At 46.5% G+C, this 72,089-nt stretch overlaps 1 protein-coding gene across 2 annotated transcripts; it reads right to left on the bottom strand.

Annotated features, from left to right (window-relative positions):
- Positions 1 to 22,307: 22,307 nt before the first annotated feature.
- On the bottom strand, positions 22,308 to 63,896 carry angpt2b (angiopoietin 2b). Of its 2 annotated transcripts, XM_029736205.1 has the most exons (9): positions 62,950 to 63,896; positions 61,799 to 61,954; positions 59,368 to 59,489; positions 57,591 to 57,823; positions 43,496 to 43,620; positions 34,934 to 35,035; positions 30,860 to 31,026; positions 23,494 to 23,624; positions 22,308 to 22,642 (listed from the first exon to the last, which is right to left on the bottom strand). In XM_029736205.1, exons 1-9 carry the CDS (start codon positions 63,271 to 63,273, stop codon positions 22,482 to 22,484), a joined length of 1,521 nt encoding a protein of 506 aa, XP_029592065.1. In that variant the 5' UTR covers positions 63,274 to 63,896; the 3' UTR covers positions 22,308 to 22,481. The 2 variants fall into 2 exon arrangements, with proteins under 2 accessions (XP_029592065.1, XP_029592066.1); XM_029736206.1 differs by lacking the exon at positions 34,934 to 35,035.
- Between the last annotated feature and the right edge of the window lie 8,193 nt (positions 63,897 to 72,089).

Raw genomic sequence — 72,089 nt, 5'->3', positions numbered from 1 at the left:
TGACTCTGATACTGTGTCCAGCTTGACTCTGATACTGTGTCCAGCTTGACTCTGATACTGTGTCCAGCTTGACTCTGATACTCTGTCCAGCCTGACTCTGATACTCTGTCCAGCTTGACTCTGACGCTCTGTCCAGCTTGACTCTGATACTGTGTCCAGCTTGACTCTGATACTGTGTCCAGCTTGACTCTGATACTGTGTCCAGCTTGACTCTGATACTGTGTCCAGCTTGACTCTGATACTGTGTCCAGCTTGACTCTGATACTGTGTCCAGCTTGACTCTGATACTCTGTCCAGCCTGACTCTGATACTCTGTCCAGCTTGACTCTGACGCTCTGTCCAGCTTGACTCTGACGCTCTGTCCAGCTTGACTCTGACGCTCTGTCCAGCTTGACTCTGACTCTCTGTCCAGCTTGACTCTGACGCTCTGTCCAGCTTGACTCTGACGCTCTGTCCAGCTTGACTCTGACGCTCTGTCCAGCTTGACTCTGACGCTCTGTCCAGCTTGACTCTGACGCGCTGTCCAGCTTGACTCTGACGCTCTGTCCAGCTTGACTCTGATGTTCTGTCCAGCTTGACTCTGACGCTCTGTCCAGCTTGACTCTGATGCTCTGTCCAGCTTGACTCTGATGCTCTGTCCAGCTTGATGCTGACGCTCTGTCCAGCTTGACTCTGATGCTCTGTCCAGCTTGACTCTGACGCTCTGTCCAGCTTGACTCTGATGCTCTGTCCAGCTTGATGCTGACGCTCTGTCCAGCTTGACTCTGATGCTCTGTCCAGCTTGATGCTGACGCTCTGTCCAGCTTGACTCTGATGCTCTGTCCAGCTTGACTCTGATGCTCTGTCCAGCTTGACTCTGATGCTCTGTCCAGCTTGACTCTGATGCTCTGTCCAGCTTGACTCTGACGCTCTGTCCAGCTTGACTCTGACGCTCTGTCCAGCTTGACTCTGATACTGTGTCCAGCTTGACTCTGACGCTCTGTCCAGCTTGACTCTGACGCTCTGTCCAGCTTGACTCTGACGCTCTGTCCAGCTTGACTCTGACGCTCTGTCCAGCTTGACTCTGATACTGTGTCCAGCTTGACTCTGACGCTCTGTCCAGCTTGACTCTGATACTGTGTCCAGCTTGACTCTGATACTGTGTCCAGCTTGACTCTGACGCTCTGTCCAGCTTGACTCTGACGCTCTGTCCAGCTTGACTCTGATACTGTGTCCAGCTTGACTCTGATACTCTGTCCAGCTTGACTCTGATACTCTGTCCAGCTTGACTCTGACGCTCTGTCCAGCTTGACTCTGACGCTCTGTCCAGCTTGACTCTGACGCTCTGTCCAGCTTGACTCTGACGCTCTGTCCAGCTTGACTCTGATACTGTGTCCAGCTTGACTCTGACGCTCTGTCCAGCTTGACTCTGATACTGTGTCCAGCTTGACTCTGATACTGTGTCCAGCTTGACTCTGATACTGTGTCCAGCTTGACTCTGATACTGTGTCCAGCTTGACTCTGATACTGTGTCCAGCTTGACTCTGATACTCTGTCCAGCTTGACTCTGACGCTCTGTCCAGCTTGACTCTGATACTGTGTCCAGCTTGACTCTGATACTGTGTCCAGCTTGACTCTGATACTGTGTCCAGCTTGACTCTGATACTGTGTCCAGCTTGACTCTGATACTGTGTCCAGCTTGACTCTGATACTGTGTCCAGCTTGACTCTGATACTCTGTCCAGCCTGACTCTGATACTCTGTCCAGCTTGACTCTGACGCTCTGTCCAGCTTGACTCTGACGCTCTGTCCAGCTTGACTCTGACGCTCTGTCCAGCTTGACTCTGACTCTCTGTCCAGCTTGACTCTGACGCTCTGTCCAGCTTGACTCTGACGCTCTGTCCAGCTTGACTCTGACGCGCTGTCCAGCTTGACTCTGACGCTCTGTCCAGCTTGACTCTGACGCTCTGTCCAGCTTGACTCTGATGCTCTGTCCAGCTTGACTCTGACGCTCTGTCCAGCTTGACTCTGATACTCTGTCCAGCTTGACTCTGATGCTCTGTCCAGCTTGACTCTGATGCTCTGTCCAGCTTGACTCTGATGCTCTGTCCAGCTTGACTCTGATACTCTGTCCAGCTTGACTCTGATACTCTGTCCAGCTTGACTCTGATACTCTGTCCAGCTTGACTCTGATACTCTGTCCAGCTTGACTGATACTCTGTCCAGGGTGTAATTCCTGTAGGGGGCACACTGAATGCCACCTGTTATAGAAGAACTGGTAAGCTTGTTTGGCTTTCTGGTCCTTTTGTTTAATCCTGTTGTGGCTGATGCGTTTTGGTTGGATTTCCCGTCTAGCATGGGGACCGTTGTCCGGATTTGACGTCCAGTCATGAGTAGTGCTGGGTTTACTCCTGTTGCGCTGATGGGCGTGGCTCGGTAGCACATCAGAAACATACGTGGGTCTGGTTGTTTAAGAATTTGCTTAGCTGTCTGTACAGCTCTCTACACAGCTCCATTTGCCTGCAGGGTAATGGGAACTAGAGGTGTCAGGAGCCAAACCATACTTCTTTCTGAACTCCTTGAACTCAGTGCAGACAAACTGAGTAGCGTTGTCGCTAACAAGCTCAGTAGGTATCCCACATCTTACAAACATACAATTGAGGCGAGTGATGATCTGCTGGCTAGTGGTAGTGGGGCAGGTGAGCTATTTCTATGTCCCTAGAATAATAGTCCACCACTAGGAGGTTTTTCTTGGTTTGTTGTCTGTACAGAACTTGCATGACATCACTTTTCTTGCATTGTGGGGTGCTGATGCCTGGCCAACACACCGACATCTTGGCTCTTTCTCTCCACTTTATCAGTACCATGTGACCTTCGTGTAGCTGTTGTAGAACGTCTTCTCTCTGTGAAGCTGGGATGACAAGCTTGTCTTGATATGGCACAAGACCAGTCGAGCTCCGATAGATGCGCTCTCACTGTGTGGTATCCTTGTAGCGAGTAGAGTAACTGCTCCGTTCTCTGAGTCCAGCCTTTTTCAAATGTAGCCCATGACCGTCAGGAGGTCATCCAGCCTGTGTGCAGACACTGGTCTGTTCTACAGTGGAAGCTGTGGGGTAGACTTCTTCTTCTTCTTCTGTGTCTGACGTGTTTTCTTTCAGTGGGTTTCTTGACAGTGTGTCAGCCACCACTAACTGTTTCAAACTACTGTAAGGGCTGTCGTCGTAATAAAACCCCTCTCTATGGCCAGGGCGTTACAACTACTTTCAGATTGACACGAATGAGGAGCAGTCGCTGACACCTGACTGGTGCTTTGTCCAGGTCGTACGTGTTGATCAATGGAATGAGTGGCTGATGGTCTGTCAAGAAAACAAAAGCTGCCCATGCCGGTAGCAGGCAAATAGTTCACATGCCCATACACCTGCCAGGCACTCTTTTTCGATTTGCTCATACCTTCTCCCAGTCTCTGTTAGTGTGCGTAAACAAAATGCAACAGGACTGAGCTCGCCACCTTCTTGTTCCTGTAGGAATGTAGCTCCAAGGCCATAGCTGCTCGCGCCCGTACTGACCACAGTTGGTTTGCCGGCGTCATAGTATGCCAATACCTGTGTTGACACTAACATAGCTTTGACCTTGTGGAAGGCCTGCTCCTGTGGGTCTCCCAACATCCACACTGTCTCTTTTTTTCAACAGCTCAGTGATGGGGTGTAGCACTGATGACAGGCCCGGCAAGAATTTACCCAAGTAGTTCACCAGTCCCAGCTTATGGCGATGCTCAGTGATGTTTGTTGGACTGGGCATCTCGTAGACGGCTTTTCACTTTGCTGCCATCCGGCTTTATGCCATCCGCTCCGATCACATGAGCGACGTTGCCCTCGTGTCCTCTCAAGAACTTGCTCATCTCCCTCTGAAAGAAATCTCTGGCGCACTGGATATTCCAAAAGGAAAGTGCTTGAAGCAGAATCTCCCCACAGGAGTGATAAAAGTTGTCCGTTTTCTATAGCGGAGTTCAAGCGGTATCTGCTTGACGCATCGAGTGTGGAGAAGACTCTATCCCCGGATACCTTTGGTGCTCCTCCAAGGTTGGTGAAGATAAACCTCTCGCGTTTCACGTCTTCGTTGAGTCGTTTTAAACCTAGACATGTTCTTATTTACACTTCATTGACCATTTTGTTACTGCATATTTTTTTGCCTGACAATTTTTACTTTCATCATGGCTGCGGTTACAACATGAGCAACTTCCCTGTTTTGACTGTTTCTTTGCTGAAACTGTGTGTTCTGTCTGCCTGCAGTCTGCTTAGAATGTTTGTTGTAACGCTGTGGTTTGCGTCTCACCTCATCAACGTAGTTCTCATCTGCCACGCACAAGTTTGCGCGCTGCTGTTTTATCTGCTCTGACTGGGCCACCATTTTTATCGCCTTCTCCAGTGTCAAGCTCCAGCTGTAGCTTTCGTGAAACATCAATGTACATAATGCCAATCACAATCCTGTCCCTTATTTGTTCGTCCTTTGATGCTCCAAACTAGCAGCGTTCAGCTAGCTCATACACTTCACAAAAGATTCCACTGTCTCTCCCCCTTCTTGAATCAGTTTATGGAAACCTGTTCATTCAAAAAAATCTTTGGCGTGTGAGGTCTTTAATTCTGAAACCATGTCATGATGGAGATCAGACAGTGAACTATCAGGTTTAGTTATGTTTAATAAGTGTTAAATCAGACAATTAACATGCAGTCTACTATGTGCTAGTCCTCAATTCTAGGTCAGTCATATCCGGTTATAACGATGACACGCTTAACCAATCAATTAACGGAGATATCTAACACATAACGTAGACGGCGATGCGATCATCCTCTTTTTAACAAATATTTCCAAAACATTACTTTTCTGGCCCTCCCTCCCTCCCTTCTCTTCATTTTCAACTCTCTTATTGAATTAAACTCAGACATTGTCCTTTTGGCCTCTGTGGATCATGATGCCAGTCTACCCTGCCACGATAAGGATGACCAGATCAGGTGATCATGATGCCAGTCTACCCTGCCACGATGAGGATGACCAGATCAGGTGATCATGATGCCAGTCTACCTACCACAATAAGGATGACCAGATCAGGTGATCATGATGCCAGTCTACCCTGCCACGATAAGGATGACGAGATCAGGTGATCATGATGCCAGTCTACCCTACCACGATAAGGATGACCAGATCAGGTGATCATGATGCCAGTCTACCCTGCCACGATGAGGATGACCAGATCAGGTGATCATGATGCCAGTCTACCTACCACAATAAGGATGACCAGATCAGGTGATCATGATGCCAGTCTACCCTGCCACGATAAGGATGACGAGATCAGGTGATCATGATGCCAGTCTACCCTGCCACGATGAGGATGACCAGATCAGGTGATCTGGGGCGGCAGGTAGCCTGGCGGGTAGGAGCATTGGGCCAGTAACAGAAAGGTTGCTGGATCGAATCCCTGAGCTGACAAGGTAAACATCTGTCGTTCTGCCCCTGAGCAAGGCAGTTAACCCGCTGTTCCCCGGGCGCTGAAGACGTGGATGTCGATTAAGGCAGCCCCCCGCACCTCTCTGATTCAGAGGGGTTGGGTTAAATGTGGAAGACACATCTCTCTAATTCAGAGGGGTTGGGTTAAATGTGGAAGACACACCTCTCTGATTCAGAGGGGTTGGGTTAAATGTGGAAGACACACCTCTCTGATTCAGAGGGGTTGGGTTAAATGTGGAAGACACATTTCAGTTGAATGCATTCAGTTGTACAACTGAATAGATATCCCCCTTTCCCCATGCTGCTAGTCTACCTAACATTACCATGGTGAGGATGACCAGATTCAATCAACACACATCCAGCGTTTAATTTTTAAAATATTTATTTCACCTTTATTTAACCAGGTAGGCCAGTTGAGAACAAGTGCTCATTTACAACTGCGACCTGGCCAAGATAATGCAAAGCAGTGTGACAAAAACAACACACATGGAATAAACACACGTACAGTCAATAATACAATAGAAAAAGCTATGTACATTGTGTGCAAATGTAGAAGATTAGGGAGGTAAGGCAATAAATAGGCCATAGAGGCAAAATAATTACAATTTAGCATTAACACTGGAGTGATAGATGTGCAGATGATGATGTGCAAGTAGAGATACTGGGGTGCAAAAGAGCAAGAGGGTAAGTAATAATATGGGGATGAGATAGTTGGGTGTGCTATTTACAGATGGGCTGTGTACAGCGATCAGTAAGCTGCTCTGACAGGTGACGCTTAAAATTAGTGAGGGAGATATAAGTCTCCAACTTCAGTGATTTTTGCAATTCGTTCCAGTCATTGGTAGCAGAGAACTGGAAGGAAAGGCGGCCAAAGAGGAATTGGCTTTGGGGATGACCAATGAAATATACCTGCTGGAGCGCGTGCTACGGGTGGGTGTTGCTATGGTGACCAGTGAGCTGAGATAAGGCGGAGCTTTACCTAGCAAAGACTTGTAGATGACCTTTGTATTTGTCCACATATTCTAAGTCAGAACCAACCAGAGCAGTGATGCTAGTTGGGCGGGCGGGTGCGGGCAGCGATCGGTTGAAGAGCATGCATTTAGTTTTACTAGCATTTAAGAGCAGTTGGAGGCCATGGAAAGAGTGTTATATGGCATTGAAGCTCGTTTTGAGGTTAGTTAACACAGTGTCCAAAGAAGGGCCAGATGTATACAGAATGGTGTAGTCTGCGTAGAGGTGGATCAAAGAATCACCCGCATCAAGAGCAACATCATTGATGTATACAGAGAAAAGAGTCAGCCCGAGAATTGAACCCTGTGGCACCCCCATAGAGACTGCCAGAGGTGCGGACAACAGGCCCTCCGATTTGACACACTGAATTCTATCAGAGAAGTAGTGAACCAGGCGAGGCAGTCATTTGAGAAACCAAGGCTGTTGAGTCTGCCGATAAGAATGTGGTGATTGACAGAGTCGAAAGCCTTGGCCAAGTCGATGAAGATGGCTGCACAGTACTGTCGTTTATCGAAGGCGGTTATGATATCATTTAGGACCTTGAGCGTGGCTGAGGTGCACCCGTGACCAGCTCAGAAACCAAATTGCATAGCGGAGAAGGTATGGTGGGATTCTAAATGGTTGGTGATCTGTTTGCTCACTTGGCTTTCGAAGACTTTAAACAGGCAGGGCAGGATGGATATAGGTCTGTAACAGTTTGGGTCAAGAGTGTCTCCCCCTTTGAAGAGGGGGATGACCGCGGCCGCTTTCCAATCTTTAGGAATCTCAGACGATACGAAAGAGAGGTTGAACAGGCTAGTAATAGGGGTTGCAACAATGGCGGCGGATAATTTTAGAAAGAGAGGGTCCAGATTATCTAGCCCAGCTGATTTGTAGGGATCCAGATTTTGCAGCTCTTTCAGAACATCAGCTGTCTGGATTTGGGTGAAGGAGAAGCGGGGGAGGGGGGGCTTGGGCCAGTTGCTGTGGGGGGGTGCAGAGCTGTTGGTCGGTGTTGGGGTAGCCAGGTGGAAAGCATGCCCAGCCGAAGAGAAATGCTTATTGAAATTCTCGATTATCGTGGATTTATCGGTGGTGACAGAGTTTCCTATCCTCAGTGCAGTGGGCAGCTGGGAGGAGGTATTCTTATTCTCCATGGACTTTACAATGTCCCAGAACTTTTTGGAGTTTAGTGCTGCATGATGCAAATTTCTGTTTGAAAAAGCTAGCCTTTTCCTTTCCTAACTGACTGTGTATATTGGTTCCTGACTTCCCTGAAAAGTTGCATATCGCGGGGACTATTCGATGCTAGTGCAGAAAGCCACAGGGTGTTTTGTGCTGGTCAAGGGCAGTCAGGTCTAGAGTGAACCAAGGGCTATATCTGTTCTTAGTTCTACATTTTTTGAAAGAGGCATGCTTATTTAAGATGATGAGGAAACCACTTTTAAAGAACAACCAAACATCCTCTACTGATGGGATGGGGTCAATATCCTTCCAGGATACCCGGTTCAGGTCGATTAGAAAGGCCTGTCACAGAAGTGTTTTAGGGAGCGTTTGACAGTGATGAGGGGTGGTCGTCGACCGCGGACCCATAGCGGATGCAGGCAATGAGGCAGTGATCGCTGAGATCCTGGTTGAAAACAGCAGAGGTGTATTTAGAGGGCAAGTTGGTCAGGATGATATCTGATCCCGTGTGGCTCAGTTGGTAGAGCATGGTGTTTGCAATGCCAGGGTTGTGGGTTCGATTCCCACGGGGGACCAGTATGGAAAAAAATTTATGAAATGTATGCATTCACTACTGTAAGTTGCTCTGGATAAGAGCGTCTGCTAAATGACTAAAACGTAAATATCTATGAGGGTGCCCATGTTTACGGATTTGGGGTTGTACCTGGTAGGTTCCTTGATACTTTGTGTGAGATTGAGGGCATCTAGCTTAGATTAAATAGATTTTTCTGATAGTGGGCTCTCCAACCCTGTTCCAAAACAATTGTTATTTACAGACTCCCTCAGACCACTCGTAGAACAGCAAGTTAGATGCGTTTTTTTCCCTACCCTTTATACACAGAAGACCTCCACTAAACATAGAATCAAGACGTGTATTTGTCTGTTTGTGACCTCACAACGAAGTTGACTACAAATACAAATTTGCCAACATCTTTACAATTGTTTCAAACAAGCAAATTATACAAATATGTTTCAAATGGAAATTAGAGATGACTGAAATAAAAAGATAAAAAGCTATATGCTATAATATAATTCAATAATATTACATTTACAATTACGTCATTTAGCAGACACTCTTATCCAGAGCGACTTAAATATCTATTTCATGTTCTTTCAATTAAGTTCTATTTTACTAATTGTAAGCTACGGTCTGTAATTTTGGCCTGATTGTATTTAATGTGTAACAAAGTGTGGACAAATGATGTGCCAAATCTTGAGTTAGTGCATTGTAATAGGGTAAGAACAAGCTGCCTCAATACTATCAGTCATAGGGGATCATATCTTTCTAAGGAGCTGATCTGTCGCCAGTATTGTGGAAGAATTCTAAATGTCTTGGTAAGATTTGAATTGAGAAAAGCTGATGCAAGAGCAGCACAGCCGTTCTCTCTACGTGGCGTTTTGGGAAAAAGCACGTTACATCTCAGGCCGTTGTAGGAAAGATGCATTGTTAAAACCCACATAAACCAAAGTTTCATTGCTATGGGGAAACTGGGCGCTGGTTGATAATATGAATCAGGTTATTTACAACTGGATGATAACTGGAGGGTTCTTCAGAGGATCTGAAAAATACATCTAGTCCAAGGCGACCCGTCTCTCTTGTAGACTCTGTCTCTCTCTCTATTATAGCAGCCATCTCTGGTGATTGTAAATTGCCCCACTGCACTAGGGGACATGAGACGAATGAAAATAAAGACAAAATCATTTAATGTCTGATTCATCCACCATTACGTCATCGTCATTTAAAATACAGTGAATCATCTTTGTTTCTTATTATGCTCTTCCTTATCTCACCTCATTTGCTCACATTGTACATAGACTTATTTTTCTACTGTATTATTGACTGTATCTTTGTTTATTCCATGTGTAACTCTGTGTTGTTGTATGTTGTCGAACTGCTTTGCTTTATCTTGGCCAGGTCGCAGTTGTAAATGAGAACTTGTTCTCAACTGGCCTACCTGGTTAAATAAAGGTGAAATAAAATAAATACAAGTAAGTAATTAAGAAGGTCCAGTAGGTTAATACGGATTGTACTGATCACTCAATTACAATCATGTTGTTTATGGACTTGAATGAAAAATAAATTCATGTTTTGATATTGTTATACTTTCTGAAAACGGTCATCACATGCCTCTTGCATATCAACACGTTGTTTGAATTACACAAATGCCAGGCAGAAAAGTGAGGATAGATCAGGCTAAGGAATTCACTGTTCGATGAACAAGAGTCCACAGCCATTGGTGGATCATCGTGCTGGATACCTGCCTATGTATGAATCTGTGATGAAACTGTCCAAATAATATTGTAAGACGACCAGGAGAAGCTAATACCAACAATCAAGGTAATATTACTGTACTGTACATATAACACTCTCCTACTGCTGTTTGCTTAAACGGTCGTGCATTCAATGCCGCATTGTGCTATTGAACTTTAGACAAGCATTGATTTGATTATATTGGCTAGCTAGCCTAGCTAGCTACAGTAGAGAGGTCATGTTGTCAATTCTATTTAATCTGCCTCAATTGTGAATATAGCTGAGATAATCAAACAAAATAACATATGTTGGGGTCAACCTTAGGTATAAGGACTTAGCTAGCTACCTAACTTGTGCAATAGTTGCGGCAGAGTTCACGACAGGAGAACGACGTAGCTTCGATTTGTCACCCTAATAGATATCCAATCAATACAGGCTGCATTTTCACTTTGAGTGAGACTATATAATCTGTCATCCTAATTCTGACTATCTTTTTCTCCTTCAACAGTTAGCTAGTTAGCTTTCCTTCATGATTTGCTTTAAAAGATTAGCAGTTTCTAATTTCATCAACACCTTTCTCGGATATTCAGACAGAAGGCATTTCTGATATGTGATCTTTCTCTGTAATTCAAGTGTCACACTTGACAATTTAAGTGGAATTTCTTTAAAAAAGTCTGGTTAGAGAATCCCTATGGGAGAATGCTACGTTGTATGACAACAGGGTGAACCAGGGACTGATCTGGAGGGTGGTAGGACAACAGGGTGGACCAGGGACTGATCTGGAGGGTGGTAGGACAACAGGGTGGACCAGGGACTGATCTGGAAGGTGGTAGGACAACAGGGTGAACCAGGGACTGATCTGGAGGGTGGTAGGACAACAGGGTGGACCAGGGACTGATCCAGAGGGTGGTAGGACAACAGGGTGAACCAGGGACTGATCTGGAGGGTGGTAGGACAACAGGGTGGACCAGGGACTGATCTGGACGGTGGTATGACAACAAGGTGAACCAGGGACTGATACAGAGGGTGGTAGGACAACAGGGTGAGCCAGGGACTGATCTGGAGGGTGGTAGGACAACAGGGTGAACCAGGGACTGATCTGGAGGGTGGTAGGACAACAGGGTGGACCAGGGACTAATCCAGAGGGTGGTAGGACAACAGGGTGAACCAGGGACTGATCTGGAGGGTGGTAGGACAACAGGGTGGACCAGGGACTGATCTGGAGGGTGGTAGGACAACAGGGTGAACCAGGGACGATACAAAGGGTGGTAGGACAACAGGGTGAACCAGGGACTGATCTGGAGGGTGGTAGGACAACAGGGTGAACCAGGGACTGATCTGGAGGGTGGTATGACAACAGGGTGAACCAGGGACTGATCTGGAGGGTGGTAGGACAACAGGGTGGACCAGGGACTGATCTGGACGGTGGTATGACAACAGGGTGAACCAGGGACTGATACAGAGGGTGGTAGGACAACAGGGTGAGCCAGGGACTGATCTGGAGGGTGGTAGGACAACAGGGTGAACCAGGGACTGATCTGGAGGGTGGTAGGACAACAGGGTGGACCAGGGACTGATCCAGAGGGTGGTAGGACAACAGGGTGAACCAGGGATGATACAGAGGGTGGTAGGACAACAGAGTGGACCAGGGACGATACAGAGGGTGGTAGGACAACAGGGTGAACCAATCTGGCGGGTGGTAGGACAACAGAGTGGACCAGGGACGATACAGAGGGTGGTAGGACAACAGGGTGAACCAGGGACGATACAGAGGGTGGTATGACAACAGAGTGAACCAATCTGGAGGGTGGTAGGACAACAGGGTGAACCAGGGACTGATCTGGAGGGTGGTAGGACAGCAGGGTGAACCAGGGACTGATCTGGAGGGTGGTAGGACAACAAGGTGAACCAGGGACTGATACAGAGGGTGGTAGGACAACAGGGTGAACCAGGGACAATACAGACGGTGGTATGACTATTACCATTACAAACAGGTGAGAATGAAACGTCTGGCTAGCTGTTACCATTACAAACAGGTGAGACTGAAACGTCTGGCTAGCTGTTACCATTACAAACAGGTGAGACTGAAACATCTGGCTAGCTGTTACCATTACAAACAGGTGAGAATGAAACGTCTGGCTAGCTGTTACCATTACAAACAGGTGAGACTGAAACGTCTGGCTAGCTGTTACCATTACAAACAGGTGAGAATGAAACGTCTGGCTAGCTGTTACCATTACAAACAGGTGAGACTGAAACGTCTGGCTAGCTGTTACAGGTCAGAGCCAGTAATTAGTTCCCATAGATGTTTACATTCACAATTCCTGATAACATTTTAGTCATTTAGCAGACGCTCTTATCCAGAGCGACTTACAGTAGTGAATGCATACATTTCATAAATTTCATTTCATGCATTTAAAAAAAAAAAAATTTGTACTGGTCCCCCGTGGGAATCGAACCCACAACCCTGGCGTTGCACACACCATGCTCTACCAACTGAGCCACAGGGAAGCTGTAAAATTGCATTGTCAGAATAAACAGCTTCCAACAGGTCAACTAAGAACCACTGAAACATTATTTCCAGTGCACTATAAAAATTACCAACCTGTTTTTCTTTGTCATAGATGCTCACATACGGAGCTCAAAGCCTCCGCTCCCAGGCACACGCCAAGTCACTCGTTGATTTAAGTTGCTTTTGCCTCATGACGGGCACTAAATGTGTTCTTCCTGAGTCTCTCTCTCTCTCTCTCTGTTAACCATCAGCACGACAGTCCCCGTTGTTCACACTAATGATCGCCATGGTTACGTAATCACGACCTGTGGTGGAGAGACATAAGAAGAAGAACCAGAGAACATTGGAGTGAGAGAGAGAGAGACAGGGGGAGAGAGAGACAGGGGGAGAGAAAGAGAGGGAGACAGAGAGAGAGAGAGAGAGAGAGAGAGAGGGAGACAGAGAGAGAGAGAGGGAGACAGAGAGAGAGAGAGAGAGAAAGAGAGAAAGAGACAGGGAGAGACAGGGAGAGACAGAGAGAGACAAAGAGACAGGGGGAGAGGGAGAGAGGGAGACAGAGAGAGAGAGAGAGAGAGAGAGAGAGAGAGAGAAAGAGAAAGAGACAAGGGGAGACAGGGGGAGACAGAGAGAGAGACAAAGAGAGAGAGACAGGGGAAACAGAGAGAGAGAAAGACAAAGAGAGAGCTAGAGAGAGAGAGAGAGACAGGGGGAAACAGAGAGAGAGAAAGACAAAGAGAGAGAGAGATGGGGAGACAAGAAAGACAAAGAGTGAGAGAGAGAGACAGGGGGAAACAAAGAGCTAGAGAGGTAGGGAGAGAGAGAGAAGTAGGGTGAGAGATGGAGGTAGAGAGAGAGAGGTAGGGAGAGAGAGATGGAGTAAAGGGAGAGAAGGGGAAGAGAGAGGTAGGGAGAGAGATGTAGGGTGAGATATGGTGGTAGGGAGATGGTGGTAGGGAGAGAGAGGTAGGGTGAGAGATGGCGGAAGGGAGAGAGAGGTAGGGAGAGAGGTGGAGGAAGGGAGAGAGAGGTAGGGAGAGAGATGGAGGAAGGGAGAGAGGTGGAGGTAGGGAGAGAGAGGTAGGGAGAGAGGTGGAGGAAGGGAGAGAGGTGGAGGTAGGGAGAGAGAGGTAGGGAGAGAGGTGGAGGAAGGGAGAGAGGTGGAGGTAGGGAGAGAGGTGGAGGTAGGGAGAGAGAGGTAGGGAGAGATGAGATAGGGAGAGAGAGAGGGGTAGGGTGAGAGATGGAGGAAGGGAGAGAGAGGTAGGGAGAGAGGTGGAGGAAGGGAGAGAGAGGTAGGGAGAGAGATGAGGTAGGGGGAGAGAGAGGGGTAGGGTGAGAGATGGAGGTAGAGAGAGAGAGGTAGAGTGAGAGATGAAGGTAGGGAGAGAGGTAGAGTGAGAGATGGAGGTAGGGAGAGAGAGGTAGAGGGAGAGATGGAGGTAGGGAGAGAGGTATGGAGAGAGAGGTAGAGGGAGAGATGGAGAGAATGAGAGAGGGAGAGAAAAAAGAGAGAGCAGCCAACCCTTCAGGTCTAAATACATGGAAAGCATGACAAAATGAAGGGGGAAGAAATACATGCACTTCCTGTGGTTAGAGTGCCCCCATGTGGCCAAATAGGGAATCAACTATTTCTCTCATTAAAGGTCATAAACCAATCAGCACCTCACTCAAGACAGATGATACAGGGAATACGAGGCAAAGTGTCCATAACAATAAGCACCATAATCACACTGCTTTTGATAAAGCCCCATTGGGTTATAGTTATGGAGGGAATAAGGGTCCATTTAGCACAGACTAATTGAATAAGACATCAGGATTTGATTAATTGATTGTATAGATGAACGTTTGATTGTATGACTGTTTTGTAACCACTCTCCTGACCCAGTGGAGATCCATGGAAGGGTCTATACACGTCACCTCGCCCCCCCTGCAACAGCCACCCCGTCCCTGGCCACAACTGCACCTCTTACCCCGTATAGATCAATACCACTGGAGAAGAGGTACATTATCTCTCTACGTATAGATCAGAGATACTATATCTCTCACCATATAGATCAGAGATACTATATCTCTCACCATATAGATCAGAGATACTATATCTCTTACCATATAGATCAGAGATACTATACCTCTCACCATATAGATCAGAGATACTATACCTCTCACCATACAGACCAGAGATACTATACCTCCTACCATATAGACCAGAGATAGTTTATCTCTTACCATATAGATCAGAGATACTATATCTATTACCCCCTATACACAGAGATACCATATCTATTAACATATAGATATGCCCAGCCCCACCCACCATCTCTCCCTCCCTCCATCCCTACAGTATCTCCCTCCCTCCATCTCTACAGTATCTCCCCCCCTCCATCTCTACAGTATCTCCCTCCCTCCCTCCATCTCTACAGTATCTCCCTCCCTCCCTCCATCTCTACAGTATCTCCCTCCCTCCATCTCTACAGTATCTCCCTCCCTCCATCTCTACAGTATCTCCCTCCCTCCATCACTACAGTATCTCCCTCCCTCCATCTCTACAGTATCTCCCTCCCTCCATCTCTACAGTATCTCCCTCCCTCCCTCCATCTCTACAGTATCTCCCTCCCTCCCTCCATCTCTACAGTATCTCCCTCCCTCCATCTCTACAGTATCTCCCTCCCTCCCTCCATCTCTACAGTATCTCCCTCCCTCCCTCCATCTCTACAGTATCTCCCTCCCTCCCTCCATCTCTACAGTATCTCCCTCCCTCCCTCCATCTCTACAGTATCTCCCTCCCTCCCTCCATCTCTACAGTATCTCCCTCCCTCCATCTCTACAGTATCTCCCTCCTTCCCTCCATCTCTACAGTATCTCCCTCCTTCCCTCCATCTCTACAGTATCTCCCTCCTTCCCTCCATCTCTACAGTATCTCCCTCTCTCCCTCCATCTCTACAGTATCTCCCTCTCTCCCTCCATCTCTACAGTATCTCCCTCCCTCCATCTCTACAGTATCTCCCTCCCTCCCTCCATCTCTACAGTATCTCCCTCCCTCCCTCCATCTCTACAGTATCTCCCTCCTCCCTCCCTCCATCTCTACAGTATCTCCCTCCCTCCCTCCATCTCTACAGTATCTCCCTCCCTCCCTCCATCTCTACAGTATCTCCCTCCCTCCATCTCTACAGTATCTCCCTCCCTCCATCCCTACAGTATCTCCCTCCCTCCCTCCATCTCTACAGTATCTCCCTCCCTCCCTCCATCTCTACAGTATCTCCCTCCCTCCATCTCTACAGTATCTCCCTCCCTCCCTCCATCTCTACAGTATCTCCCTCCCTCCCTCCATCTCTACAGTATCTCCCCCTCCCTCCATCTCTACAGTATCTCCCTCCCTCCCTCCATCTCTACAGTATCTCCCCTCCCTCCCTCCATCTCTACAGTATCTCCCTCCCTCCCTCCATCTCTACAGTATCTCCCTCCCTCCCTCCATCTCTACAGTATCTCCCTCCCTCCCTCCATCTCTACAGTATCTCCCTCCCTCCCTCCATCTCTACAGTATCTCCCTCCCTCCCCCACTCGTCTACAGTATCCCCTCCCTCATCTCTACAGTATCTCCCTCCCTCCATCTCTACAGTATCTCCCTCCCTCCATCTCTACAGTATCTCCCTCCCTCCATCTCTACAGTATCTCCCTCCCTCCATCTCTACAGTATCTCCCTCCCTCCATCTCTACAGTATCTCCCTCCCTCCATCTCTACAGTATCTCCCTCCCTCCATCTCTACAGTATCTCCCTCCCTCCATCTCTACAGTATCTCCCTCCCTCCATCTCTACAGTATCTCCATCCCTCCCTCCATCTCTACAGTATCTCCCTCCCTCCATCTCTACAGTATCTCCCTCCCTCCATCTCTACAGTATCTTCCTCCCTCCATCTCTACAGTATCTTCCTCCCTCCATCCATCAGCAGTGAAGATTAATCCTGTTTTAGGTTCAAGTTTCTAGTGAAGCAGAACCTGCCTGTTCTAGCCCTCGTTATGTTCATGTTCTGAGCGGCTCATTATACACGTCCCATCAGTCCAACAGGTACCCTTGCTAATAACCACCATGCTGAAGCAGACTTAGTCATCCAACAGGCTTTTTCATAAAGCCTACATCATGGATACCCGGGCACACAACAAACAGACACTCATAAACACACACTGTTCTGCCATCCATCACTCATCAAGTCCATGGAGGCTACAATAAACCTGCTTAGCTCTGGGCACTGCGCATATTAGTGTGTGTGTGTGTGTGTGTGTGTGTGTGTGTGTGTGTGTGTGTGTGTGTGTGTGTGTGTGTGTGTGTGTGTGTGTGTGTGTGTGTGTGTGTGTGTGTGTGTGTGTGTGTGTGTGTGTGGTGTATACAGTAACTGTGACGCTATCTCTCACTAAATGTTTTATTGTCCTGGACGTCCCTCCTACACACTTACTAATAGTGTGCTAAATTACAGCTGGCAGTAGGAACCATATATACTGTCTTCCCTCTGTAGTGCACTACATTTGATCGTAGCCCTATGGATCCCTGAATAGGGAATAGGGAATAGGGTGCCATTTAGGACAGATCGCCAGTCTGGCTCCAGAAGCCTGGAGTCTCTAAACACAATAACAACTGTAAAGTAATTTGTTTATGATGGTGATTGAATATGACATACCATATAAAGTATTTGTGGGCGAGTTATCATTGTAATGGAATCGTTCAGCGATGAGACCATATAATAAGATAGACTACGCTGCTCAAATCAGCTTTGTGTCCCTGAAACGAACGGCTGACTGTAAGATGTCTTGGATTAAAGCATCTGCTAAGGTGACATGTTATTGACACATAATGACTCACTATATAATATGAAGATACCATGTTATTGACGTATTACACTACAGCCACATAGATATCCATACCCCGGGGGGGGGGGGGTGTAGAGAAGAGAATAGGGTAGTAGAGGAGAGGAGAGGAGAGGAGAGGAGAGGAGAGGAGAGAGTCAGAGAGGAGAGGAGAGAGTCAGAGAGGAGAGAGCAGGAGAGGAGAGGAGAGGAGAGGAGAGGAGAGGAGAGGAGAGGAGAGGAGAGGAGAGGAGAGGAGAGGAGAGGAGAGGAGAGGAGAGGAGAGGAGGAGGAGGAGGAGAGGAGAGGAGAGGAGAGAGTAGGAGAGGAGAGGAGAGGAGAGGGAGAGGAGCGAGTAGGAGAGGAGAGAGTAGGAGAGAGTCGGAGAGGAGAGGAGAGGAGAGGAGAGGAGAGGAGAGAGTCGGAGAGGAGAGGAGAGAGTCAGAGAGGAGAGGAGAGGAGAGAGTCGGAGAGGAGAGGAGAGAGTCAGAGAGGAGAGGAGAGGAGAGAGTCGGAGAGGAGAGGAGAGGAGAGAGGAAAGGAGAGAGTAAAGGAGAGGAGGAGAAGAGAGAGAAGGAGAGAGTAGGAGAGGAGAGGAGAGAGAGAGTAGGAGAGGAGAAGAGAGGAGAGGAGAGTAGAGGAGAGAGGAGGAGACGAGAGAGGTCCTGTGAAGCTCAGTTGGTAGAGCATGGCTCTTGCAACGCCAGGGTTGTGGGCTCGATTCCCATGGGGGACCAGTACAAAGATGCATTCACTCATTACTTACTGTTAGTCGCTCTGGATAAGAGTGTCTGCTAAATGAATACAATGTAGAGTAGAGGAGAGAGGAGAGTAGAGGAGAGAGGACCTCTTATTAAGTACCCTTAGAGAAGGCGTCTGTTCTGACCTCTGTAGTACCCTGAGAGAAGGGGTCTGTTCTGACCTCTGTAGTACCCTGAGAGAAGGGGTCTGTTCTGACCTCTGTAGTACCCTGAGAGAAGGGGTCTGTTCTGACCTCTGTAGTACCCTGAGAGCAGGGGTCTGTTCTGACCTCTGTAGTACCCTCAGAGAAGGGGTCTGTTCTGACCTCTGTAGTACCCTGAGAGAAGGGGTCTGTTCTGACCTCTGTAGTACCCTGAGAGAAGGGGTCTGTTCTGACCTCTGTAGTACCCTGAGAGAAGGGGTCTGTTCTGACCTCTGTAGTACCCTCAGAGAAGGCGTCTGTTCTGACCTCTGTAGTACCCTGGCTCCCGAGTGTCTCCCATGTGTCGCAGCGGTCAAAGGCACTGCATCTATGTGCTAGAGGTGTCACTACAGACCCTGGTTCGATTCCAGGCTGTATCACAACCGGCTGTGATTTGGAGGCCCATAGGGTGGCGCACAATTGGTCCAGCGTTGTCCGGCTTAGGGTTTGGCATTGTAAATAAAAATGTGTTCTTGAATAGAACCTCTGTAGTACCCTGAGAGCAGGGGTCTGTTCTGACCTCTGTAGTACCCTGAGAGAAGGGGTCTGTTCTGACCTCTGTAGTACCCTGAGAGCAGGGGTCTGTTCTGACCTCTGTAGTACCCTGAGAGAAGGGGTCTGTTCTGACCTCTGTAGTATCCTAAGCAGATCTCCTGGTGCTCTATGTAACACACTGGAAACAGTGATGAAGTACACGCAAACGTATTTGGAGTAGATGCTGCCAAAGACCGCTTTCTTCTTGTTAAAATAATGATTTTTATTATATACAGTTGGGAAAGTAAATATGCTTGTAAAAACATGCACTTTTATGAGGATAATTATCTCCTTAAAAAAAGGTTTTACAATCATCTCTGAGTGGCAGAGCAGGAAACAGACAGAAAGAGTTTCTGTTAAAGTTCTCTAGACAGGAAGCTTCAATAGACCATTATGCATCCATAACGTACACTGCCTTCAGAAAGTATTCACACCCCTTCTACTTTCCATATTTTGTTGTTGTTACAGCCTGAATTTAAAATGTATTAAATTACGTCAAAGTGGAATTATGTTTTTTGACATTTTTACAAATTAAATATACATGAAAAGTCAATATTGTAAGTATTCAAACCCTTTGTTATGGCAAGCCTAAATAAGTTCAGGAGCAAGAATGTGCTTAACAAGTTGCATGAACTCGTTGTGCAATAATAGTGTTTAACATGATTGTTGAATGACTCCCTCGTCTCTGTACCCCACACATACAATTATCTATAAGGTCCCTCAGTCGAGCTGTGAATTTCAAACACACATTCAACCACAAAGACCAGGGAGGTTTTCCAATGTCTCACAAAGAAAAAAAGCAGACATTTGAAAATCCCTTTGAGCATGGTGAAGTTATTAATTACACTTTGGATGGTGTAGCAATACACCCAGTCACTACAAAGATACAGGCCTCTTTCCTAACTCAGTTGCCGGAGAGGAAGGAAACCGCTCAGGGATTTCACCATGAGGTCACTGGTGACTTTAAAACAGTTACAGAGTTTAATGGCTGTGATAGGAGAAAACTGAGGATGGATCAACAACATTGTAGTTACTCCACAATACTAATCTAATTTACAGGTTAGTATTGAAAATAATAAAAAATATTCCAAAATATGTATCTTGTTTGCAACAAGGCACTAAAGTAATATTGCAAAAAATGTGGAAAAGAAATTAACTTTTTGCCCTGAATACAAAGTGTTATGTTTGGGGAAAATCCAATACAACACATTACTGAGTACCACTCCCCATATTTTCAAGCATAGTGGTGGCTGCATCATGTTATGGGTATGTTTGTAATATTTAAGGACTGGGGAGTTTTTCAGGATAAAAATAAATGGAATGGAGCTAAGCACAGGAACAATCCTAGAGGAAAACCTGTTTCAGTCTGCTTTCCAACAGACACTGGGAGACAAGTTTACCTTTCAGCAGGACAATAACCTAAAACACAAGGCCAAATCTACACTGGAGTTGCTTACCAAGATGAATGTGAATGTTCCTGATTGGCCAAGTTACAGTTTGGACTTAAATCTACTTGAAAATCTATGGCAAGACGTGAAAATGGTTATCTAGCAATGATCAACAGCCAATTTGCCAGAGCTTGAAGAAGTTTGAAAAGAATAATGGGTGTGGAAAGCTCTTAAAGATTTACCCAGAAACACTCACAGCTCTTAAAGATTTACCCAGAAACACTCACATCTCTTAAAGATTTACCCAGAAACACTCACATCTCTTAAAGATTTACCCAGAAACACTCACAGCTCTTAAAGATTTACCCAGAAACACTCACAGCTCTTAAAGACTTACCCAGAAACACTCACAGCTCTTAAAGATTTACCCAGAAAGACTCACAGCTCTTAAAGATTTACCCAGAAACACTCACAGCTCTTAAAGATTTACCCAGAAACACTCACAGCTCTTAAAGACTTACCCAGAAACACTCACAGCTCTTAAAGACTTACCCAGAAAGACTCACAGCTGTAATCAATGCCAAAGGTGCTTCTACAAAGTATTGACTTAGGGGTTTGAATACTTATGTAAATTTGATATTTCTGTATTTAATTTTCCCAAAATTTGCTACAATTTCTAAAAACATATTTTCACTCTGTCATTATGGGGCATTGTGTGTACATAGATGGGTGGGAGAGTATGGTGGGAGAGCACGGAGGGAGAGCACGGTGGGGGAGCACGGTGGGGGAGCACGGTGGGAGAGCATGGAGGGAGAGCACGGAGGGAGAGCACGGTGGGAGAGCACGGAGGGGGAGCACGGTGGGGGAGCACGGTGGGAGAGCACGGAGGGAGAGCACGGAGGGAGAGCACGGTGGGAGAGCACGGAGGGAGAGCACGGAGGGAGAGCACGGAGGGGGATCACGGTGGGGGAGCACGGAGGGAGAGCACGGAGGGAGAGCACGGAGGGAGAGCACGGTGGGGGAGCACGGTGGGAGAGCACGGAGGGAGAGCACGGAGGGAGAGCACGGTGGGAGAGCACGGAGGGAGAGCACGGAGGGAGAGCACGGAGGGAGAGCACGGTGGGAGAGCACGGAGGGAGAGCACGGTGGGAGAGCACGGAGGGAGAGCACGGTGGGAGAGCACGGAGGGAAAGCACGGAGGGAGAGCACGGAGGGAGAGCACGGTGGGAGAGCACGGTGGGAGAGCACGGTGGGAGAGCACGGAGGGAGAGCACGGAGGGAGAGCACGGAGGGAGAGCACGGTGGGAGAGCACGGTGGGGAGCACGGAGGGAGAGCACGGTGGGAGAGCACGGAGGGAGAGCACGGAGGGAGAGCACGGAGGGAGAGCACGGAGGGAGAGTATGGTGGGAGTGCACGGAGGGAGAGCACGGAGGGAGAGCACGGAGGGAGAGCACGGAGGGAGAGAATGGAGGGAGTGTCATTATGGTGTGTACATAGATGGGTGTGAAAAAATATGTTTAATCCATTTAGTATTCAGGCTGTAACAAAGTGTGGAATAAGTCAAGGGAATACTTTCTGAAGTCACAGTGCGTACAATTACATTAGAAAACACATGTTTATGTTGTAAGCCTATGTGCCATTTTAGTGGGAAAAATATCTATAACAGATTTATAAGAACATCTTTTTATTTTTTACATTTTTTTTAATACCCCTTTTTCTCTCCAATTTCGTGGTATCCAATTGGTAGTTACAGTCTTGTCTCATCGCTGCAACTCCCGTACGGACTCGGGAGAGGCGTAGGTCGAGAGCCGTGTGTCCTCTGAAACACAACCCAACCAAGCCGCACTGCTTCTTGACACAATGCCCACTTAACCCGGAAGCCAGCCGCACCAATGTGTCGGAGGAAACACTGCACACCTGGCGACCGTGTCAGCGTGCACTGCGCCTGGCCCGCCACAGGAGTCGCTAGAGCGCGATGGGACAAGGACATCCCAAACCCTCCCTAAACCGGACGACGCTGGGCCAATTGTGCGCCGCCCCATGGGTCTCCCGGTCGCGGCCGGCTGCCACAGAGCCTGGACTCGAACGCAGAATTTCTAGTGACACTGCCTTAGACCACTGCGCCACTCGGGAGACCAACAGAATACATTTTTTGAGAAAAAAAATCATTTTGAAAATGTCCATCAATCAAACATTTCTAAAATCTCCACTCAAATGTCTGTCAAACTTCATTATTCGCTCATCAGTCAGTAATTTAGTCAGTCAGGGTGATGTCATCAGTCACTTCCCGCTGAAATCATCAGCTATCGCAGCTGTTATCCCTCAGAAGCCTGCGGGTCGAACCATCATGGTCGTCATGGTAGCCATGAGGCTGGCGCCCTTCCAGTAGTACCACTTGATGCCGTTGTAACGGACCACGTTGGATACGCCAGCGTAGTAGATACCGTTCAGGTTGGAGGGACCACACGCCTCAAACCACCAACCTAGTGGAGAGGGGAGAGGTCAGGGATTAGAGGTCAGGAAGAGAGAGAGAGGGTTGGAGGGACCACACGCCTCAAACCACCAACCTAGTGGAGAGATGAGAGGTCAGGGATTAGAGGTCAGGGGTCAGGAAGAGAGAGGGCAGAGGGACCACACGCCTCAAACCACCGACCTGGTGGAGAGGGGAGAGGTCAGGGATTAGAGGTCAGGAAGAGAGAGGGCAGAGGGACCACATGCCTCAAACCACCGACCTAGCGACCTAGTGTGGTCAATGGTCAAAGGTCATAAAAAGTGATTTCATGTAGGTTCATGTACAACTTTACATGAGGATGAAACAGGAAGCGAGAGGAAAGATGAAGCAGGAAGTGAGAGGAAAGATGAAACAGGAAGTGAGAGGAAAGATGAAGCAGGAAGTGAGAGGAAAGATGAAACAGGAAGTGAGAGGAAAGCTGAAACAGGAAATGAGAGGAAAGATGAAACAGGAAGCGAGAGGAAAGATAGATAGAAAGTAGAGAAAGAGAGAAAGATGAAACAGGAAGTGAGAGGAAAGATAGATCGATAGATAGATAGATAGATAGATAGATAGATAGATAGATAGATAGATAGATAGATAGAAAGTAGAGAAAGAGAGAAAGATGAAACAGGAAGTGAGAGGAAAGATAGATAGAAAGTAGGGAAAAAGAGAAAGATGAAACAGGAAGTGAGAGGAAAGATGAAGCAGGAAGTGAGAGGAAAGATGAAACAGGAAGTGAGAGGAAAGATGAAACAGGAAGTGAGAGGAAAGATGAAACAGGAAGTGAGAGGAAAGATGAAACAGGAAGTGAGAGGAAAGACGAAACAGGGATCTGAATACCTCCAGAAGACATCTGGGCACACTTGCAGGAGCAACGGTCGTTGTCTCGGTCCTTGGTGCTGAACTGGGTGCCAGGCTGGGTCAGGCTACTGGTGCGGCCAGCAGTACCACTGAACCCCTGGGCATGGAGACTGGGAGAGGGAACGGACCAGAACTGTCAACACATAGGGCCCGTTTTCCAGACCCAGATTAAGTTGGCTCAAATCAAATCAAAGTGTATTGGTCGCGTACACATATTTGCAGATGTTTTTGTAGGTGCAGCTAAACGCTTGTGTTTCTAGCTCCAACAGCGTTGTAATACCAAGAAGGATGAGCCAGGACTAGAATACAGTATATACATATGAAGTGGACAGCAGTAGTTATATAGAATACAGTATATACATATGAAGTAGACAGCAGTAGTTATATAGGATGAACCAGGACTAGAATACAGTATATACATATGAAGTGGACAGCAGTAGTTATATAGGATGAACCATGACGTAGAATACAGTATATACATATGAAGTGGACAGCAGTAGTTATATAGAATACAGTAAATACATATGAAGTGGACAGCAGTAGTTATATAGGATGAACCATGACGTAGAATACAGTATATACATATGAAGTGGACAGCAGTAGTTATATAGAATACAGTATATACATATGAAGTAGACAGCAGTAGTTATATAGAATACAGTATATACATATGAAGTAGACAGCAGTAGTTATATAGGATGAACCATGACTAGAATACAGTATATACATATGAAGTGGACAGCAGTAGTTATATAGAATACAGTATATACATATGAAGTGGACAGCAGTAGTTATATAGGATGAACCAGGACTAGAATACAGTATATACATATGAAGTGGACAGCAGTAGTTATATAGGATGAACCAGGACTAGAATACAGTATATACATATGAAGTGGACAGCAGTAGTTATATAGGATGAACCATGACGTAGAATACAGTATATACATATGAAGTGGGTAAAACAGTATGTAAACAGTTTTAAAGTGACCAGTGCTTCATGACTCTATGTGCATAGGGGCAGCAGTCTCTAAGGTGCAGGGTAGAGTACTGGGTGGTGGCCGGCTAGAACAGGGGTTAAGGTTTAACAGTCTGATGACCTGGAGATGGGAAAAGGAAGAGGCCGGCTAGTGGAGACTGGAATGTGTTCCCGGGATTCATCCCGACGGCATTGAGGAGTTTACCACCTCAGTCATCAGCCTCAATAATAAGTGCATCGACGACGTCGTCCCCACAGTGATCGTACGTGCATATACAAACCAGAAGCCATGGATTACATGCAACATCCGCACTGATCTAAAGGCTAGAGCTGCTGCTTTCAAGGAGCAGGACACTAATCTGAACAATTATAATAAATCCTGCTACACCCTCTGACAAACCATCAAACAGGCAAAGCATCAATACAGGACTAAAATCAAATTTGAATCCTACTGCACTTGCTCTGACACTCGACGGATGTGGCAGGGCTTGCAAACTATCAGGTATTACAAAGGGAAACCCAGCCGCGAGCTGCACAGTGACGCGAGCCTACCAGATGAGCTAAATGCCTTCTATGCTCGCTTCGAGGCAAGCAACACTGAACCATGCATGACAGCACCAGCCATTCCGGACGACTGTGTGAGTAAGCCCTTTAAACAGGTCAACATTTCCAAGAACGCAGGGCCAGTTGGATTAGCAGGACGCGTACTCAGAACATGCGCTGACCAGCTGGCAATTGTCTTCACTGACATTTCCAACCTTTCCCTGACCCAGTCTGTATTACCTACATGTTTCAAGCAGACCACCATAATCCCTGTGTCCAAGAATGCCAAGGTAACCTTCCTAAATGACTATTGCCCTGTAGCACTCACATATGTAGCATGAAATGCTTTGATAGGCTGGTCATGGCTCAGATCAGCATCATCAACCCAGACACCATGTATCCACTCCAATTCGCATACCGCTCAAACAGATCCACAGATGACGCAATCTCTATTACACTCCACACTGCCCTTTCCCACCTGGACAACAGGAACACCTATGTGAGAATGTTATTCATTGACTGCAGCTCAATGTTCAACACCATAGTGCCCACAACGCTCATCACTAAGCTGAGGACCCTGGGACTAAACACCTCCCTCTGAGGACTCCTCATTCTCCCCTCCCTCCTCCCCTCCTCTTCTCTCTCCTCTTCCTCCTCCCTCTCCTCTAACTCCTCCCTCTCATCTTCCTCCTCCTCTCCTCCTCCTCTCCTCCTCCTCTCCCTCTTCTTCCTCATCCCCCTCTCCTCCTCCTTTTCTGTTCCTCTCCTCCTGTCATCCTGTCTTGTTAGTACTAGACTCTAGGGTGATTGTCTGTGGTGGGGCTCAATGAAGGACCTCTGTTACGTCCCAAATAGTACCCAATTCCCTTTATAGTGTTCCATACAGAGGTGAGGACCACACTACACGGGGCTGGAGGGTGGGTGGATGTTGCTGGAGAAAGGGGGATGTTGGCAGATTTAAGGCTGGGGAGCTCTGGCTAGGTGGAGGCTAGGAGAGGAGGCTGGGGAGTGTGCTGTGGAAGAATGGGAGGGTGAACTGGCTTGGCTAGCTAAAGGAGTGATTGAGAGAAGAGGTTCAACTGTTCTGGCTATGGGGAGTGACTGAGAGAAGGGGTTAAGTGTTACATTGGCTATAGGGAGCTATAGCTATAGCTCTGGCTGTAGGGAACTCCTAGAGAGAAAGGACTGCCTTGGCTATATAGAAGTCATACATAGAGAAGGAGCTACCTTGGCTGGGAAGGAATAGGCTAAGGTATCTGAGACTGCCTTAGTTACAGGGACAGATGGGAGAGGGGGCTGGCTATGGGTCTGACTGCCTTAGCTACAGGGACAGATGGGAGAGGGGGCTGGCTATGGGTCTTACTGTCTTAGTTACAGGGACAGATGGGAGAGGGGGCTGGCTATGGATCTGACTGCCTTAGCTACAGGGACAGATGGGAGAGGGGGCTGGCTATGGGTCTGACTGCCTTAGCTACAGGGACAGATGGGAGAGGGGGCTGGCTATGGGTCTGACTGCCTTAGCAACAGGGACAGATGGGAGAGAGGGGGATGGCTATGGGTCTGACTGCCTTAGTTACAGGGACAGATGGGAGAGGGGGCTGGCTATGGATATGAGACTGCCTAAGCTACAGGGACAGATGGGAGATGGGGCTGGCTATGGATATGAGACTGCCTTAGTTACAGGGACAGATGGAAGAGGGGGCTGGCTATGGATATGAGACTGCCTTAGCTACAGGGACAGATGGGAGAGGGGGGCTGGAGAAGATGCTGCTTTGGCCTGGGAACACTGGGGGAAGGGTTGGGTGCCTTCCTTGGTTGGATGGTTGGAAGAGGCTGGGTTGGGTTGGGTGACCGGACTGGTCCAGAGCAGGGGTTACATATGGATAAGGGGTTGCCTTGTATGGAGAAGGATAGAGAAGATGTTTTATTGGCCAGAGAAAGCTAGAGAAGAGGTTTTATTGGCCAGAGAAAGCTAGAGAAGAGGTTTTATTGGCCAGAGAAAGCTAGAGAAGAGGTTTTATTGGCCAGAGAAAGCTTGAGAAGAGGTTGAATTAGCCAGATAAAGCTTGAGAAGAGGTTTTATTGGCCAGAGAAAGCTTGAGAAGAGGTTGAATTAGCCAGAGAAAGCTTGAGAAGAGGTTGAATTAGCCAGAGAAAGCTTGAGAATAGATTTTATTGGCCAGAGAAAGCTTGAGAAGAGGTTGAATTAGCCAGAGAAAGCTTGAGAAGGGGATGCCTTGGCCGAGTAGGGGCTGCATTGGCTGGGTAAAAGCCTAGCACCACAGGCCTCTGGCTGGGGAGGTCCCTAAATGAACTCAACCCTGGAGGGGAAAACCAGCGGAGAGCCAGTATTCTCAGCATGATAATGAACCTAACACATACTCAACGAGGTGACATGGAGCGCTGCTCAGCAATAGTTGGCAACAGGTCTGAAAGCTCACCAACTCTAGCACCATTCAGGGGGCTTGCCACACAGAGAGTAGGATGAATATAGCGCCAAGACACTGATGATTTTAGGTTATTTAAGGATGATCCTGGATCTAAATGCTTTAGTAGTGGAGAGAGAGAGACCACCATAGGGCTTTAGTAGTGGAGAGAGAGAGATACCACCATAGGGCTTTAGTAGTGGAGAGAGAGAGAGACCACCATAGGGTTTTAGTAGTGGAGAGAGAGAGAGATACCACCATAGGGCTTTAGTAGTGGAGAGAGAGAGATACCACCATAGGGCTTTAGTAGTGGAGAGAGAGAGAGACCACCGTAGGGCTTTAGTAGTGGAGAGAGAGAGATACCACCATAGGGCTTTAGTAGTGGAGAGAGAGAGATACCACCATAGAGCTTTAGTAGTGGAGAGAGAGAGACCACCGTAGGGCTTTAGTAGTGGAGAGAGAGAGAGACCACTGTAGGGCTTTAGTAGTGGATAGAGAGAGAGACCACTGTAGAGCTTTAGTAGGGGAGAGAGAGACCACTGTAGGGCTTTAGTAGGGGAGAGAGAGACCACTGTAGGGCTTTAGTAGTGGAGAGAGAGAGACCACTGTAGAGCTTTAGTAGTGGAGAGAGAGAGACCACTGTAGGGCTTTAGTAGGGGAGAGAGAGGCCACCGTAGGGCTTTAGAAGTGGAGAGAGAGAGACCACTGTAGGGCTTTAGTAGTGGAGAGAGAGACCACTGTATGGGCTTTCGAAGTGGAGAGAGGACCACCACAGGGCTTTATCAGTGGAGAGAGAGAGACCGACGTAGGGCTTTATAACTGGAGAGAGAGACCACCCTATGACTTTATTACTGGAGAGAGAGACCACTGTAGGGCTTTAGTAGTGGAGAGAGAGAGAGACCACTGTAGGGCTTTAGTAGTGGAGAGAGAGACCACTGTAGGGCTTTATCATTGGAGAGAGAGAGACCACCCTATGACTTCATTACTGGAGAGAGAGACCGCTGTAGGGCTTTAGTAGTGGAGAGAGAGAGAGACCACAGTAGGGCTTTAGTAGTGGAGAGAGAGAGAGACCACAGTAGGGCTTTAGTAGTGGAAAGAGAGAGAGACCACAGTAGGGCTTTAGTAGTGGAGAGAGAGACCGCTGTAGGGCTTTAGTAGTGGAGAGAGAGAGAGAGACCACCATAGGGCTTTGGTAGTGGGGAGAGAGAGGACCACCATAGGGCTTTAATAGTGGAGAGAGAGACCACCATAGGGCTTTAGTAGTGGAGAGAGAGAGACCACCATAGGGCTTTAGTAGTGGAGAGAGAGACCACCATAGGGCTTTAGTAGTGGAGAGAGAGAGACCACCACAGGGCTTTGGTAGTGGGGAGAGAGAGGACCACCATAGGGCTTTAGTAGTGGAGAGAGAGACCACCATAGGGCTTTAGTAGTGGAGAGAGAGAGACCACCATAGGGCTTTAGTAGTGGAGAGAGAGAGAGAGGGAGAGAGAGACCACCATAGGGCTTTAGTACTGGAGAGAGAGAGAGACCACCATAGGGCTTTAGTAGTGGAGAGAGAGACCACCATAGGGCTTTAGTAGTGGAGAGAGAGAGACCACTGTAGAGCTTTAGTAGTGGAGAGAGGGAGACCACTGTAGGGCTTTAGTAGGGGAGAGAGAGGCCACCGTAGGGCTTTAGAAGTGGAGAGAGTGAGACCACTGTAGGGCTTTAGTAGTGGAGAGAGAGACCACCGTATGGGCTTTCGAAGTGGAGAGAGGACCACCACAGGGCTTTATCAGTGGAGAGAGAGAGACCGCCGTAGGGCTTTATAACTGGAGAGAGAGACCACCCTATGACTTTATTACTGGAGAGAGAGACCACTCTAGGGCTTTAGTAGTGGAGAGAGAGAGAGACCACTGTAGGGCTTTAGAAGTGGAGAGAGAGACCACTGTAGGGCTTTATCAGTGGAGAGAGAGAGACCACCCTATGACTTTATTACTGGAGAGAGAGACCGCTGTAGGGCTTTAGTAGTGGAGAGAGAGAGAGACCACAGTAGGGCTTTAGTAGTGGAGAGAGAGAGAGACCACAGTAGGGCTTTAGTAGTGGAAAGAGAGAGAGACCACAGTAGGGCTTTAGTAGTGGAGAGAGAGACCGCTGTAGGGCTTTAGTAGTGGAGAGAGAGAGAGAGACCACCATAGGGCTTTAGTAGTGGAGAGAGAGAGAGACCACCATAGGGCTTTAGTAGGAGAGAGAGAGAGAGATACCACCATATGGCTTTAGTAGTGGAGAGAGAGACCACCATAGGGCTTTAGTAGTGGAGAGAGAGAGACCACCATAGGGCTTTAGTAGTAGAGAGAGAGAGAGACCACCATAGGGCTTTAGTGCTGGAGAGAGAGAGATACCACCATAGGGCTTTAGTAGTGGAGAGAGAGAGAGACCACCATAGGGCTTTAGTACTGGAGAGAGAGAGATACCACCACAGGGCTTTAGTAGTGGAGAGAGAGAGACCACCATAGGGCTTTAGTAGTGGAGAGAGAGAGAGACCACCATAGGGCTTTAGTAGTGGAGAGAGGTACCACCATAGGGCTTTAGTAGTGGAGAGAGAGACCACCATAGGGCTTTAGTAGTGGAGAGAGACCACCATAGGGCTTTAGTAGTGGAGAGATCTGATTGAGACATAGCTCTAAGAGGTTTTAACATGACAGAAGAGTTTTAACACAATATTAAGACTGATTGCTGTTTTTTTTTTGGAGGATAAAATTTCACTTAGTGTAAGTGGCTGTTTAACACGATTAACTGTGATGACATGTGAGATATGGACAGTACATCACTGGGGCCGAGCTTCCTGCCATCCAGGACCACTACACCAGGCGGTGTCAGAGGAAGACCCAAACATTGGTCAAAGACTCCAGCCACCCTAGTCATAGACTGTTCTCTCTGCTACCACACGGCAAGCGGTACCGATGCGCCAAGTCTGGAACCAACAGAACCCTGAACAGCTTCCAACCCCAAAGACATAAGACTGATAAATAGTTAGTTAACCAATAGCTACCCGGTCTACCTGCATTGACTCATCACATACGGCGCTGCTAATGTTTACTATCTATCCTGTTGCCTAGCTACTTTATATACTACAGACAGTATCTACCTCAATTACCTCATACCCCAGCATATCGACTCGGTACTGGTACACCTACAGATCGCTAGTTATCATTACTTATTATGTTACTCAAAAATGTATTTATTCCTTATGTTTTTATTTTTTACCTTTTATTTATCTTTCTTTCTCTCTGCATTTTTGGGAGGTAAACATTTCACTGTTAGTCCACACAGTTTTTGAAGCATGTGAAAAATAACGTTTGATTTGATTTGACTCTCGGCCTTCCGTGCTGTGGGATGGTGCATTGCATGCTGGTACCTGTAGTTTTTGTCCTCTGCGTCTATGTAGAAGTGATCGTAGTGAGAGTAGGCCTCGTTCCCATCGTCATCCTTCAGCTGCACCTGGAGACTGTACTCCTGGGAGCTGGTCAGCAGATGGATGAGGTCATTTCCTGCCCAGTGCTCTCCCGAGGGATCTCCAAAACCCTGCAACGGGTACGGTTAGAGAAAGAGGACAAACTGAACGAAGGGTCATATGACTAACGTCGCTTCAGAGGGTACAGATGACATCAACAGAGATGTGTTAAGACGTAAATGTCATTCTACCGTTGAGACGGATGAAGAGACATGAGGGATATTGTGAGTGAAGAGATAAATGATTTTGACTGAGCAACGTGAACGTTAATATCTTGATAACTCCTGACAATCCCTCTCTGACCAACTACAGACCGTTAGTCCCTGTATATCTGGTATATCTCTGACCTACTACAGACCGTTAGTCCCTGTATATCTGGTATATCTCTGACCTACTACAGACCGTTAGTCCCTGTATATCTCTGACCTACTACAGACCGTTAGTCCCTGTATATCTCTGACCTACTACAGACCGTTAGTCCCTGTATATCTGGTATATCTCTGACCTACTACAGACCGTTAGTCCCTGTATATCTGGTATATCTCTGACCTACTACAGACCGTTAGTCCCTGTATATCTGGTATATCACTGACCTACTACAGACTGTTAGTCCCTGTATATCTGGTATATCTCTGACCTACTACAGACCGTTAGTCCCTGTATATCTCTGGCCTACTACAGACCGTTAGTCCCTGTATATCTGGAATATCTCTGACCTACTACAGACCGTTAGTCCCTGTATATCTGGTATATCTCTGACCTACTACAGACCGTTAGTCCCTGTATATCTGGTATTTCTCTGACCTACTACAGACCGTTAGTCCCTGTATATCTCTGACCTACTACAGACCGTTAGTCCCTGTATAACATGTATATCTCTGACCTACTACAGACCATTAGTCCCTGTATATCTGGTATATCTCTGACCTACTACAGACCGTTAGTCCCTGTATATCTGGTATATCTCTGACCTACTACAGACCGTTAGTCCCTGTATATCTCTGACCTACTACAGACCGTTAGTCCCTGTATATCTGGTATATCTCTGACCTACTACAGACCGTTAGTCCCTGTATATCTCTGGCTTACTACAGACCGTTAGTCCCTGTATATCTGGTATATCTCTGACCTACTACAGACCGTTAGTCCCTGTATACCTGGTATATCTCTGACCTACTACAGACCGTTAGTCCCTGTATATCTCTGGCCTACTACAGACCGTTAGTCCCTGTATATCTGGTATATCTCTGACCTACTACAGACCGTTAGTCCCTGTATATCTGGTATATCTCTGACCAACTACAGACCGTTAGTCCCTGCATATCTGGTATATCTCTGACCTACTACAGACCGTTAGTCCCTGTATATCTGGTATATCTCTGACCTACTACAGACCGTTAGTCCCTGTATATCTGGTATATCTCTGACCTACTACAGACCGTTAGTCCCTATATATTTCTGACCTACTACAGACCGTTAGTCCCTGTATATCTCTGACCTACTACAGACCATTAGTCCCTGTATATCTGGTATATCTCTGACCTACTACAGACCGTTAGTCCCTGTATATCTGGTATATCTCTGACCTACTACAGACCGTTAGTCCCTGTATATCTGGTATATCTCTGACCTACTACAGACCGTTGGTCCCTGTATAGCCGGTATGTCTCAGACAAGCTCGTTGTAATGACTTTTAAAGAGCACCTCTGCTACAACAGATGGCTAAACATCTCTATAGCGCAACATTCTCTCTGTTGTCTCTCTATGGTCTCTCTGTGGTGTCTCTGTGGTCTCTCTGTGGTCTCTCTGTGGTCTCTCTGCGGTCTCTCTGCGGTCTCTCTGCGGTCTCTCTGCGGTCTCTGCGTTTTCTCTGCGGTCTCTCTGCGGTCTCTCTGCGGTCTCTGTCTCTCTGCGGTCTTGTGGTCTCTCTGCGGTCTCGTGGTCTCTCTGCGGTCTCGTGGTCTCTCTGCGGTCTCGTGGTCTCTCTGCGGTCTCGTGGTCTCTCTGCGGTCTCGTGGTCTCTCTGTGGCCTCTGTCTCTCTGTGGCCTCTGTCTCTCTGTGGCCTCTGTCTCTCTGTGGTCTCTGGCTGCCAGCTCTTGTTGGTTACGTGAATGTGAAGATATGAATGAGGTCTGGGAGCGTTTACTGTCTGTCCAGAAGGTCCTAATTTTACTCTAACGTTGGACTAATGTTGGTTAAACACACACACACACACACACACGTTATCTTCCGTCTACAGAGGCTCCATACTCCCACGCTCTAACTGGGGCCAAATATTTATCATCCACTTGTGAAAATATTGTTTTTTTGAGAAAAATATATTGAAAAAGCATGTTTGCGGCGCGATCGTTGTCCATTGACTATTCCATTTCCAAACCAAACAATGAATCTGCTGCAGAAGGAAGGTGAATCAGCACTACTCGTTTAATCAAACAGCCAAAGCAGAGTCTCTCGTATCCTCAGGCTGTGATTTAAATCAAGGATCTCAAAGAGAATCATGCATTTCCCTTCTGTGTGTAGTTTCTGTATATCATGACTATTGATGGCAGTGAGAACATCAAAGATAAGTTTGTGCTGAGTGTTGGACATCACTGCGATTAAGTCCAAAATGTCACCCTATTCCCTACACAGTGCACTACTTTTGACCTGAGTCCTATGGGCCACCTATGAACCCTGGTTTAAAGTAGTGCACTATATAGTGAGAAGGGTGGCATTTGGGACACCAGTAGGATTTCCCTACTACAGCAGGATATGAAGCTGGGACAAACAGCCGTCCTTTAGTAGTGGTTGTGACCCTGTTAACTAGTCTCTCTCTAACCCCCAGTACTCTACATGGGATCTCTACTGATCCTGTTAACTAGTCTCTCTCTAACCCCCAGTACTCTACATGGGATCTCTACTGATCCTGTTAACTAGTCTCTCTAACCCCCAGTACTCTACATGGGATCTCTACTGATCCTGTTAACTAGTCTCTCTCTAACCCCCAGTACTCTACATGGGATCTCTACTGATCCTGTTAACTAGTCTCTCTCTAACCCCCAGTACTCTACATGGGATCTCTACTGATCCTGTTAACTAGTGTCTCTCTAACCCCCAGTATGTGTGTGTGTGTGTGTGTGTGTGTGTGTGTGTGTGTGTGTGTGTGTGTGTGTGTGTGTGTGTGTGTACGTGTGAGCCTCTGATGTGTGATGAGTGTGTGTAGGGGTCGGACACCGTCAGAGAGAGACAGTGAGAGTGCAGGTGCAACAACAGGGAGTGTCGTAGGGGAACACGCGGGGGTGGCCTACCAAAACAACCAAGGTCATCCCAGATCCCAGATCTGTCTGTATCCCACGCCTCCCCAGTCCTAAACCCTCTCCAACCCTCTCGTCTACCCCGCCTTAGACTGATTGAAACCTGCTGTCTAGTCAGAGTGATGAATCCAGGACCACTCCCCTGATCCAACATGCTGTTATAACAGCTCACCTGTGATTCAGAGACTTCCCAAACTAAATAAATGATGTTCTACCACACACTCTGAGAGCTGTCCTATGATAACACACTGAAATAAAAGTATGACTTTATTCAAACAAATTATGTTAGATATTTGAATGACATACAGAAAAAGACTGCTTTGTTGAGATGAACGTAATGTGCTAGAGTCTGCCATAACAGATAATCCAGTCTCTGACTACTATTTCAATGAAATACTACAGAAGAGAACTCCGCTTACAATGACCTACCAAAGACTTGGTTGACATCTTGTGTTTAAATTCTAGTGAATGTACCATCTTGTGTTTAGGTTCTAGAGAACATACCATCTTGTGTTTAGGTTCTAGAGAACATACCATCTTGTGTTTAGGTTCTAGAGAACATACCATCTTGTGTTTAGGTTCTAGAGAACATACCATCTTGTGTTTAGGTTCTAGAGAACATACCATCTTGTGTTTAGGTTCTAGAGAACATACCATCTTGTGTTTAGGTTCTAGAGAACATACCATCTTGTAATCCCTCCATCCACGGTGGAAATCCACAGCTCCGTCTCTACGATGCTGCAGCACGGTCCAGCCTCCACCTCTCGTCTTCATATCACAGAACACCTGTAGAGGTAAACCCACTTCTGGTTACAGAACAGCTGAACAGGTAAACCCACTTCTGGTTACAGAACAGCTGAACAGGTAAACCCACTTCTGGCTACAGAACACCTGAACAGGTAAATCCACTTCTGGTTACAGAACACCTGAACAGGTAAACCCACTTCCGGTTACAGAACAGCTGAACAGGTAAACCCACTTCTGGTTACAGAACAGCTGAACAGGTAAACCCACTTCTGGCTACAGAACAGCTGAACAGGTAAATCCACTTCTGGTTACAGAACACCTGAACAGGTAAACCCACTTCTGGTTACAGAACAGCTGAACAGGTAAACCCACTTCTGGTTACAGAACAGCTGAACAGGTAAACCAACTTCTGGTTACAGAACACCTGAACAGGTAAACCCACTTCTGGCTACAGAACACCTGAACAGGTAAACCCACTTCTGGTTACAGAACAGCTGAACAGGTAAATCCACTTCTGGTTACAGAACACCTGAACAGGTAAACCCACTTCTGGTTACAGAACACCTGAACAGGTAAACCCACTTCTGGTTACAGAACAGCTGAACAGGTAAACCCACTTCTGGCTACAGAACACCTGAACAGGTAAATCAACTTCTGGTTACAGAACAGCTGAACAGGTAAACCCACTTCCGGTTACAGAACACCTGAACAGGTAAACCCACTTCTGGTTACAGAACACCTGAACAGGTAAACCCACTTCTGGTTACAGAACAAATGAACAGGTAAACCCACTTCTAGCTACAGAACACCTGAACAGGTAAACCCACTTCTGGTTACAGAACACCTGAACAGGTAAACCCACTTCCGGTTACAGAACAGCTGAACAGGTAAACCCACTTCCGGTTACAGAACAGCTGAACAGGTAAACCCACTTCTGGTTACAGAACACCTGAACAGGTAAACCCACTTCTGGTTACAGAACACCTGAACAGGTGAACCCACTTCTGGTTACAGAACACCTGAACAGGTAAACCCACTTCTGGTTACAGAACAGCTGAACAGGTAAACCCACTTCTGGTTAAAGAACACCTGAACAGGTAAACCCACTTCTGGTTAAAGAACACCTGAACAGGTAAACCCACTTCTGGTTACAGAACACCTGAACAGGTAAACCCAATTCCGGTTACAGAATACCTGAACAGGTAAACCCACTTCTGGTTACAGAACAGCTGAACAGGTAAACCCACTTCTGGTTACAGAACACCTGAACAGGTAAACCCACTTCCGGTTACAGAACACCTGAACAGGTAAACCCACTTCTGGTTACAGAACACCTGTAGAGGTAAACCCACTTCTGGTTACAGAACAGCTGAACAGGTAAACCCACTTCTGGTTACAGAACAGCTGAACAGGTAAACCCACTTCTGGTTACAGAACAGCTGAACAGGGCCCATGACATCTATATGAGTGTCTGCTGTATGTAAATCCACAGCAATACAAAGGTTAATGAATTGAGATGGTAATCCCAGTAACAGGTCTTTGAGATTCTTGCACTCCAAGAATAAATATGCTGTAAATGTACAGTACCTTTATCAATGTCAGTATTCCCTGAGTCAAATTGAACCGTTTCCTACCAGCTATATCAATGGTCTCTCTCTCTCAACCTCTCTTTCTCTCTCTCTCTCTACCTCTCTCTCTCGACCTTTCTCTCTCGACCTTTCTCGACCTCTCTCTCGACCTCTCGACCTCTCTCTCGACCTTTCTCTCTCTCTCGAACTCTCGACCTCTCTCTCTCGACCTCTCTCGACCTCTCTCGACCTCTCGACCTCTCTCTCTCGACCTCTTTCTCTCGTCCTCTCTCTCTCTCTCAGAGAAGACCTCTGGACAGACTCACAGCCTCAGGTGTTGGGCTGCTGGCCTCTGTCTTCCATTTTTATCTTCATCCAACAGGGATGATAAACTGAATATTGGCAGTGTCCAAGGAGAACAAAGGGAGAGAGAGAGAGAGGGGGGAGAAATAGAGAGAGAGGGGGGAGAAATAGAGAGAGAGAAATATAAACAGAGAATGGTAGAGCGATGGGGAGAGAGAGAGTAAGGAAGGAAAACCTAGCAACCCCAGGGGTAGGAAATATAGCATGGTTTCCGTTTCTCAGAAGTTGTCTCAGAAGCCTGAGGGAAGGAGAGAACAACTTATTCAGGGTGTTTCAAAGTTGTGTTGCGACCCAGGTGGGATGGTGAAAACAACATGGGAACATGTTCTGTTCTCCCTAGTTGGAGTGGAGGAGGGAGTATCCCAGCTTCAGTCACCAGCATTACGTCCCAAATGGCACCCCATTCCCTATATAGTGTAGTGCACTACTTTAGACCAGGACCCACCACCCCCTCTTCCTCCACCTCCACCACCACCACCTCCTCCACCTCCACCACCACCACCACCTCCTCCTCCTCCTCCACCACCACCTCCTCCTCCACCTCCACCACCACCTCCTCCACCTCCTCTCTAGGGAGTGAGAGAGTGGAGTGGGAGTGGAGTGAGAGAGTGGAGTGAGAGTGTGAGTGAGAGAGTAAGACAGAGTGGAGTGAGAGAGTGGAGTGAGATGGTGGAGTGGAGTGTGAGAGAGAGTGGAGTGAGAGAGAGAGTGGAGGGAGAGAGAGTGGAGTGAGATGGTGGAGTGAGATGGTGGAGTGAGATGGTGGAGTGGAGTGAGAGAGAGAGAGAGAGAGTGGAGTGAGAGAGAGAGAGGAGTGAGATGGTGGAGTGAGAGTTGAGTGGAGTGTGAGAGAGAGTGGAGTGAGAGAGAGAGTGGAGTGAGAGAGAGGGGAGTGAGAGAGAGAGGGGAGTTAGAGAGGGAGGGGAGTGAGAGAGTAGAGTGAGAGACTGGAGTGAGAGAGAGAGAGAGAGAGAGTGGAGTGAGTGAGAGAGTGGAGTGAGAGAGTGGGGTGAGAGAGAGAGGGGAGTTAGAGAGGGAGGGGAGTGAGAGAGTAGAGTGAGAGACTGGAGTGAGAGAGAGAGAGAGAGAGAGTGGAGTGAGTGAGAGAGTGGAGTGAGAGAGTGGGGTGAGAGAGTGGAGTGAGAGAGTGAGTGAGAGAGTGGGTGAGAGAGTGAAGTGAGAGAGTGGAGAAAGAGAGTGGAGTGAGAGAGTGGAGTGAGAGAGTGGAGTGAGACAGTGAGAGAGAGAGTGAGAGAGTGAAGTGAGAGAGTGGAGTGAGCGAGTGAAGTGAGAGAGTGGAGTGAGTGAGTGAAGTGAGAGAGTGGAGTGAGAGAGTGGAGAGAGAGGGTGGAGAAAGAGTGGAGTGAGAGAGTGGAGTGAGAGAGAGTGGAGTGAGAGAGAGTGGAGTGAGAGAGAGTGGAGTGAGAGAAAGTGGAGTGAGAGAGTGGAGTGAGAGAGTGGAGTGAGAGAGTGGAGTGAGAGAGAGAGTGGAGTGAGAGAGTTGAGTGAGAGAGAGAGAGTGGAGTGAGAGAGTGGAGTGAGAGAGAGAGAGTGGAGAGAGAGAGTGGAGAGAGAGAGTGGAGTGAGAGAGAGTGGAGTGAGAGAGAGTGGAGTGAGAGAAAGTGGAGTGAGAGAGTGGAGTGAGAGAGAGAGTGAGTGGAGTGAGAGAGTGGGGTGAGAGAGTGGGGTGAGAGAGAGAGTGGTGTGAGAGAGAGGAGTGAGGGAGTGAGTGGAGTGAGAGAGAGAGTGGAGTTAGAGAGTGGAGTGGAGTGAGAGAGTTGAGTGAGAGAGTTGAGTGAGAGAGTTGAGTGAGAGAGTGGAGTGAGAGAGTGGAGTGAGAGAGAGTGGAGTGAGAGAGAGCGGAGTGAGAGAGGGTGAAGTGAGAGAGTGGAGTGAGAGAGAGTGAGTGGAGAGAGAGAGTGGAGAGAGAGTGGAGTGAGAGAGAGTGGAGTGAGAGAGAGTGGAGTGAGAGAAAGTGGAGTGAGAGAGTGGAGTGAGAGAGAGAGTGAGTGGAGTGAGAGAGTGGGGTGAGTGAGAGAGTGGAGGGAGAGAGAGGACTGAGGGAGTGAGTGGAGTGAGAGAGTGGAGTGAGAGAGAGAGTGGAGTGAGAGAGGGTGGAGTGAGTGAGAGAGTTGAGTGAGAGAGAGAGTTGAGTGAGAGAGAGAGTTGAGTGAGAGAGAGAGTTGAGTGAGAGAGTGGAGTTAGAGAGTGGAGTGAGAGAGTTGAGTGAGTGAGTTGAGTGAGTGAGAGTTGATTGAAAGAGAGTGGAGTGAGATAGTGGAGTGAGAGAGTGGAGTGAGAGAGTGGAGTGAGAGAGTGGAGTGAGAGAGTGGAGTGAAAGAGTGGAGTGAGAGAATGGAGTGAGAGAGAGTGGAGTGAGAGAGAGTGGAGTGAGAGAGTGGAGTGAGAGAGTGGAGTGAGAGAGTGGAGTGAGAGAGTGGAGTGGAGAGAGTGGAGAGAGTGGAGAGAGAGAGAGTGGAGTGAGAGAAAGTGGAGTGAGAGAGTGGAGTGGGGTGAGCGAGTGGTGTGAGAGAGGAGTGAGAGAGTGCAGTGAGAGAGTAGAGTGAGAGAGTGGAGTGAGAGAGTTGAGTGAGAGTGTTGAGTGAGAGAGTGGAGTGGAGAGAGTGGAGAGAGTGGAGAGAGAGAGTGGAGTGAGAGAAAGTGGAGTGAGAGAGTGGAGTGGGGTGAGCGAGGAGTGAGAGAGAGAGAGAGAGTGGGGTGAGAGAGTGGAGTGAGAGAGAGTGGAGTGAGAGAGTGAGTGAGAGAGTGAAGTGAGAGAGTGGAGAAAGAGAGTGGAGAGAGAGAGTGGAGTGAGAGAGTGGAGTGAGAGAGTGGAGTGAGACAGTGAGAGAGAGAGTGAGAGAGTGAAGTGAGAGAGTGGAGCGAGTGAGTGAGTGAGTGAGTGAGTGATTGAGTGAGTGAGTGAGTGAGTGAGTGAGTGAGTGAGTGAGTGAGTGAGTGGAGTGAGAGAGTGGGCTGAGTGAGTGGAGTTGAGAGCCTCAGGTGTTGGGCTGCTGGCCTCTGTCTTCCATTTTTATCTTCATCCAACAGGGATGATAAACTGAATATCGTCAGTGTCCAAGGAGAACAAAGGGAGAGAGAGAGAGAGAGGGGGGAGAAATAGAGAGAGAGAGAAATATAAACAGAGAATGGTAGAGCAATGGGGAGAGAGATAGTAAGGAAGGAAAACCTAGCAACCCCAGGGGTAGGAAATATAGCATGGTTTCCGTTTCTCAGAAGTTGTCTCAGAAGCCTGAGGGAAGGAGAGAACAACTTATTCAGGGTGTTTCAAAGTTGTGTTGCGACCCAGGTGGGATGGTGAAAACAACACTGGAGCATGTTCTGTTCTCCCTAGTTGGAGTGGAGGAGGAAGTATCCCAGCTTCAGTCACCAGCATTATGTCCCAAATGGCACCCCATTCCCTATATAGTGTAGTGCACTACTTTAGACCAGGGCCCACCTCCTCCTCTTCCTCCACCTCCACCACCACCACCTCCTCCACCTCCTCTACTTCCACCTCCTCCTCCTCCTCCACCTCTTCCTCCTCCACCACGTCCACCACCTCCACCTCCTCCTCCTCCTCCACCACCTCCTCCACCACCTCCACCACCACCACCTTCCTCCTCCTCCACCACCACCTTCCTCCTCCTCCACCACCACTTCCTCCTCCTCCACTCACTGGAGTAAGAGAGAGAGTGCAGTGTGAGAGTGTGTGGAGTGAGAGAGTTGAGTGGAGTGAGAGAGTTGAGTGGAGTGAGAGAGTTGAGTGGAGTGAGAGAGGGAGTGGAGTGAGAGAGTTTAGTGAGAGAGAGAGTGGAGTGAGAGAGAGAGTGGAGTGAGAGAGCAAGTGGAGTGAGAGAGTGGGTGGAGTGAGAGAGAGAGTGGAGTGAGAGAGGTTAGTGAGAGAGCTGAGTGAGAGAGTGGAGTGAGAGAGTGGAGTGAGAGAGTTGAGTGAGAGAGAGAGTGGAGTGAGAGAGTGGAGTGAGAGAGTTGAGTGAGAGAGTTGAGTGAGAGAGAGAGTGGAGTGAGAGAGTGGAGTGAGAGAGTGGAGTGAGAGAGGGAGTGAGAGAGTGGAGTGAGAGAGAGAGTGGAGTGAGAGAGAGAGTGGAGAGAGTGAGAGTGGAGAGAGTGGAGAGAGAGTGGAGTGAGAGTGAGTGAGAGAGTGAGTGAGTGAGTGAGTGAGTGAGTGAGTGAGTGAGTGAGTGAGAGAGTGAAGTGAGAGAGTGGAGTGAGAGAGTGGAATGAGAGAGTGGTGTGAGAGAGGAGTGAGAGAGTGAGTGAGTGAGTGAGTGAGTGAGTGAGTGAGTGAGTGAGAGAGTGAGTGAGTGAGTGAGTGAGTGAGAGAGTGAGTGAGTGAGTGAGTGAGTGAGTGAGTGAGTGAGTGAGTGAGTGAGTGAGTGAGTGAGTGAGAGAGTGAAGTGAGAGAGTGGAGTGAGAGAGTGGAGTGAAGTGAGAGAGAGATTGAGCCTCAGGTGTTGGGCTGCCTGTTGGGCTTCTGGCCTCTGTCTTCCATTTTTATCTTCATCCAACAGGGATGATAAACTGAATATTGTCAGTGTCCAAGGAGAACAAAGGGAGAGAGAGAGAGAGAGGGGGGAGAAATAGAGAGAGAGAGAAATATAAACAGAGAATGGTAGAGCGATGGAGAGAGAGAGTAAGGAAGAAAAACCTAGCAACACCAGGGGTAGGAAATATAGCATGGTTTCCGTTTCTCAGAAGTTGTCTCAGAAGCCTGAGGGAAGGAGAGAACAACTTATTCAGGGTGTTTCAAAGTTGTGTTGCGACCCAGGTGGGATGGTGAAAACAACATGGGAGCATGTTCTGTTCTCCCTAGTTGGAGTGGAGGAGGAAGTATCCCAGCTTCAGTCACCAGCATTACGTCCCAAATGGCACCCCATTCCCTATATAGTGTAGTGCACTACTTTAGACCAGGACCCACCTCCTCCTCCTCCTCCGCCACCTCCTCCTCCTCCTCTACCTCCACCACCACCACCACCTCCTCCACTACCTCCTCCACCTCCTCCTCCTCTACCTCCACCTTTTCCACCTCCACCACCACCTCCACCTCCTCTCTCTCTCTCTCACTGGAGTGAGAGAGAGAGTGGAGTGAGAGAGAGAGTGGAGTGAGAGAGAGAGTGGAGTGATAGTGGAGTGAGAGAGACAGGGAAGTGAGAGAGAGAGAGTGGAGTGAGAGAGAGTGGAGTGAGTGAGAGAGTGGAGTGAAGTGAGAGACAGGGAAGTGAGAGAGAGGAGTGAGAGAGAGTGCAGTGAGAGAGAGAGAGTGGAGTGAGAGAGAGGAGTAAGAGAGAGAGTGGAGTGAGACAGAGAGTGGAGTGAGAGAGAGGAGTAAGAGAGAGAGTGGAGTGAGACAGAGATTGGAGTGAGAGAGTGAGAGTGGAGTGAGAGAGAGTGGAGTGAGAGACTGGAGTGAGAGAGAGAGAGAGTGAGTGAGAGACTGGAGTGAGAGAGTGGAGTGAGAGAGAGTGAGAGAGTGGACAGAGAGAGAGGGGAGTGAGAAAGAGTGGAGTGAGAGAGTGGAGTGAGTGAGAGAGAGAGTGGAGTGAGAGAGTGGAGTGAGAGAGTTGAGTGAGAGAGTTGAGTGAGAGAGAGAGTGGAGTGAGAGAGTGGAGTGAGAGAGTGGAGTGAGAGAGGGAGGGGAGTGAGAGAGTGAAGTGAGAGAGAGAGTGGAGAGTGTGAGAGTGGAGAGAGTGGAGAGAGAGTGGAGTGAGATAAAGTGGAGTGAGAGTGAGTGAGAGAGTGGAGTGAGAGACTGGAGTGAGAGAGTGGAGTGAGAGAGAGAGAGATTGGAGTGAGTGAGAGAGTGAGTGAGTGAGTGAGTGAGTGAGTGAGTGAGTGAGTGAGTGAGTGAGAGAGTGAAGTGAGAGAGTGGAGTGAGAGAGTGGAATGAGAGAGTGGTGTGAGAGAGGAGTGAGAGAGTGAGTGAGTGAGTGAGTGAGTGAAGTGAAGTGAGAGAGAGGAGTGAGAGAGTGGAGAGAGAGAGTGGAGTGAGAGAGTGTAGTGAGAGAGTGGAGTGAGAGAGTGGGGTGAGTGCGAGTGTGAGAGTGTGAGTCATGAGGCTAGATGGTTTGATGGCAGAGATTGAAAGCACTGGGGTGACACTGCTAAAATAGCACCCTGGTCACCCTGGGCCCTGGTCAAAAGCAGCGCTATGTCATGAAAAGGGTGCCATTTAAAACGTTTCCATACTAGCTATGTAAACCTTGCCCCAGCTGGTAGACACCCACAGCCGCAGAGACATACCACCTGGCTTCTGTTGTCTTCAGACTGTGACCGTAGAGTAGTAAGTGGTGCACTAAACCACGGGTGAGTTGGCAGAAGCTTCTTCAGGTTGGTGGAGGGCCTCTTCAGTAATTCTGAATCTCTACTCTCTCTGGCTGGGCCGGGCCTGCAGGCCAAAGCACTCCTGCCGTTTATTATTGTATCGTTCTGTACTCAGAAGTGACATTTCCACACTGCCATTCTCGCCACACAGTCCCCCTCTCTGTCCCTCCAGGCCTTAATAACCCCTTAACTGTGTGGGTAGAGTTGGGGGGTCGTAACCCCTTACCTTAACTGTGTGGGTAGAGTTGGGGGGTCGTATGCTGTGGACACCATTCTCTTTGAGCCCAGATCTGAAGATTTCAGCACAGTTTCTGAAGATCACTGGCTCCTCTTTGGGTGTAGTGGGTATATCTGGGTAGAGAGGGATAGCATTCAGGATAATGACTATGTACTGGGTAGAGAGGGATAGCATTCAGGATAATGACTATATACTGGGTAGAGAGGGATAGCATTCAGGATAATGACTATGTACTGGGTATATCTGGGTAGAGGGATAGCATTCAAGATCATATCTTAGTACTGGGTATATCTGGGTAGAGAGTGATAGCATTCAGGATAATGACTGTGTACTGGGTATATCTGGGTAGAGAGGGATAGCATTCAGGATAATGACTATGTCCTGGGTAGAGAGGGATAGCATTCAAGATAATGACTATAAACTGTGTATAACTGGGTAGAGAGGGATAGCATTCAGGATAATGACTATGTACTGGGTTTATCTGGGTAGAGAGGGATAGCATTCAGGATAATGACTATGGACTGTGTATATGTGGGTAGAGACGGATAGCATTCAGGATAATGACTATGAACTGGGTAGAGGGTGATAGCATTCAGGATAATGAATATGTAAGGAGTAGAGAGGGAAAGCATTCAGGATAATGACTATGTGCTGGGTAGAGAGGGATAGCATTCAGGATAATGAATATGTACTGGGTAGAGAGGGATAGCATTCAGGATAATGACTATATACTGGGTAGAGAGGGATAGCATTCAGGATAATGACTATGTACTGGGTATATCTGGGTAGAGAGTGATAGTATTCAGGATAATGACTATGTACTGGGTATATCTGGGTAGAGGGATAGCATTCAAGATCATATCTTAGTACTGGGTATATCTGGGTAGAGAGTGATAGCATTCAGGATAATGACTATGTACTGGGTATATCTGGGTAGAGAGGGATAGCATTCAGGATAATGACTATGTCCTGGGTAGAGAGGGATAGCATTCAAGATAATGACTATAAACTGTGTATAACTGGGTAGAGAGGGATAGCATTCAGGATAATGACTATGTACTGGGTTTATCTGGGTAGAGAGGGATAGCATTCAGGATAATGACTATGTACTGTGTATATGTGGGTAGAGAGGGATAGCATTCAGGATAATGACTATGAACTGGGTAGAGGGTGATAGCATTCAGGATAATGAATATGTAAGGAGTAGAGAGGGAAAGCATTCAGGATAATGAATATGTACTGGGTAGAGAGGGATAGCATTCAGGATAATGACTATGGACTGTGTATATCTGGGTAGAGAGAGATAGCATTCAGGATAATGACTATGTACTGGGTTTATCTGGGTAGAGAGGGATAGCATTCAGGATAATGACTATGAACTGGGTAGAGGGTGATAGCATTCAGGATAATGAATATGTAAGGAGTAGAGAGGGAAAGCATTCAGGATAATGACTATGTGCTGGGTAGAGAGGGATAGCATTCAGGATAATGAATATGTACTGGGTAGAGAGGGATAGCATTCAGGATAATGACTATGGACTGTGTATATCTGGGTAGAGAGAGATAGCATTCAGGATAATGACTATGTACTGGGTATATCTGGGTAGAGAGGGAAAGCATTCAGGATAATGACTAGGTCCTGGGTAGAGAGGGATAGCATTCAGGATAATGACAATGTACTGGGTAGAGAGGGATAGCATTCAGGATAATGACTATGGACTGGGTAGAGGGATAGCATTCAAGATCATGACTATGAACTGTGTATAATTGGGTAGAGAGGGATAGCATTCAGGATAATGACTATGTACTGGGTAGAGAGGGATAGCATTCAGGATAATGACTATATACTGGGTATATCTGGGTAGAGAGGGATAGCATTCAGAATAATGACTATGTACTGGGTAGAGGGATAGCATTCAGGATAATGACTATGTACTGGGTATATCTGGGTAGAGAGGGATAGCATTCAGAATAATGACTATGTACTGGATAGAGGGATAGCATTCAGGATAATGACTATGGACTGGGTATATCTGGGTAGAGAGGGAAAGCATTCAGGATAATGACGATGTACTTGGTAGAGAGGGATAGCATTCAGGATAATGACTATGGACTGGGTAGAGGGATAGCATTCAAGATCATGACTATGTACTGGGTATATCTGGGTAGAGAGGGATAGCATTCAGAATAATGACTATGTACTGGGTATATCTGGGTAGAGAGGGAAAGCATTCAGGATAATGACTATGTACTGGGTAGAGAGGGATAGCATTTGGGATAATGACTATGTCCTGTGAGAGAGGGATAGCATTTGGGATAATGACTATGTACTGGGTATATCTGGGTTGAGAGTTGGGGCCAATTTCATCACATATTTCCTTGGTGTTAAATACAGTGAACCATACTTTTGTAATGGCTAGCTCAGAATAAGAGCTTTCCAAAAGTTGTTTATATATAATAGAGATCAGTCCTTTCAGGAGCCCAGATCATTTATTTATAAACCCAATCATTGGATGGTTTGGTAGTTGGGTATCCCAAGGGACTCCACAGGACAGCAGAGCTGACCTAATTTGTAAATGTAGAAAAAGGATTTGCCTGGTAATGTGTATGTATCTTTCAAACCATGGCATGTTCTCAAATCATTACTGTCCGTGATATCGGCAAGGGTACGAATTACACATTTAGACCATTGGGGGATACAAAAAGGCCACCCTCCAGATCGCAAGGCATTATTGTGAAATATGTGACTCACTTCAGGAAACTAGGCGTATGTCGCAAGTTATTACTTCACAGGAAAGCTATTTGAACTTAAACTTTTTTTAAATCAAAATGCGTTTTTTGGCAGAAATGCCTTCTGGAACATGTAAACTTTCATGTGCCTTAACCTGTCATGGCTAGGGGGCAGTATTTTCACGGCCGGATAAAAAGCGTACCCAATTTAATCTGATTATTACTCCTGCCCAGAAACTAGAATATGCATATAATTATTAGCTTTGGATAGAAAACACTCCAAAGTTTCTAAAACTGTTTGAATGGTGTCTGTGAGTATAACAGAACTCATTTGGCAGGCCAAAACCTGAGAAGATTCTGTACAGGAAGTACCCTGTCTGACCATTTCTTGCCCTTCTTGATTATCTCTATCCATTACAGGGGATCTCTGCTGTTACGTGACACTTCCTACGGCTCCCATGGGATCTCAGAAGGCGGCAAAAAGCTGAATCGTGGCTTTGCAGGCTCTGGCTGAAAAACATTAGCGCGTTTGGATAGTGGCCAGTAACAGTACTATGAAACTCAGGCTCGTGCACGAGGGGATCCCATGCTTTTATTTTCTCTCTCTTTGTACGTACACACGCTTTCCCGGTCGGAATATTATCGCTTTTTTACGAGAAAAATGGCATAAAAATTGATTTTAAACAGCGGTTGACATGCTTCGAAGTACGGTAATGAAATATTTAGAAATATTTAGTCACGAAATGCGTCGTGCGCATGACCCTTATTTACACTTCGGATAGTGTCTTGAACGCACGAACAAAACGCCACTGTTTAGATATAACTATGGATTATTTTGAACCAAACCAAGATTTGTTATTGAAGTAGCAGTCCTGGGAGTGCATTCTGACGAAGAACACCAAAGGTAATCAAACTTTTCTAATAGTAAGTCGGAGTTTGGTCAGGGCTAAACTTGGTGGGTGTCAAAATAGCTAGCCGTGATGGCTGGGCTATCTACTCAGAATATTGCAAAATGTGCTTTCATCCGAAAAGCTATTTTAAAATCTGACATAGCGAGTGCATAGAGGAGTTCTGTATCTATAATTCTTTAAATAATTGTTATGTTTTTTGTGAACGTTTAGCGTGAGTAATTTAGTAAATTCACCGGAAGTTTGCGGGGGGTATGCTAGTTCTGAACGTCACATGCTAATGTAAAAAAGCTGGTTTTTGATATAAATATGAACTTGATTGAACAAAACATGCATGCATGGTATAACATAATGTCCTAGGGTTGTCATCTGATGAAGATCATCAAAGGTTAGTGCTGCATTTAGCTGTGGTTTTGTTTTTTGTGACATTATATGCTAGCTTGAAAAATGGGTGTCTGATTATTTCTGGCTGGGTACTCTGCTGACATAATCTAATGTTTTGCTTTCGCTGTAAAGCCTTTTTGAAATCGGACAGTGTGGTTAGATAAAGGAGAGTCTTGTCTTTAAAATGCTGTAAAATAGTCATATGTTTGAAAAATTTAAGTTTTTGTATTTTTGAGGAATTTGTAATTCGCGCCACGCCTATCATTGGATATTGGAGCAGGTGTTCCGCTAGAGGTTAATAACAAACTTGTATGCCATTTGTAAATACGAATAAAAAATTTAAATTACGAGCCTAGTTGGTTTAGCCACGGAAAAAGTCAGGAACCTTCCTGCTAGCCATGATTGGCTGAAATAATGGGTGGGCTGGACATGCCGAGAAATGAGTTCGGATTGGTCTGCCATGTAGTACACTTCTGTCTATAATATGAGCTGGTCAGTTTGTGTAGGTAATCCTTTAGAACACAGCTTTTTTGAAAGATATCACGTAGTAGAACTGAAAAAGTGTTGCTCTCCACTTTCTGGAAGACCAAGTATTGAAATACGTGGAATGCCTGATGGAATTAGAGTATGATAGCTAAGGACATGGAAAACAATTTTGGCATTTGATTTCAAATATGCAGAGGTAGTCGAAAAGAGAACACACAGAAGGCTGTTATAAAACACCTGTCTCCGGATTACATCTTCAAACTAAGGGTAACCATGGCATCCGTGAAAGAGAGGGAGAAGTGTTCATCCATGTATACGGGTAAGAGAGTCTAGCTAGCTACATTTTCAAATATTCCACTTTTCTAATTTTGTCAGAAAGTCGTTTTCAAGTTGGCTCGCTAGCTAAAGTTAAGTGTATGACATTTGCATTCCTAGCTATAGCCTAGTGTTAGCTAGCTAACATTGAACCTGGTTGGTTAGCTACCTGCAGATTCATGCAGGGTAGTAATGTTATGAGTTGGGATTATGGTTCATTGTTTATCTAGCTAGCTACAAGTCTAAATAAAGACTCCACTATACAAGTAACCATTTCAATAGAATGTTCATGATGTCACTGCGACAACTGTTGACAGACGTAGCTGGTAAATTCACTCTGGCTATCCACTCCAATTTCAGAGCACTCTCGTCTGAGTGTACCAGAGTGCAGAATAACTGATGAATTTCGAACGCTCAACACCCGTTGAATATGGCCGGTGTCAGTAAACATCAGCAAAAAAAGCTTAATTAAATTGTTGCCAGCAGCACAGTTACGGTCACCAACACTCTGGATAACATGAAAACACCCTAACCAGCTCTGCTAGGGAGAGTAAAATGGTCAGAGTGAGCTGTTCTCTCAATTGTGTCTGGAAGTAGCTAGCAAGTTAGCCAACGTTAGCCAGTTAGCTTGAGTGCTTGACTGCTGTTCTTAGGTTAAGGGCTTGTAAGTAAGCATTTCACTGTAAGGTCTACACATTTTCATATGATACATTCATAATAGATGTCACAACACACTAAGTGTGTTCCCTCAGGCCCCTACTCCACTACCCCATATGTACAACGCAAAATCCATGTGTACGTGTGTGTATAGTGTGTATGTTATCATGTGTGTGTGTGTGCATGTGTCTGTGCCTATGATTGTGTTGCTTCACAGTCCCCACTGTTCCATAAGGTGTATTTTTATCTGTTTTTATATCTGATTTTACTGCTTGTGTCAGTTACCTGATGTGGAATAGAGTTCCATGTAGTCATGGCTCTATGTAGTACTGTGTGCCTCCCATAGTCTGTTCTGGACTTGGGGACTGTGAAGAGACCTCTGGTGGCATGTCTTGTGTGGTATGCATGGGTGTCTGAGCTCTATGCTAGTCATTTAAACATACAGCTCAATGCTTTCACCACGTCAATACCTCTCACAAATACAAGTAGTGATGAAGTCAATCTCTCCTCCACTTTGAGCCAGGAGAGATTGACATGTATATTATTAATATTAGCTCTCTGTGTACATCTAAGGACCAGTCGTGCTGCCCTGTTCTGAGCCAATTGCAATTTTCCTAAGTCCCTCTTTGTGGCACCTGACCACATGACTGAACAGTAGTCCAGGTATGACAAAACTAGGGCCTGTAGGTCCTGCCTTGCTGATAGTGTTGTTAAGAAGGTAGAAACTAGGGCCTGTAGGACCTGCCTTGCTGATAGTGTTGTTAAGAAGGTAGAAACTAGGGCCTGTAGGACCTGCCTTGTTGATAGTGTTGTTAAGAAGGTAGAAACTAGGGCCTGTAGGACCTGCCTTGTTGATAGTGTTGTTAAGAAGGTAGAAACTAGGGCCTGTAGGACCTGCCTTGTTGATAGTGTTGTTAAGAAGGTACAAACTAGGGCCTGTAGGACCTGCCTTGTTGATAGTGTTGTTAAGAAGGTAGAAACTAGGGCCTGTAGGACCTGCCTTGTTGATAGTGTTGTTAAGAAGGTACAAACTAGGGCCTGTAGGACCTGCCTTGTTGATAGTGTTGTTAAGAAGGTAGAAACTAGGGCCTGTAGGACCTGCCTTGTTGATAGTGCTGTTAAGAAGGTAGAAACTAGGGCCTGTAGGACCTGCCTTGTTGATAGTGATGTTAAGGTAGAAACTAGGGCCTGTAGGACCTGCCTTGTTGATAGTGTTGTTAAGAAGGTAGAAACTAGGGCTGTAGGACCTGCCTTGTTGATAGTGTTGTTAAGAAGGTAGAAACTAGGGCCTGTAGGACCTGCCTTGTTGATAGTGCTGTTAAGAAGGTAGAAACTAGGGCCTGTAGGTCCTGCCTTGTTGATAGTGTTGTTAAAAAGGTAGAAACTAGGGCCTGTAGGACCTGCCTTGTTGATAGTGTTGTTAAAAAGGTAGAAACTAGGGCCTGTAGGACCTGCCTTGTTGATAGTGTTGTTAAGAAGGTAGAAACTAGGGCCTGTAGGTCCTGCCTTGTTGATAGTGTTGTTAAGAAGGCAGAACCTAGGGCCTGTAGGACCTGCCTTGTTGATAGTGTTGTTAAGAAGGCAGAGCAGAGCTTTATTATGGACAGACTTCTTCCCATCTTAGCTACTGTTGTATCAATATGTTTTGACCATGACAGTTTACAATCCAGGGTTACTCCAAGCGGTTTATTCTCCTCAACTTGCTAAATTTCCACATTATTCATTACAACATCTAGTCTAACTTATTCCTTGCCACTCATTCTGTAACCAACTGCAGCTCTTTGTTAAGTGTTGCATTCATTTAATTCACTGCAGTAGCTGACATGTATAGTGCTGAGTCATCCGCATACATAGACACACTGGCTTTACTCAAGGCCAGTGGCATGTCGTTAGTAAAGATTGAAAAAAAGCAAGGGGCCTAGACAGCTTCCCTGGGGAATTCCTGATTCTACATGGATTATGTTTGAGAGGCTTCCATTAAAGAACACACTCTGTGTTCTGTTACACAGGTAACTCTTTATCCACAATATAGCAGGGGGTGTAAAGCCATAACACAAGTTTTTCCAGCAGCAGACAATGATTGATAATGTCAAAAGCTGCACTGAAGACTAACAAAACGGCTCCCACGATCTTTTTATAATCAATTTCTCTCAGCCAATCATTGGTCATTTGTGTAAGTGCTGTGTTTGTTGATTGTCCTTCCCTATTAGCGTGCTGAAAGTCTGTTGTCAATTTGGTTACTGTAAAATAGCATTGTGTCTGGTCAAACACAATTTTTTCCAAATGTTTACTAAGGGTTGGTAACAGTATGATTGGTCAGCTATTTGAGCCAGTAAAGGGTGCTTTACTATTCTTGGGTAGTGGAATGACTTTAGCTTCCCTCCAGGCCTGAGGGCTCACACTTTCTAGTAGGCTTAAATTGAAGATATGGCAAATAGGAGTGGCAATATTGTCCGCTATTGTCCTCAGTAATTTTCCATCCAAGTTGTCAGACCACGGTGGCTTGTCATTGTTGATAGACAACAATACATTTTTCACCTGTTCCACACTCACTTTACAAAATTCTAAATTACAATTCTTGTCTTTCATAATTTGGTCAGATATACTTGGATGTGTAGTGTCAGTGTTTGTTGCTGGCATGTCATGCCTAAATTTGCTAATCTTGCCAATGAGAAAATCATTCAAGTAGTTGGCAATATCAGTCGGTAGATGTGATCAATACATGTTGATGATTTCATTCCTGTGCTGTTTGTAACTACCCTGGTAGGTTGACTGACAACCTGAACCAGGTTGCAGGCACTGGTTACAGTTTGAAACTTTTTCTTGACTGGGCAGCTTGATGAAAGCCAATCAATATTTAAAATCACCCAGAAAATATACCTCTCTGTTGATATCACATACATTATCAAGCATTTCACACGTTATCCAGATACTGACTGCTAGCACTTGGTGGTCTATAGCAGCTTCCCACCAGAATGGGCTTTAGGTGAGGCAGATGAACCTGTAGCCATATTACTTCAACAGTATTTGACATGAGATCCTTTCTAAGCTTTACAGGAATGTGGTTCTGAATATAAACAGCCACACCTCCACCTTTGGCATTTCTGTATTTTCTATAAATGTTATAACCTTGTATTGCTACCACTGTATCACCAAAGGTATTATCTAAGTGAGTTTCAGAGATTGTCATCTGTTACGAACAAGTTATTAATTTCATGAACCTTGATTCTTAAGCTGTATATGTTAACGTGGGCTATTTTGAGCACTTTTCTGGGATGCTTGCTTGTTTTCGTTGCTTTACTGGGATGCTTAGCAGAAGTAGATATTCTCATGTTATTTATGTTAGTGCAGGGTGTGCTGCACACAGTGGACTTCCTACACGGGCACCCCTTCTCAGTGCTAAAAGCATAAATCTGGTTCACAGGCACATGATTGCTGCAGGATCAGCAGAGGCATTCAGGACAGTTAGAGGAACATACAGTGCCTTGCAAAAGTATTCACCCCTCTTGGCATTTTTCCTATTTTGTTGCATTACAACCTGTAATTTAAATAGATTTTTATTTGGATTTCATGTAATGGACATACACAAAATAGTCCAAATTGGTGAAGTGAAATGGGAAAAAATAATGTTTCAAAAAATTCTAAAAAATTAACTGAGAAGTGGTGCATGCCTATGTATTCACCCCCTTTGCTATTAAGCCCCTAAATAAGATCTGGTGCAACCAATTACCTTCAGAAGTCACATAATTAGTTAAATAAAGTTCACCTGTGTGCAATCTAAGTGTCACATGATCTGTCACATGATCTCAGTATGTATACACCTGTTCTGAAAGGCCCCAGAGTCTGCAACACCACCAAGGAAGTGGCACCATGTAGACCAAGGAGCTCTCCAAACAGGTCAGGAAAAAAGTTGCGGAGAAGTACAGATCAGGGTTTCATTATAAAAAAAATATCTGAAACTTTGAACATCCCACAGAGCATTAAATCCATTATTAAAAAATTGAAAGAATATGGCACCACAACAAACCTGCCAAGAGAGGGCCGCCCACCAAAACTCACCGACCAGGCAAGGAGGGCATTAATCAGAGAGGCAACAAAGAGACCAAAGATAAACCTGAAGGAGCTGCAAAGCTTCACAATGGAGATTGGAGTCTGTCCTATCTGTCCATAGGACCACTTTAAGCCGTACACTCCACAGAGCTGGGCTTTACGGAAGAGTGGCCAGAAACAAATAAGCAAACATGTTTGGTGTTCGCCAAAAGGCATGTGGGAGACTCCCCAAGCATATGAAAGAAGGTACTCTGGTCAGATGAGACTAAAATTTAGTTTTTGGGCCATCAAGGAAAACGCTGTCTGGCGCAAACCCAACACCTCTCATCACCCAGAGAACACCATCCCTACAGTGAAGCATGGTGGTGGCAGCACCATGCTGTGGGGATGTTCTCCATCGGCAGGGACTGGGAAACTGGTCAGAATTTAAGGAATGATGGATGGAGCTAAATACAGGGACATTTTTGAGGGAAACCTGTTTCAGTCTTCCAGAGATTTGAGAGTGGGACGGAGGCTCACCTTCCAGCAGGACAATGGCCCTAAGCATACTGCTAAAGCAACACTCGAGTGGTTTAAGGGGAAACATTTAAATGTATTGGAATGGCTTAGTCAAAGCCCAGACCTCAATCCAATTGAGAATATGTGAGAATATGTGTAAAGATTGCTGTTCACCAGCAGAACCCATCCAACTTGAAGGAGCTGGAGCAGTTTTGCCTTGAAGAATGGGCAAAAATCCCAGTGGCTAGATGTGCCAAGCTTATGGAGACATACCCCAAGAGACTTGCAGCTGCAATTGCTGCAAAAGGTGTCTCTACAAAATATTGACATTGGGAGGAGGTGAATAGTTATGCATGCTCAAGTTCAGTTGTTTTGTCTTATTTCTTGTTTCCCCCAAAAATGTCGTATCTTCAAAGTGGTAGGCATGTTGTGTAAATCAAATGACACAAACCCCTCAAAAATCAATTTTAATTCCAGGATGTAAGGCAACAAAATAGGAAAAATGCCAAGGTGGGGTGAATACTTTCGCAAGCCTCTGTACATTAGGTTACTTACATTGTGTCTACCAATGCCCCTGGTATAATGTACATTTGCGAAAGCATTATGATAACTCAGCGACACATATCGTAGGGATTAACTGAGCTGGGCTTGGGTCATTTGATAAGTCATTGTCTCAACGCAGCCTTATAATGAATGGATGGGACGTTAAATTGGTGTCCTGACTCTCTGAGGTCATTAAAGATCCCATGGTGCTTATCGTAAGAGTAGGGGTGTTAACCCCGGTGTCCTGGCTAAATTCCCAATCTGGCCCTCATACCATTATGGCCACCTAATCATCCCCAGCTTGGCTCATTCATCCCCCTCCTCTCCCCTGAAACTATTCCCCAGGTCGTTGCTGTAATTGAGAATGTGTTCTCAGTCAATTTACCTGGTAAAATAACGGTAAAATAAAACAAAATAAATATAATGCTGTGAAAGGATCCAGGAACCCAAATGATTTTGGTGGATCCCATCGCATCATATAAAACGTGTTTTGTTTTTCTTCGACTCCGCTATCAGATGGGGTAGAAGAGAGATGGCTCCCCTGGCGAACAAACTCTGGGCAACACCGGCCAGTCGTATAACGACAAACGACAAGACGGAGATATATCTAACATGCGCGAACGCTGTCCAGACACCGGCGTAGAAAAGGTTAAACATTCCACTTGGCATTTTCTCCAGTTTCTTACGTAGGCTGGCTACCCGTGTGATTAAGGAAGTCACCTCAAGCCAATAATCCTTGTCAAGCAAATTGCTGCATTGGATCTCTTAATAATCCAGTTTGTTTTGAAACAGGGCGTAGTAGATACAGCACTGGAACCATTCATTTACTTCTCCAGACAAAGAGGGCTGGAAAACTCATCTGGGACTAACTTTTTTTTTAGCTTGATGGCTAACGTTAGCAGCTTAGCTAGGTTAGCGGCTCTTTGAAGCAGACTCTAACCTGTCAGTTAAGCGGGATTCCGGGGACAAGAAATAGCGGTCTTAGCTGTTAAAAGCTAACAGCGTCACGGAATCTATGCAAAAACAAGTTCGGTATTTATGTTTAACAAAGATTAATTATGTTCAAGGGCCAAACATTCAAGCCATTTTCTCAAAAGTGAGGTTACAAATGTATCAACTTTCAAAGCAGAATTACTTACACATTGTTCCTCAACTGTAGTGTCTGATATAACATATTCTAGCCTCTACTTTTATCTAATGTAAAAAAAAAAAGCTAAACATTTCAAATTACGTTACGTAAGATCGAGCCAGTCGGCCATTTTTGATTCCCAGTTACATTGTACATTTTGTGCCAAATATAAATAGTGTGAGCAATAATAGGACCAAAGCTAGTTTACATTGTTTAAGGGATATAACTGTGGTAACCACCTCTTCCAGGGCAATAGGAGACACTATAGTACATTGTTTAAGGGACCACCTCTTCCAGGACAATAAGAAACACTATATTTCTCTCTATAGTCAGCCAGGGGATGGGATGAAATACCTGGAAATACAATTTAAGGTTCGGTACGGATAGTCCTCCCACGTCTTTTCCTCTTTGAAGTTAGTTAATTTCATACGAGCTCGCTTTTACCTTGCGATATACAGCGCCTTCGGAAAATGTTCAGACCCCTTGACTTATTCCATGTTTTGTTACGTTAGAGCCTCATTTTAAAAGTTGATTACATATATATGTTTTTCTCATCAGTCTACACACAATACCCCGTAATGACAAAGCAAAAACAGGTTTGTAGACATTTTTGGTAATTTATTAAAAATGTAAAACTGTAAAAATAATATTAAAAAAATATCACGATTAAATACGTTTTCAGACCCTTTACTCAGTACTTTGTTGAAGCACCTTTGGCAGCGATTACAGCCTTGAGTGTTCTTGGGTATGATGCTACAAGCTTGGCACACCTGTATTTGGGGAGTTTCTCTGCAGATCCTCTCAAGCTCTGTCAGGTAGGATGGGGAGAATCGCTGCACAGCTATTTTCAGGTCTCTCCAGAGATGTTCGATCGGGTTCAAGTCCGGGCTCTGGCTGGGCCACTCAAGGACATTCAGAGACTTGTCCCGAAGCCACTCCTGTGTTGTCTTGGCTGTGTGCTTAGGGTCGTTGTCCTGTTGGAAGGTGAACCTTTGCCCCAGTCTGAGGTCCTGAGAGCTCTGGAGCAGGTTTTCATCAAGGATCTCTCTGTACTTTGCTCCGTTCATCTTTCCCTCGATCCTGACAGTCTCTCAGTCCCTACTGCTGAAAAACATCCCCACAGCATGATGCTGACACCACCATGCTTCACCATAGGGATGGTGCAAGGTTTTTTCCAAACATGATGCTTGGCATTCAGGCCACATAGTTCAGTCTTGGTTTCATCCGCCCAGAGAATCTTATTTCTTATCTTATTTCGGCAAACTTCAAGCAGGCTGTCATGTGCCTTTTACTGATGAGTGGCTTCCGTCTGGCTACTCTACCAGAAAGGCCTGATTGGTGGAGTGCTGCAGAGGTTGTCCTTCTGGAAGGATCTCCCATCTCTACAGAGAAACTGGCAGAATGACCATCGGGTTCTTGGTCACCTCCTTGACCAAGGCCCTTCTCTCCCGATTGCTCAGATTGGCCGGGCGGCCAGCTCTAGGAAGAGTCTTGGTGGTTCAAAACTTCTTCCTTTTAAGAATGATGGAGGCCACTGTGTTCTTGGGGACCTTCAATGCTGCAGACATTTGTTGGTACTATATCTATGCCTAGACACAATCCTGTCTCAGAGCTCTACAGGCAATTTCTTCGACCTCATGGCTTGGTTTTTGCTCTGACATGCACTGTCAACTGTGGGACCTTATATAGACAGGTGTGTGACTTTCAAATTTATGTCCAATCAATTGAATTTACCACAGGTGGACTCCAATCAAGTTGTAGAAACATCAAGGATGATCAATGGAAACAGGATGCACATGAGCTCAATTTCGAGTCTCATAGCAAAGGGTCTGAATACTTATGTAAATAAAGTATTTCTGTTGAATATTTTTCATTGTTTTTACATTTGCTAACCATTTGCTAACCATTTGCTAACCATTCTAGTCTAACAAACGACAGGGGTAGAACTGCCCGAGGAGCTTTGCTTTCTGATGTCAGATATGTAATAGTGGAGGATAAGGGTTTAACAAACCCAAAAGTACATTTTGAGAGGGGACAACATCATTTTTTGATAATAGTTTCATGTCTGTGTTTATCGAAGAAAGATAGGGGGCGATAGTGAGAGCACAGGGTGGCATCCTTACCTTGTTTAAATAGAAGCTAAATTAGTGCCGTATTCACATCCCTTCTAAATGAACCTTTGTGAACGGCTGTGTTCATAATTTACACTAACACTGGACCTAATTGGTTCCAAAATAAAATAAGTAACCCAATTCATACCTTTATAATTAAGTTTGACCTTTATAATTACGTTAGCAGACTTGACAAGTAAGTGTGTGTAACAAAGATTTTAAAAAATAAACACTTTCAATGCACAAACACATTCGCAGTAGATCTCTCTCACCATTGCAGTGGGTGACCATGGCTAGCAGCTGCTGCACTGTGTCAGTCAGTATAGCCTGCTGTTTCTGCAGTAGTGTGCTGTTGTGTGTGGAGGTCCCCAGCTCTCCCTGTAGCTGGGTGACCAGGCGCCTCTGTATCTCCAGCATGTCCTGCAGCTGCTGTTTCTCCCTCTGAAGACCCTGGAGCTCCTTAACGTGCCTGGCCTCTAAAGCTGAGAACCTCTGCTCCAGCAAACTATGAGAGAGAGAGAGAGAGAGAGAGAGAGAGAGAGAGAGAGAGAGAGAGAGAGAGACCCCCTAAGCGTGACCTAGCCATAAGAAAGAGAGGTGGCAGATAGCCTAGAGATTAGAGGAGTGGGACAGCAACTGAAGGGTTGACCCCTAGTTGTGGATCAGGTGACATTGATGTAGTAAGTAGATAGACCTGTGTCAGCACTATACAGCAGCACTAGATTGGTTGATTCAAAGGAACCAATTGGGTTAAATGCATGTCTCAGGAATTAGCATTATGCCGTCTCCTGTACCTCCCCATAGCCAGACGAATAAATGACTGCAGAGGGGAAACAAAGGCACGTTCCATTCAGTAAATGCAGGAAACAGCCTGAGAACAGCCCAGTGATATACTGGGTTGTCCGCAACACCCTCTGTAGCATTTTGCGGTCAAGCGCAGTGCATTTGCCATACCAGGCGGTGATGCAGCCAGTCAAGATGCTCTCGATGGTGCAGCTGTAGAACTTTTTTTTTGAGGATCTGAGGTGGAAGAGGCACTGCCACACTCACTTCATGATTTTGTGTGTGTGTGTGGACCATGTTAGATCCTTAGTGATGTAGTAATGGCCTTTGTGTGTGGACGGTGTTAGATCCTTAGTGATGTAGTAATGGCCTGTGTGTGTGGACGGTGTTATGCATACTGGATGGACTGGTTACCTTACGCTGCGTTCCAAACTTTCTATCCGTGAGCGAGCGAGCCAGCCAGCCAGCCACACACACACACACACACACACACACACACACAACCTGTACAGCAGCAGCTGACGTCTGCATATCGAGTGGCTCAATCACTACCCTGGGGGCGACCGTGACGTGCCTGCTTGTATGTGTGTATTACCCACCCCGCTCCAAACGAAGCCTGTAAAATATCCCAGTCTGATGTTTATAGCTCTGACTAACAACATAGCAGAAAACAACCCAGAGCTACACAGACTGATACAAGCTGCTTCTCACTCTGCTCTGCACGGTACCCGCTCTCTGAGGGAGTGGTGGATAGGGCCCTCTGAGGGCGCGTTGGTTAGGGCTCTCTGAGGGCGCGTTGGTTAGGGCTCTCTGAGGGAGTGGTGGATAGGGCCCTCTGAGGGAGTGGTGGATAGGGCCCTCTGAGGGCGGGGTGGATAGGGCCCTCTGAGGGAGTGGTGGATAGGGCCCTCTGAGGGAGTGGTGGATAGGGCCCTCTGAGGGAGTGGTGGATAGGGCCCTCTGAGGGAGTGGTGGATAGGGCCCCTCTGAGGGTGTGGTGGATAGGGCCCTCTGAGGGTGTGGTGGATAGGGCCCTCTGAGGGTGTGGTGGATAGGGCCCTCTGAGGGTGTGGTGGATAGGGCCCTCTGAGGGACTGGTGGATAGGGCCCTCTGAGGGAGTGGTGGATAGGGCCCTCTGAGGGAGTGGTGGATAGGGCCCTCTGAGGGAGTGGTGGATAGGGCCCTCTGAGGGTGTGGTGGATAGGGCCCTCTGAGGGTGTGGTGGATAGGGCCCTCTGAGGGTGTGGTGGATAGGACTGCTGTACCTGCTTTTATCATTGAGTCGTGAGATCTCCTGATTCTGCTGGAGGATGTGTTTCTCTAGACGGTCAGTGAACAGAGAATACTCTAACAGCTGAATCTCCATTCTGCTGGTCTGGTTCAGCACCTGCGGAGGGAGGGAGGGTCATTCAGTTACCTGACAGTTACCTGCCAAAATTCGTGTTAATCTAACTGCACTGTCCAATGTACAGTTGCTATTACAGTGAAAGAATACCATGCTATTGTTTGAGGAGAGAGTGCACAGTTTTGAACATGAAAAGTTATTAATAAACAAATGAGGCACCTTTTGGCAGTCTTGATACAACATTTTGAACAGACACGCAATGGTTCATTGGATCAGTCTAAAACTTTGCACATACACTGCTGCCATCTAGTGGCCAAAATATTAATTGCAGCTGGGCTGGAATAATACATGATGGCCTTTCTCTTGCATTTCAAAGATGATGGTACAAAAAAAATACAAAATAATGTTTTTTTTCTTTGTATTATCTTTTACCAGATATATTGTGTTATATTCTCCTACATTCATTTCACATATCGACAAACTTCAAAGTGTTTCCTTTCATATGGTACCAAGAATATACATATCCTTGCTTCGGGGCCTGAGATACAGACAGTTAGATCTGGGTATGTCATTTTAGGCGAAAATTGAAAAACAGGTCCAATCCTGAAGAGGTTTTAAAATGACTAGCTGATACAGAAACGCCTGAGTACTTTCTCAAAGCTATACACCAGACACAGATAGATAAACATGGAAGGGCCTGTTATACAATTTCACAGATTAATAATGAATAAAGTTTGACCGCTACGTTCGTGTTTTATTTTGCAGCTAGACCGATAACCAACCAGGTACAATATGTGTACAGGTTGCACTGTCTTACAGCTCTACAGTACAACAAAGGACCATCTGTGTTGTGACTCCACGTTGGATGTTTTAACTGGCCGATTGTCCGTCGCCTAATTCAACTTCAGCATGTCAATCAAAGTGTTCACGATGAGGGACAACAGATCTCAGAGCCGTACTCAACCCTGGGTCACCAGCCCTGGTCCTAGAGTGGCACAAGGTGTGGAGTGTTTTGGTCTTAACCTAACGACAAGACACCTGAGACATTAGCTCAATCAATGAGTCATACCTGGAACACCTGGGACAACTAGCCTGATCAATAATTCACACCTGGGACAACTAGCCTGATCAATAATTCACACCTGGGACAACTAGCCTGATCAATGATTCACACCTGGGACAACTAGCCTAATCGATAATTCACACCTGGGTCAACTAGCCTGATCAATAATTCACACCTGGGACAACTAGCCTGATCAATGATTCACACCTGGGACAACTAGCCTGATCAATAATTCACACCTGGGACAACTAGCCTGATCAATGATTCACACCTGGGACAACTAGCCTAATCGATAATTCACACCTGGGTCAACTAGCCTGATCAATAATTCACACCTGGGACAACTAGCCTGATCAATGATTCACACCGGGGACAACTAGCCTGATCAATGATTCACACCTGGGACAACTAGCCTGATCAATAAGTCACACCTGGGTCAACTAGCCTGATCAATAAATCACACCTGGGACAACTAGCCTGATCAATGATTCACACCTGGGTCAACTAGCCTGATCAATGATTCACACCTGGGACAACTAGCCTGATCAATGATTCACACCTGGGACAACTAGCCTAATCGATAATTCACACCTGGGTCAACTAGCCTGATCAATAATTCACACCTGGGACAACTAGCCTGATCAATGATTCACACCTGGGACAACTAGCCTGATCAATGATTCACACCTGGGACAACTAGCCTGATCAATGATTCACACCTGGGACAACTAGCCTGATCAATAAGTCACACCTGGGTCAACTAGCCTGATCAATAAATCACACCGGGGACAACTAGCCTGATCAATAAGTCACACCGGGGACAACTAGCCTGATCAATAAATCACACCGGGGACAACTAGCCTGATCAATGATTCACACCTGGGACAACTAGCCTGATCAATGATTCACACCGGGGACAACTAGCCTGATCAATAAATCACACCGGGGACAACTAGCCTGATCAATAAATCACACCGGGGACAACTAGCCTGATCAATAAATCACACCGGGGACAACTAGCCTGATCAATAAATCACACCTGGGACACCATGGTCGGCACCAAGACACCTGCGACAACTTAGCAACTAATCAAAACATTGAAAGTTGAATCATGTATTTTGTCGCAGGGCTGAAACGAAAGCCTGCAATTTTCCTGTAGCTCTTTCAGACCAGGATTGTAGACCTCTAAATGATCAGCAATCCAGTTGCCATCATATATCTTGATCGACACATGGAAGAGTTAGGGACCATGGCAAGAGGTTGAAGGTAGTCTTCACAACAGGTCCACCTGGGTCTCCACATCTGTCAGTTTGCGGGTCTGCTCGGCCGATTGGCTGAAGAGTTTAGTCCCGATCTCCAACATGGCCGCCGTCTGGGTGTGAACAGCGTTCCTCTTCATCTCCTCCATCCCAGAACGCAGGTTCTCCTGGATGGACCTCTCCAGCTGGAATACAGGGAATACCAGGAATATGGTCAGGAGAGAGAGAGATATATACAGGGAATACCAGGAATATGGACAGGAGAGAGATATACATGGAATACCAGGAATATGGTCAGGAGAGAGAGATATACAGGGAATACCAGGAATATGGTCAGGAGAGAGAGATATACAGGGAATACCAGGAATATGGTCAGGAGAGAGAGATATACAGGGAATACCAGGAATATGGTCAGGAGAGAGATATACAGGGAATACCAGGAATATGGACAGGAGAGAGATATACAGGGAATACCAGGAATATGGACAGGAGAGAGATATACAGGGAATACCAGGAATATGGACAGGAGAGAGAGATATACATGGAATACCAGGAATATGGTCAGGAGAGAGAGACATACAGGGAATACCAGGAATATGGTCAGGAGAGAGAGACATACAGGGAATACCAGGAATATGGTCAGGAGAGAGAGAGACATACAGGGAATACCAGGAATATGGTCAGGAGAGAGAGATATACAGGGAATACCAGGAATATGGTCAGGAGAGAGAGATATACAGGGAATACCAGGAATATGGACAGGAGAGAGAGATATACAGGGAATACCAGGAATATGGACAGGAGAGAGAGAGATATATACAGGGAATACCAGGAATGTGGTCAGGAGAGAGAGATATACAGGGAATACCAGGAATATGGTCAGGAGAGAGATATACAGGGAATACCAGGAATATGGTCAAGAGAGAGAGATATACAGGGAATACCAGGAATATGGTCAGGAGAGAGATATACAGGGAATACCAGGAATATGGTCAGGAGAGAGAGAGACATACAGGGAATACCAGGAATATGGTCAGGAGAGAGAGAGACATACAGGGAATACCAGGAATATGCAAACTCACACATACTCACTATCTCAACACTCACACTCTCTTTAGTGACTACCTCAGTTTTAGTGAACCCTGAGGGAGAACAGAAAGACAAGAGGAAGATGTCTTACCTTCTGCAACCACTGTGTATTATTCTCTGTGGAGATCTCCAAACTCTCCAGCTTCCTCTCCTGCCGCGAGGGCCTAGCGGGCTGGGCTTTGGCCTGCTCAGGGTGACTCGATCCTGGGTCGGGGGCTGGCGGTGGTGGCGAGTCCCTCTGGAGGGAATTGGTGACCTGGTAGTCTTTGAGGGGTTGGCAGTGTTCCACCTCGGGGAGTATGAAAGTGTAACTGCAGGGTCCATGTTGCACCCGGTGCTGCTTCTTCTCTGAGCCAATCACTGCAGTCGACAGGTAAGCCAGGTAGACCAGGGCTAGGGCCAGCAGCCGGCCCATCTCAGGTGAGACGAGGACAGGGGGGAGTGGAGGAGAAGAGGGGGAAGAGGAGTGAGGGAGAAGGGTAAGTGGAGAAGGGAGATGGAGGGTCGTCACAGTTTAGCAGAGCAGATAAGAACACCGAAAGAGTCTCTCTCTCTCCCTCCTTGACTTTCTAAGTCTCTCGGTCTTCAACGCCTTCTCATTCCCTCGGTTGCAAACTCTCAATTTATCCACAGTGTGTTGCTCTCCTTGAAGTTGCTGCTATTGCTCTTTCAGTTGTCAGAGAATTTCTGTATCTATGTTGCAATGGATCAGTCGCGCTGTCTTCCCCCGAAAACCAACTCCTGCTTTTCCACTGCTCTCTATCTGTCTGGACAGATACACAAAACACCCATACACACACACACTCTTACACACACACACACACACACAAGCAGGAAGAGCTGATTGCAGTCTGTTCTCTCCGCGGTGTTCAGATGGGACGACTCGCTCCTGGAAACAAGCTGCTCCCCAGTCTGATTATTAACCTTCTGTATTGTTGCCATGTGTTTCATCCGTCTCTCTCTCTCTCTCTCTCTCTCTCTTTCCTGCTTGTTTTTTTCAGGCTGTGTTTGTCCATTGGCCTGGATGGAGAGAGGAGGAGGAGTAGAGAAGAGAGAGAGAGCAGCTGGGTCTGGGATGTTGGCTAAAGGTGGCAGAGCTCTAAAAGTAGTGATAGGATGTACCTCTCCTCTACACCCCTTCGCTCTTAAACACATTATCACTCAAACACCCTCCCTCTCCTTCCCTCACCCTCCCTCCCTCCCTCTCCTTCCCTCACCCTCCCTCTCCTTCCCTCACCCTCCCTCCCTCCCTCTCCTTCCCTCACCCTCCCTCTCCTTCCCTCACCCTCCCTCCCTCCCTCTCCTTCCCTCCCCCTCCCTCTCCTTCCCTCACCCTCCCTCCCTCCCTCTCCTTCCCTCACCCTCCCTCTCCTTCCCTCACCCTCCCTCCCTCCCTCTCCTTCCCTCACCCTCCCTCTCCTTCCCTCACCCTCCCTCTCCTTCCCTCACCCTCCCTCGCAGGGGTGCTCCCCTCTCTCTCCCTCCCTCCCTCCCTCCCTCCCTCTCCTTCCGTCTCCCTCCCTCTCCTTCCCTCACCCTCCCTCTCCTTCCCTCACCCTCCCTCGCAGGGGTGCTCCCCTCTCTCTCCCTCCCTCCCTCCCTCCCTCCCTCTCCTTCCATCTCCCTCCCTCTCCTTCCCTCTCCCTCCCTCTCCTTCCCTCACCCTCCCTCTCCTTCCCTCACCCTCCCTCGCAGCGGTGCTCCCTTCCCTCTCTCTCTCTCTCTCCCTCCCTCTCTCCCCCTCCCTCCCTCCCTCCCTCCCTTGCAGGGGTGCTCCCTTCCCTCTCCCTCTCCCTCCCTCCCTCCCTCGCAGGGATGCTCCCCTCTCACCCTCCCTCGCAGGGGTGCTCCCTTCCTTCTATCTCTCTCCCTCCCTCCCTCCCTCGCAGGGGTGCCCTCTCCCTCTCCCTCTCTCCCTCACTCCCTCGCAGGGGTGCTCCTCTCCCTCCCTCTCCCTCCCTCACTCCCACCCTCCCTTGAATCAGGGGTGAGAGGAAAACCACAAAAATGTCTGGCAGATGTGGTTTGATCCATCCCACCTGTAAGAATGTCAGACAGGAGGCTTTATGGCCTCTACCATCTAGAACAGAGGGGTGTACTGGCCTCTACCATCTAGAACAGAGGGGTGTACTGGCCTCTACCATCTAGAACAGAGGGGTGTACTGGTCTCTACCATCTAGAACAGAGGGGTGTACTGGCCTCTACCATCTAGAACAGAGGGGTGTACTGGCCTCTACCATCTACAACAGAGGGGTGTACTGGCCTCTACCATCTAGAACAGAGGGTGTACTGTCCTCTACCATCAAGAACAGAGGGGTGTACTGGCCTCTACCAACTAGAACAGAGGGGTGTACTGGCCTCTACCAACTAGAACAGAGGGGTGTACTGGCCTCTACCGTCTAGAACAGAGGGGTGTACTGGCCTCTACCACATTAATATTGAATAACAATGCTGAGAAATCACGGTTTGTGGCTTTTTTTCCTCATTTGTTTGTTTGTCCAGAGAGCCACGTGCTTTGAGCCTCACCGGTTTACCAAAATAAATTATATCAAATACATATAAACAATGTAAAGAAAACAAAAATAGTTAATAAAGCCTACCTGCCAGTAGATAAATGTACTTCTACCTGCCAGTAGATAAATGTACTTCTACCTGCCAGTAGATAAATGTACTCCTACCTGCCAGTAGATAAATGTACTCCTGCTACCTGCCAGTAGATAAATGCACTCCATCTACCTGCCAGTAGATAAATGTACTCCTGCTACCTGCCAGTAGATAAATGTACTCCTCCTACCTGCCAGTAGATAAATGTACTCCATCTACCTGCCAGTAGATAAATGTACTCCTCCTACCTGCCAGTAGATAAATGTACTCCATCTACCTGCCAGTAGATAAATGTACTCCATCTACCTGCCAGTAGATAAATGTACTCCTCCTACCTGCCAGTAGGTAAATGTACTCCTACCTGCCAGTCGATAAATGTACTCCTGCTACCTGCCAGTAGATAAATGTACTCCTTCTACCTGCCAGTAGATAAATGTACTCCTGCTACCTGCCAGTAGATAAATGTACTCCTCCTACCTGCCAGTAGATAAATGTACTCCATCTACCTGCCAGTAGATAAATGTACTCCTCCTACCTGCCAGTAGATAAATGTACTCCTCCTACCTGCCAGTAGATAAATGTACTCCATCTACCTGCCAGTAGATAAATGTACTCCATCTACCTGCCAGTAGATAAATGTACTCCTCCTACCTGCCAGTAGATAAATGTACCCCTTCTACCTGCCAGTAGATAAATGTACTCCTGCTACCTGCCAGTAGATAAATGTACTCCTCCTACCTGCCAGTAGATAAATGTACTCCATCTACCTGCCAGTAGATAAATGTACTCCTGCTACCTGCCAGTAGATAAATATACTCCTGCTACCTGCCAGTAGATAAATGTACTCCTGCTACCTGCCAGTAGATAAATGTACTCCTACCTGCCAGTAGATAAATGTACCCCTTCTACCTGCCAGTAGATAAATGTACCCCTTCTACCTGCCAGTAGGTAAATGTACTCCTCCTACCTGCCAGTAGATAAATGTACTCCTGCTACTTCTACCTGCCAGTAGGTAAATGTACTCCTCCTACCTGCCAGTAAATAAATGTACTCCTGCTACTTCTACCTGCCAGTAGATAAATGTACTCCTTCTACCTGCCAGTAGATAAATGTACTCCTTCTACCTGCCAGTAGGTAAATGTACTCCTGCTACCTGCCAGTAGATAAATGTACTCCTGCTACTTCTACCTGCCAGTAGATAAATGTACTCCATCTACCTGCCAGTAGATAAATGTACTCCTACCTGCCAGTAGATAAATGTACTCCTCCTACCTGCCAGTAGATAAATGTACTCCTGCTACCTGCCAGTAGATAAATGTACTCCTTCTACCTGCCAGTAGATAAATGTACTCCTCCTACCTGCCAGTAGCTAAATGTACTCCTACCTGCCAGTAGATAAATGCACTCCTGCTACTTCTACCTGCCAGTAGATAAATGTACTCCTTCTACCTGCCAGTAGATAAATGTACTCCTGCTACCTGCCAGTAGATAAATGTACTCCTTCTACCTGCCAGTAGATAAATGTACTCCTTCTACCTGCCAGTAGATAAATGTACTCCTCCTACCTGCCAGTAGATAAATGTACCCCTTCTACCTGCCAGTAGCTAAATGTACTCCTGCTACATCAGAGCTCCACCTGTTTTGAGCCCGACCTGTTTAGCATATGAAAAAAGTATTCAGACACCTTGACTTTTTCCACATTTTGTTACGTTACTGCCTTCTCCTGAAATGTTTGCAAATTTATTACAAATATTAAACAGAAATACCTTCTTTACATAAGTATTCAGACCCTTTGCTATGAGACTCCAAATTGAGCTCAGGTGCATCATGTTTCCATTTTTCACCTGTGATAAATTCAATTGACTGGACATGAAACCAAGCCATGAGGTCGCAGGAATTGTCTGTAGAACTCTGAGACAGGATTGTGTCTAGGCACAGATCTGGGGTATCAAAAAATGTCTGCAGCATTGAAGGTTCCCAAGAACAGAGTGGCCTCCATCATTCTTAAAATGAAGAAGTTTTGAACCACCAAGACTCTTCCTAGAGCTGGCCGCCCGGCCAATCTGAGCAATTGGGAGAGAAGGGCCTTGGTCAAGGAGGTGACCAAGAACCCGATGGTCATTCTGCCAGTTTCTCTGTAGAGATTGGAGATCCTTCCAGAAGGACAACCACCTCTGCAGCACTCCACCAATCAGGCCTTTCTGGTAGAGTAGCCTGACGGAATTCACTCCTCAGTAAAAGGCACATGACAGCCTGCATGGAGTTTGCCAAAAGGCACCTAAAGGACTCTCAGACCATGAGAAACAAGATTCTCTGGTCTGATGAAACCAAGACTGAGCTCTTTGGCCCGAATGCTAAGAATTACTTCCGGATGAAACCTGGCACCATCCCTATGGTGTAGCATGGTGGTGGCAGCATCATGCTGTGGGGATATTCTTCAGTGGCAGGGACTGGGAGAATAGTCAGTATCGAGGGAAAGATGAACGGAGCAAAGTACAGAGAGATCCTTGATGAAAACCTGCTCCAGAGCGCTCAGGACCTCAGACTGGGGCAAAGGTTCACCTTCCAACAGGACAACGACTCTAAGCACACAGCCAAGACCACGCAGGAGTGGCTTCAGGACAAGTCTGTAAATGTTCTTGAGTGGCTCAGCCTGAGCCCGGACTTGAACACGATCAAACATCTCTGGAGAGACCTGAAGATAGCTGTGCAGCAACGCTCTCCATCCAACCTGACAGAGGTTGAGAGGATCTGCAGAGAATAATGGGAGAAACTACAAATACAGGTGTGCCAAGCCTGTAGCGTCATACCCAAGACGACTCAAGGCTGTCATCGCTGTCAAAGGTACTTCAACAAAGTACTGAGTAAAGGGTCTGAATACTTATGTAAATGTAATATTTTATTTGTTTATTTTTTATTAATTAATAAATTAGCAAACATTTCTAAATCCATTTTTTTGCTTTGTCATTATGGGGTATTGTGTGTAGATTGATGAGGGGGAAAACAATTTAATACATTTTAGAATAAGGCTGTAACCTAACAAATAAAAAAAAGTCAAGGGGTCTGAATACTTTCCAAAGGTAAATAAATATAACTGTAAATATATATTTTGTTGTTGCCTGTTTTGCATGTTATTTTGGTATTAATACGTGTCACATGTCAGTTTGAAAACAATGTAAAAAAAAAAAAAGAAAGTATAATTGAGTTAATAAAGCCACATACAAATATGGTCTCTTTTTGTTTTCTTGAGTAAACAGCTCCATAATGCAGGTGTTTCAGCCTAGCTCAGTGCTTCCTGTGGTGGTGGGGCAGCCAGCGGAAAATACAGAGCGTAGGGTTTGGTAATGTTCTCTAGTTGCGCCGTGATTGGCTCAGTGTTCTGTCACTCATGGGGACACTACGTCACTGCAAAATCTACGGGGAGAGATCGGAAATTCTAGCCCCTTTGGGTGCTGCCATAGATTTACATTAGAAGCGCCCATCCAAGAAGGCTCAAGGTCATTGGCCACAGATAAATGGACGTTTAATCACGTTATATCTACCGTAGCTTTAATTGGACTGATCATGTCAACATCATACTTTCAACATTTTAGCTAACAGTCATCATCATGAATCAAGTCGACAATGTACTGGAAAATCCTTTTGAATCCTTGTCATATGAAGATAAATTATAGATAAAACGTATCGGTGCTCATCGGCCGTTGGAAATAAACATTACACAACAAGTTGGAAATCCTAAATTCAAACAATGAGTGGTTTGGAAGGAATCTGTGGCTAACTGCAAGCTTTGCAAAGCAATCCCTAGCCTGCTATTCAGTGGAGTGGGTGTGTGGTCCAAGTCTGGGTTTAAGGGTCTCTTTACCAAGCTTAAAAGGATAAACATTCACTCGCAACGTACCACGGGCCAGAAAAAGTTGAATACATTTGCCATGCTGTCATTCCAGCATGACTTCTGCCGCGTTCAAAACAACTGGAAACTTGGAACTGGGATATCTCAGACTTCAAGACAACTGAAAAATCTGGGAAAAAAAGAGCTACAACTGGGAATATACGATTCCAAATCGGAATTCCAAGTCGGGAACTTGGGCCTCTTTTTAAAGCTCCGACCTGAAGATCTCTGACATCATGATCCGACATAGTTTTTTTAAGAATTCCCAGTTGTTCAAGTAAGCACAGCACAACAAGGTGAGTCCAAAAATGTATTGTATGCTGCTGCATAAATGATGTAATATGCCAGGGAGATATGTATACTGTAGCTAAGAAAGTAATACTAAGTGTATGTTATGTAGTAAGCTGTTAGTAGCCCATGTACCCCACCCTAATCATTTGGTCCCTTTCCCCCTCACAACTTAGCCTACTGTTCTGACTTGGTGGTGCACATGTAGCCTACAGCCTGTTTAAGAGAAATATAATCATTGAAAATTGTAAGAGCTTTCATTGTCTGCTTATATGCCCCCTCTATTTATCCTACGGTTCTGACTTGGTGTAAAGAACAGCCCATATTCTGAATTTTGTCGTTTTACACTTCAAAAGCTGCTGAACAAATAGTTATATTGACTAGGTCCGTCGCTCGCTCGCTCACTCGTTAATGTCTTAATCAAAATTACGGAGGGTCTTTCATCCGCTTGTCGTCCCCTTATGCCATAGTTTGTACATCTCAATTGTCAGTAGAAACCACATTTTTTTAAGGATTAATCTTCTTGCTATATGACCATCAGTTTAATAAGGTTTAATCTTCTTGCTATATGACCATCAGGGCTCATTGCTCTGCTAAACAGGTTGTTATGTGCCCTAAGCTCCATTTAAACCCTCCAGAAGACCATGACTCACAGCGTGCTGTCTCCAATAACACGTCTCTTTAACCACTCTGAAGCTGTTTACAATCAACTAGTGCAATAAACAGCACAGATGTGTAATTATTTAGTGTTTACACCGCTGGTTGCTGTTTCCCAGATTGACAGAATGTTCACATTGATGATGATGATTATGACTATGATTAGGAAGAGGAAGGATGACGATGATCGCTACCCTTTCTGTTTGTGTAATGTATTCAAAGAGCACTAACAACAGGGAGGGAAGTAGTCTGTTCCATGACAATTCACTCTGTCACGTCTGCTCTTTCAACAGGTCTGTCTTCCATTCACATGTGTAGAGAGAGTGTGTGTGTGTGTAGAGAGAGAGAGTGTGTGTGTGTGTGTGTACAGTTCATTCACATGTGTAGAGAGAGTGTGTGTAGAGAGAGAGAGTGTGTGTGTGTGTGTGTGTACAGTTCATTCACATGTGTAGAGAGAGAGAGAGAGAGAGAGAGAGAGAGAGAGAGAGAGAGAGAGAGGAGAGGAGAGAGAGAGAGAGAGAGAGGAGAGAGAGAGAGAGGAGAGAGAGAGAGAGAGAGGAGAGAGAGAGAGAGAGAGAGAGAGAGAGAGAGAGAGAGAGAGAGAGAGAGAGAGAGAGAGAGAGAGAGAGAGAGAGAGTGTGCGCGTGTGTACAGTTCATTCACATATTGAATCCAGCTGTTCTTTCATCATAACATATGATCTTGTTCTCTCCGACCAAGAACTACATCAATACAATCCACTCTCCTTGCTAACCACTAACCACTCAATCACCCACTGCAAAACACCAATGACAACTATGCAAGCCTGCTCACCAGATACTTTGTGGTGTGTGTGTGTGTTTTCATTACATGTGGCACACATGTTACCTGCCCTTTGACCGCTCACTCACTCAGCAGTCAGCTTCCCCTTCCTGTCCACAGCACCTGGGTGTAGTTCACACTTTTCACACGCTGAGGGGTGGTGTGTGTGTGTGTGTGTGTGTGTGTGTGTGTGTGTGTGTGTGTGTGTGTGTGTGTGTGTGTTGGAGGTGTTGACATGGTTTGTGATAGGACCTTATTACGGATTGACCTGTCAAAGGACTTTACTGGTTTTCGTTACGATCTGGTGTGGAGATCACTGCGAGTTCTAGATCACATTTAGGTTTAAAACATCTGCTAGCCAGACCACCCGTTTCCATCACATTTAGGATTAAAACATCTGCTAGCCAGACCACCCATTTCCATCCATTGCGCTCTCATCAGTCAGAGGAAAAAGTACCTTAAAAAAAATTCCTATCCTTGCACACATTTCATTCAAAATACTGAGTGGGATATAGAATAGACTTTTCCAGTGACTATTTGAAGCACGCAGGTAGATTGAAAGGAAGGAAGGCTATCATCACATGTCCTTTACTGTAATGGAAGATTTCACATGGGAGAGAGATGCCTCCACATGGGAGAGAGATGCCTCCACATGGGAGAGAGATGCCTCCACATGGGAGAGAGATGCCTCCACATGGGAGAGAGATGCCTCCACATGGGAGAGAGATGCCTCCACATGGGAGAGAGATGCCTCCACATGGGAGAGTGATGCCTCCACATGGGAGAGAGATGCCTCCACATGGGAGAGAGATGCCGTCACATGGGAGAGAGATGCCTCCACATGGGAGAGAGATGCCTCCACATGGGAGAGTGATGCCGCCACATGGGAGAGTGATGCCTCCACATGGGAGAGTGATGCCTCCACATGGGAGAGTGATGCCTCCACATGGGAGAGTGATGCCTCCACATGGGAGAGTGATGCCGCCACATGG

The sequence above is a fragment of the Salmo trutta genome, chromosome 36 (assembly GCF_901001165.1).
Source record: "Salmo trutta chromosome 36, fSalTru1.1, whole genome shotgun sequence".
In the NCBI taxonomy this organism is placed as follows: domain Eukaryota; kingdom Metazoa; phylum Chordata; class Actinopteri; order Salmoniformes; family Salmonidae; genus Salmo; species Salmo trutta.
The sequence above is the reverse complement of the archived record's forward strand: the minus strand, read 5'-3'. Positions and strand labels throughout refer to the sequence as shown.

Bases quoted from the DNA above. Each gene is read 5' to 3' on its own strand.
- angpt2b (XM_029736205.1), bottom strand. From the start codon at position 63,273: ATGGGCCGGCTGCTGGCCCTAGCCCTGGTCTACCTGGCTTACCTGTCG. The intron at 59,490-61,798 runs GTGGACCTGTTG...CTCCCTCCGCAG, and splicing joins TGACAGATGTGGAGACCCAG to GTGCTGAACCAGACCAGCAG. The intron at 57,824-59,367 runs GTACAGCAGTCC...TCTCTCTCATAG, and splicing joins CGACTCAATGATAAAAGCAG to TTTGCTGGAGCAGAGGTTCT.